Source organism: Poecilia reticulata, chromosome 13 (assembly GCF_904066995.2).
Source record: "Poecilia reticulata chromosome 13, P_reticulata-male-v2, whole genome shotgun sequence".
Classification (NCBI taxonomy): domain Eukaryota; kingdom Metazoa; phylum Chordata; class Actinopteri; order Cyprinodontiformes; family Poeciliidae; genus Poecilia; species Poecilia reticulata.
This window is the reverse complement of record NC_088842.1, coordinates 6,011,161-6,081,049: the sequence shown is the minus strand read 5'-3', so window position 1 is coordinate 6,081,049 and position 69,889 is coordinate 6,011,161. Positions and strand designations below refer to the sequence as shown.

At 40.3% G+C, this 69,889-nt stretch overlaps 1 protein-coding gene and 1 long non-coding RNA gene across 3 annotated transcripts; both read left to right on the top strand.

Moving 5' to 3' along the window:
• The first annotated feature begins 10,895 nt into the window (after positions 1-10,895).
• On the top strand, positions 10,896-11,588 carry LOC145554682 (uncharacterized). Its single transcript, XR_014090669.1, has 2 exons — positions 10,896-11,439; positions 11,518-11,588. It is a non-coding gene; the product is annotated as an uncharacterized LOC145554682 (long non-coding RNA).
• A 20,732-nt stretch (positions 11,589-32,320) lies between these two features.
• hnf1ba (HNF1 homeobox Ba) lies at positions 32,321-62,103 on the top strand. 2 transcript variants are annotated; one of them, XM_081614714.1, is made up of 10 exons: positions 32,321-34,413; positions 36,291-36,490; positions 39,610-39,877; positions 39,950-40,173; positions 52,399-52,541; positions 54,569-54,695; positions 54,981-55,163; positions 56,505-56,620; positions 56,888-56,932; positions 61,391-62,103. In XM_081614714.1, the coding sequence occupies exons 1-10, from the start codon at positions 34,043-34,045 to the stop codon at positions 61,409-61,411; spliced, it is 1,698 nt and encodes a 565-aa protein (XP_081470840.1). In that variant the 5' UTR covers positions 32,321-34,042; the 3' UTR covers positions 61,412-62,103. The 2 variants fall into 2 exon arrangements, with proteins under 2 accessions (XP_081470840.1, XP_081470841.1); XM_081614715.1 differs by lacking the exon at positions 56,888-56,932.
• Positions 62,104-69,889: the final 7,786 nt, after the last annotated feature.

Sequence of the window (69,889 nt, the reverse complement as noted above, 5' to 3'; positions counted from 1 at the left end):
TACGGGAAGTTGCCGAAGCGGTCACCCTCTCCACCCCCCTCCGTACACACACACACGGTTTCACTCAAGTGTGGTATCACTCATATGCCATTAGGCTCATTAACGGGGTCATTCCGAAGATTAAGAAGGTGGAGGAATTTCACTGTGGCTGCAGGCATTGAGTCAAGAGCTTAAAATGGGAACCGTCACTTGTTTTTTGTTGTTGTTTTTGGAACGTCACGATTTTGATGATTTCCTTTACAAAGCAGATATCCAAGATACTTTTTCAAATGGATACATAATACATAGGTTGAAAGGGATTTGGTCGTCATCCCTGCGTGACTAAGGAGCAAGGTCAAAGGTCGGAAATGGTTGCCTTTCATGGGCCGCAACACTTTTATGACCTTGTCTGCTCGGACACAGCAGTGAGCAGAAGTTTGCTTCTGATTAAATACTACTTTGTAACATGAAAAATAAATTGTTAATATGAACTCAGAGGTTCTCCTAAACGTGTCAAGCTTCATTAGAAAAGAAAAAAAAAGAACAGATTTCCACTATTCCTCACACGGAGCGTCTTATCTGAGCCAAACCCTTTATGGACCATCACCTCGTAATCCGCTCCTTTACTGCCTTTGCTTTGCGCTGCTGTCAAGGGTAAGGTAATCTTCTTCTTATCGTGAAAATATGATTTATAAAAGCTGCGTATGTGAGGGGCCTCTTGATGATTCAGAGTGACTTTGATAACTTCCAAGGAAAAAGAAAAGGAATCGGACGTCGTCTCCAAATATGCAGAGAAAGTAACGACAAACTCGTGCATGATAATCCCCAGTAGATTTTTGTCCACGATTCAGACTTTTCAACACACTCTGAGTGTTTTAGTTGGACAGAGGGAGCATGCTTTGTCTCAGTACTCTGTTGTCTTATCTCGGATCATATCCCAGTACTGAAGGCATGTGACATTGGGCAACGGGGTAATAAAGCAAAGCAGCTCTTTATGAGACCGACTGTGAAACTGCACAGGCATCCTGCTCTCCAAAATGAAACCTTAGCTTTAAACCAACAAGGGGCGCTTATCAATATTAAAATAAAATGTAAGGTTTAACAACTAGTGTGCTTTTTTTTCATCTTCATTCAAGATGAAAGGCTAACAAAAATATGTCTGTCTGTCGTCAAAGAGAAATATGCTGTTTTTCTTATTTTTGCATCATTTCGGCATTAGACCATTTTATCTTGCCTTAACTCAGCTGGAGCCATCATAGTTTAGCTAACTTTAGTTTATCAGTTTCATTTACTATTTATTTGACTTGTCGTCTTGTAGATATGTTGAAATAGTTTATTTAGATTTCTCAGTTTAACTCTTGTTCTAGGTCCACCACTTCTGGTTTTTGATGAAAGCTCAGAACAAAAGACTCTTCTAAACGCTTTTTTTCGCATCACTCAAAATCACGGGATAAACGGCCAGATGTTACTACCGGCGAAAAGGATGAAGACGACGACAGGAAGTAGTAGGAGGATGATGGGGTTTTTTTTGTTTTTTTTCAGTAAACGAGAGTTTGGCACTCCAATGCCTGAATAAGATGCCGACGTCTCCTCTGTGCGATAGATAATGAGCGCTAGTGGATTATGAATGCATCTCAGGTAACCGTTAATAATTTTTAATTACTCCTTGCGTGAACAAGCCTATTTACATGATTTTAATTTCATTTCTTATTTAATGGAATCACCGCAATTGTGAAATTGTGTTTTTTCGACATTAGCAGAATATAGACATGGATTTGCGCAGATTTGTAGTTGAAAAAAAGCTCACATGTTTTAGAAAGAAAAAAACCCCCACAAAACCCAAGCTAGGGTCTTTCAAAAAGTAACAGCAGTAATTCTTAGAATTTTTTTTAATGTTTGTCCAAAGCTATTAAAAATTTTTTTGGGGTGTGTTTGTGCAGTTATTAAAACATCACAAACTTTAAATTCTCCATCACATATATGCAGATTGATAGATCAGATGCTTTTCGTTAAAAAAACAAACAAAAGAAACCCTTTTTTTTACTTTCCACTAAAAAAACAGTAAAAAGTAAATTTTAGGGGGACTTTAACCACCAATAATAATAATAAAAAAAAGATTTAAATTCAGATCTCAATGATTATGTAAATTGGCTTTTTAAATGACAACCAGTGGCATAGAAAACGTTGAAGGAACACAGCCAAATTACACAGCCTGACTCATTTACTCCATTTGAATCAACACAGCCGATACTACACTAAAAATACAATAAAAGAAAAAATGTTCAGAGACCCAGGAGGCTTAAGGTTGTTATAAAGTATCCTGAGCCGGTGATAAGGCAGCTTTAATTGAAGGTGAATCGGAGCAAATTCTGGCTAGCAACCAGGAGGCAGAGGTCAGCGAGTCAAGTGATGGGCTTTAGATTGCTCTGACAGAGTTTTAAAGCTGTTATAAAAGAGACTTTTTTATGTGATTGCAGTCGCATTGGCCCTGACTCAAGGTTTGTGGACAATGTAGAAACCAAAGATGGCGGTGGTGGCAGTCTCTGTGTGTGTGTGTGTGTGTGTGTGTGTGCGTGCGTGCGTGCGTGCGTGCGTGTGTGTGTGTGTGCGTGTGCGTGTTGGTGAGAGGAGCAATGAAACAGGGTGGGGGGTCCAGCAAAGTCCCGCAGAGGTTGGGTGATGAAGGTCAGGGAGGTTGAGGTGGTGAGGAAGTCGGACAGGTAGGGGACGCTGATCCAGGTGGTGGGACTGTTCAGTCACCATGTCTCAATCTGCAAACCGTCCCTGCTTGACCGGCCGAGGGCAACCACTAACGGCCCCCAATTACACTTCCTCTGTCCTCCAGAAAGCAGCCAATGTGGCGTGTCCCTTTAAAAACACGTCCTGACCACAACCGCATAGCGACAGCTCCGATGTTTATGGTGGTATATGATCAACTTATAGCAGCACAGCAATAAGTTTTGCAATTTCTTTTTAGTTTTAAGGTTTTAAGAGATGGAGTAAAACTTGGGAGGGGACTTGACATCTAGGGCGGGGGGATAGATGGGGGGAGAAGAAAATAGAGATTATGAGGTGGAAAGGTCAACCCGATGTTTCAGAGAGGGACATTTTTTCCATCAGGATGCCTCCTGTGGTCAGGGTTAATGTGGTGTTCTTGGGACAGAGATGTGCGGATGAATTAATTTTAGGGATGAGCAGAGGAGCGTGGAGACAGCCGGCCAGAGTCCACCACAGGTGGGAAGAGAGGGAGAGGAGGAAAAGGAGGGGAGGAGACTTGGAACATTTTTTTTTTCTTACTGCAGATCGTTTTAGATTTATTCCACAGTCTGGGAAATCCAGAAAAATCCTCGTAACGACCATTGTTTTAAATTTTGGTGACTGAGAACACATCTTATACGTTCAGGTTTCCCAACCACAAAATGTTCAAACATCACTTTAATGTCTCATCTGTAACGCTGCTAACTGTAATTAATGCAAAAAAAAATACGGTCAGTTCTCTACAGCTATTAGTGGTTTTAAACCAAAATTGAAATAAGTTAATTATCAGTGTTTTATTTACAGCTTTCGTTACCCATTCTGAGATGAGACATTGTTGTTGAATGTTTTACACACTTAGAAAGTCTACTACCTTATTATCTGTGTTTCCATTAACCGTAAAATTACCCAAATTGAAATTACAACAATAAATTTGATTAATGGAAACACAGCAATTTCGAAAAAACTCAAGTTTTTTGCTAAAGTTTTTTAAGCGAGGATGAGGCGTTTTTTTCGGCCGAATAGAAATAGATGTATTTTGTAAACCTACAATGGAGACACTTTTTTCACATCATGTGAGTCATGTAATCAACAACTGGGTGTTATTACTGGGAAAAACGACAAAGACAACGACAGGAAGTAACAGGAGGATAAAGAGTTTTTTTTTTTGTTTTTGTTTTTACAGACTATGTGCAGCTCTCACAGCCTCACACATTTTGTAAAAAGTTGTCATTCGAACATGTTGCAGCCATAACTCTAATGTAAAATTGCCAACTACAATTTCCCCAAAATGCTGCATAAGTAGCTGCTCGCAAGTACAAGGCGTTTGTCGCTCCAATGCCTGAATAAGACAATAATGTCTCCTCTGATATATGAATATATCTCATGTAACTGTTTACTTTCGTTGCTGCCATGATTTTAATGACTTGGTGTGAAAATCTGTGATTTTAATTTAATTTAATTAGATCTTAACATATTTCATTCCTGTGCATTCATTATTGTTCAACAGGTGTTGCCATATGGCTTTATTTATCTTCTTTGACTTGAGGTTTTGGTTTATTCATTGGACTACGTTCTTTTAGATTCATATTGTTCTTCCTCCCTTGGTCTGTAATTTCTTTGAGTCTTACTTCAGCTTCTTGAGTTTATTTTTCACCACTGTTCCCAGTGTTCTTAACTTCCTCATATGCATCCAATGACATTTTTTATACTCCTGCCTCAGTATATAAGACCGTGTCCTGGTGCAAAACCTTCATACCCAATGCCCCCACAAGTTCAAGTCTGCTTTTTGGTAAAATTCCTAACCTTAAAAGCAAAAAACACGACAAAGCCAATCACATTTCTCACTTGCATAATACAGCATTCATTTGACCAGTTTGCAGACAAAGAAACATGGCTTCTTTCAGTCACTGTGTTTCTGAGTTCAAATCAGAGGTAAAGATATGAAGACTAAAGGAAACATCTTTCAGGAGCTATTACTTAAAAACAATACACAAGCAATCATTTACAAAACACAACAAACTTAAAAAGATAATAAAGGAAAGTCCAGATAGGGCTGTTTTTCTTTCAGACTGGAGAAAATTAAGAGAGAGCAAAAGTTTCAGCAGAAGCGTTTGCTCTCTCTGATTGGTTGTTTGTAGGAGAAGGCACAGGAGCTCGATTTTTATTTATTTTTTTAAATGTTTTTTTTCCAGATTATTGGTCTCATTTCACACATACTGATTTAAAAAAAAAAATAAAAGTTACAAGCTGCACTTTTAACTTATTTTTGGATAGATGTTTTAATATATTTTACGGAAATGTTATTCCTAAAAAAATTACAGTAAAACATTGTAATTTGTTGCTAACATGGCAGTAAGTAGATGTGTGTAAATGGTTCTAAACCACATCAAACCGTTAAAAAAAAAAAAAAAAGCTCCAGTCGTTTATCTTAACCCAGTTCTTTTCAGAAACTAAGCATGCAATGACTTCTGTACACATTTTGTGTTTCAACCATTGGACCGTAGCAGTTGCATTTCATATCTTTTCTACTGTAACCAGCCGGATTTCTCATGGCGTTAAAAATACCAAAACACAGTCAAATTGTCTGTCTCGGCGAAGAAGGAAACTGTTAAAACTTTGAGTAATCACAGGGTAACAAGACCGAAGTTACGGTCAACTGACTGTGAAGTTTATTCTCTTTACTCATGAAATAATAGATAACTCTGGTTTCACATTAGGTGGCATGGATCCAGACTTTTAATTGTTCAAAAGCTGACTTAAACAAGAACAGTGGATTCAGAAGAGCTCCCGTGAAGCCCTCAGACGTCAAAGTTCATGTTTACAGTAAAAACAGGTTATTCACTCCTGGAAACATTGGAGTTTATCATTAAAATGTGACAGCTGTGGCTGCGGAGGAGCGATGGGGCGACTGTATCACAGGGGTTTTGTAATTTCAGGCCCTTTTGGGACAAAAAATGGCAAAGCGAAAGGCAGCTTTAATAAAGTACAACTACGTCAGTAGTTTCAGCTCTTCGTTTCTGCTCAGCTTTGCATGAGATGCGCCGCTCTCCTGACAAAGATCCCATTTAGCAAAACCACGCCAACATCGATCTGTAAATGAGGTAAAAGGAAATGTGCTGATTCCCTTCGCACTCCAGTTACACATTAACTGTTAACAAAAAAGAAATAAAAAGAGCTTATAGACTTGACAGATAACCTGCTACTGCGTCTGACAGACAAGGCAAATAAATTGCTGACTGAAAAAATAATCTTGACACTAAAGGTCATTGTTGCTACTGTCGCATTTTTTTGTGTGTGTGTCGCTGTTGCATTTATGGCCAGCATAAAAATCTACGGGTGTCCGACTGTTGTCGGAAGAGAGAAAAGATTTCGCTTGTGAAAAGTTTTATTATCTGTAATAAGGAGGTGAAAATGCAGGTAAAACAACTTTATAACGGCACACTATTGACTGATACAGATTTTCACTATGCTTTCAACAAAGTCTGTAAAAGACGTAATACATTATAAAAGTACTTCCCTGAGAATAACCTCTGTGTTGTAGTAATACTTGTTACACTTTATTAAATGTAATAGACATGAGCCTTTTACAATTGTCAATATTGCTAATTACTATTTGTGGATTTTTAAAAATATATCTAATCTCGATTAAAAATATCCAGAGAACATTTGTGGTAGAATCAGGCACTCAAATTAAGTTGAAGGGAATCCACTAAGATTCAGTGACTCTAAAGAGTGACAGAATAGGGAAACACTTGTGAATACACTGTAAAAGGACAGAACGTTTTTCCCCCGCTGTTTCAGACGTTTAGTGGCGTAGCAGAGATGAACGGTAAAACCGCTGGTTTTGTTGAAAGCTTAAACATCTGAATAAGAACATATTTAATACATCTGGAAATCTGTGTGGTTGGATGAACAAATGCATTATAGTCTTTTACGGGTGCACCAAAAAAATGTAAAATCAATCAATGTAAAATATTCTAAAAGCGATAAATATAAAAATATTGAATCCGCTGTCAGTTGGCCTCCATTTTGTAACGCAGCCGGGACTGGATCATACGCATATGAGGATGCGCCGCAATAAAGGGGAAACAAAAAGGTAAGAGGTATTCAAATGACCTCATCTTCATTGAAAGCAACATTTTGACTCATTTTGCTTTTTACTGAATGTCAGGGAAGACCGAGCTTGACATTGAGCTTCCCTGTGCGCAGTGTTTGCAAAAATATAAATGGAGTACTTCGGGAACGCCGAAAATGGGCGGAGCCAAGCTACCGCTGAGCTGAGTCATACGCTGTATATTGGAGCTTAGTTAGGTATGTTGTGTGATTGATCAGAAGTTTGTGGTCGTGTTTTATGCAGAAATGCGTATGAAAATCAATGTGTACATATCGCCCAGCTACTCCACTTCCACTGTTCAGTTTTTGTATCTGTAGGTGACGTGAACATTTTTCCGACGTGGTGAGAAATTGTGTAAATTTATGATTCTTCTCAAAACAACTACAAATACTGTCAAGTGGCTAAAAACTCTTTGATAGAAATCGCATCACCGGTCGTTTATGGAGCATCTCTGTGACACTTCGAGTAGTTTCATCTAAGCGTGGATTAATATATAAAATCTAAAAAGTAGTAACAGCCGGTTGTTGATTTCGTGTCTCATGTGATGCGACAAGTGTTTCTGTACAGCCGAAAAATCACCTCACTCTAACACCAAAACTTTATATCAGTTTTTTTTTTTCATTTCAAAATTCCATTCCATTACGCAACTTTGTTTTTCTAATTCCAATTTGCGGAATTTTAAGGTCAATAGAAATGTGATTGGATGAAAAAAATCATTTGCTAGTGATGTAGTTTTATTTACATACGCTATAAATTGTGAACTCAATTGCTTGCGTTTTGAGGCACTTTGCGTATGAAAGACACATAAAATGGTACTCATTTTTGGCCTTCTTGGTATTTCATACATGTGGAAAAGGAATGTCAGAGGGTAGACCGAATGTGAGATATAAACACTCAACCCCACAAATTGTTTGTTTGCATAGATACATATAAAGACAGTGTGCCAAATGTCCTTCACAGTGATGTAACAAACAATACATAGTGTGAAATTAGATTGGATAGATTTTTTTCACCCCTTTAATAGATACAAATATTATCCAAAAGGGCTTTTTGCATGTGTGCAGGCAAACTTAACCTGCTTTCAAAATATTACAATAATCTGAAACAGAAGAAAAAGTAACATCTGTAAGAGGGCAAACATTTTTTAATGCACTGTATGTGATGCATGAGAGTGGAGCATGCTGTTGTGCAAGTGCAGCCAAAGTAAAAGTTTAACTTGATCCAACTAAGTTTTGGTGAAACTAAAGAATTATTGAGTGACTGTTGGCCGTCTACTCCAAGCTTTCTCCGCTTAAATGTGTGTGTGTGTGTGTGTGTGGGGTTTATGTAATAAATTTAGATAACTCTTTCCTTGATGCTCCTAAACTTGCCAAGAAGCTGCCAAGATGTTTACTTTGATGCAGATGTTGTTCAAATTGCAAACAGCTGGAGATAAAATTGATCTCTGTGGTATATCCTCAGGCTAGCTAACTACCAGTGAAGATCTGGGTACAGTTTGTTTGGGTAACTTTGTTTCTTTGTTCCAACTCCTCATATTTCAGTGGCGAATGCCACACACACGGCTCCTCGTGTGTTCAAAATACCAAACTGACTGCGACTGCAGGTAAGATACTGTCTAATGACAAGTTCTCCACACTGGAATAGACATATGCAGGATTTATTTACTATGATTTTCTACTGTCCAAATTAGTTTCATGTCGACTTGTTCTCTGAAATCTAGCAAAATGAAACTAATTTTTTCATCCCCTGAATAAAAATCTTTCTGTTTACAACAAAGAGATGAGGATTTTTTAAATAGAGCATACAGCTGAAGCCAGATATTTACATACACTAAATAAGAAGACATAAGCTTTACCTAGCTTGACATTCAGAGTAAACGTTTCCTATTTTGTGTTGGATAAAATCATTTTGTGTGCTGAATGTCAAAATAAGGCATTTAGTTTTAATTTCTTCTAATTTAGATTGTTCAGGTAGAAGATAAAACTTTTTCCTACTAAAACTAATTTCCTGGTTGATGTCTTAAGACGTTGCTTCAATATTTCCACATAAGGTTTTTTCCTCATGATGGAATCTGTGAAGTACACCAGTCCCTCTTCCTGCAAAATGCAGACACAACATGATGCTGCCACTGCCGTACTTCGCGGTTGGGCCCGTGAACATTCTTAACCTGGAAGAATGCTGTCAAAAATGTCTTTTTATTTTTCTGGTATTTATTTATTTTGAACAGACAAAAAATAAAAATAAAATTTTGTAGATCCTAGCTGACCCGGCCAAAGGGATAAAAATTGGACCATTTTAATGTCTGACATAAAAAAATAAAAATAAAAAAAAACAGGTTAATGTTACATATCTGGTTTAAACTGTATATTGATTTGATTTTATTTTTTTCTTTGTTCAAATGTGCAATTCTGTGTTACACGAGCCGCAGCAGAGGTATGTTTGTCCTGCCCGGTTTCGGCCAGAATATTCCGCCCTGCATGGCCGCTAACGGCGGCTGAGCGTGGCCCTGCATTAATCAGGGAGCTGTGAACCCGCCGTTTAATTGCAGAGGAAGCCGAGCAGGTAATTACTTTTAAACCACGTGAATAAGAGGACAAAGGAAGAAAACAAACAAAACAAAAAAAAAGAACACAGACACAGGACATCCATGTGTGGAGTTATCGGACCCACCTATGTTTGTGTTTTATTTAGTTTTTTCTGCTGAGTGAGTTTGTGATATGTATAAATGTTGCTTAAATCAAGAAGGAGAAAAGTTAGTGCCTTGCTAAAAATGTTAATTGCCTTTTGAATATTTTGACAAAATGAAGCAGAAACATAAAGGTTAAGAAAAATTACAAACAGTTGTGAAAAAGATTTAAAACTAAATTTGGAAAGTATGGCAGGCATTTGTTTTATGTTCCCTTTTTATGAAGCGTCTAAACACAAACCACTGCAAAAATCTCCTAATTATTGCACTGAAAACACTTGAGTAGTAAAGCCAGTTGTTCTGTGAAGGCCAACATTTTTTTAATGTTATATTTAGGCCCATTTAAATTACTTGTATAGGAATATACACTTGTATATTTTTATAAATGTTATATTACTGATGGTCATATTTGTGCTTGCTAATAGTTTAACACTTTCAATGGAGTAGATTGTCAACAAATAAGCAATTTCCCCTCAGGGATCAATAAAGTGTAAAGTAAATAAAGTGTTAATGAACAAACAGCGCCATGAAGAGAGCAGACAGGCCAGGGAGAACGTTGAGGAAAGGTTTAGTCAGTGAAGTTTATTTATGAAGCGCCTTTCACAGACATGATTCATAGTAAAGATTGCGTAATATGAATGCAAGCATAAAAGCATAATAAAATCTTGACATTAAAGAAAAATCACCATATAGTCTGAAAAATGAACCTGCTAGAACAAACTGTTCCACAGTTTAGTAGCCTCAGACTGAAAGGTCCTGTCTGCCTTAGATTTTAGCCAAATACGTGGAACAACCAGGAAATTCTAAACAAGTGTTTAGTAAAAATTGATCCACATAATTAGGAGCCTGGCCGTTCAGGGGCCCCATAGATGAGAACAAAAGCTTTAAAGGGGCAGTATTATGTATTTTCCAGGCACATAGTGCCATTTTATAGTACAATCAAGTAGCTATGTTACATTCAGTTCTAACAATGCCCTATATATCAGCAATTTGATGCCTTAAAATTGATGTCTGTCTCTTTAAAAAGCTCTTCCACCAGTATTTCATCAGTGCTTCTCATTATGCTGTTTACAATCGCTCTGAAAACGATATGCTCAGTTCCACCAAATGTTTGCTATTTGCTGCTGTCACTAGTGTGGAGGAGCTGAGTGGGTGGAGTCGGACGGAGAGGGTTCTCTGTGAGGCGGAAGCTTGACTACAGTTTGCAACTCCCGGGCGGGGCTTTGAGGAAATAGGAGGAGCTTTGTGAGAGTAAACCCCTGAATTCTTCCCAATAGAGTTTAAGGAATTTCTCAAACAGAATCAAAGCAACCCTCCAATTATGTTTTTGATGAGGGAATAACATTAACACGATGTAAAGCTCTGTCATGTTTCTGGCCCGTCTGCCTGCTATGTTTCTCTCCTCTGTACTCCTCATCAAGCTCATCTGGTTCACCTGCATGCTGCTGCGCTGGAGCACAATCAGGCTCATGTCTTCCACCTGTTCTCCAGCAGTTATATTCAGCTCTCAGGCAGGCAGACGGTGCCAGATTTTTGAAAGCCATCGAGTGAGTAGATATCCAGCGTTCTTCCTGACCTGACCACGATCACGAACACATTTTTGACCCTTGGATTTCCCTGCCTTGCCTTGCCCACGTCGGATTCTTCACTGGCTTCTGTTTTCTGGTCTCGACCCTGTTTCTGCCTTTTGACCTCTGCCTCCTGCCTCGCCCTTGGATTTGTCTGCCTGAGATTGCCTGCTAGTACTGGACCTTTTTTCCGTGACCTGACCACTGCTCTTCGCCCAACCCTCAGATACGTTTGTCTGGTCCTGTCTGTCCTAAACCCTGTGCCTCCCAGTCCTGTGCCACTTGTCTTTTCCACTGTGCTACCTGGATCCCTCATCCCCCACAACCCCAGGAAGGTTAGTGATCTTTTCCCTTACAGACTTTTGGCCTTCCCCTCCTACCTACAACCCTCTAACCTGATTCTCTGTCCTCAGAGGTTCCTGCTCCTGGCTCGTGGTTCCCCGTTCCTATACCCGGTTCTCAATAAAGACCTTATTGATTTTTACTCTGTGTCTGACTGAAATTTCGGGTCCTCAGGTCTGAACGTTACAGAAAAATCTGGCCAAACATGGACCCTTCGTCGGCACAAGATTGGCGCAGCAATGTTGAGAGTGCCATCAGTCGCCTTAATACCGGTATGAATGAAATCATTTCCACGCTTCGTAACATGTCTTCTCCTCCTGACCAGGCACAACCACAGACACCTCCCCAACCAGCCCCTGCAGTTCAGCCCGCTGTGGTCAAGGAGCCTCGTCTGACCCCTCCCGAGCTATTTAAAGGAGACTCTGACCAGTGCCGTGCTTTCCTCACTCAGTGTGAGATACACTTTGAGTTGCAGCCCTCCTCTTTCCCTACTGAACGCTCCAAAGTGGCATTTGTTATCTCACTTCTGTCCGGTAAGGCTAAACAGTGGGGGACAGCAGAATGGCAGAATGAATCAGATTCCTGTTTGACCTATTCTACATTCTCTAAGGAACTGATCAGGGTTTTCGACCCCATCCTCCCTGAGAGGGAGGCAGCTAGGGGGCTACTATCCTTGAAACAGGGGGGTAAGAGTGTAGCCTCTTACATCATTGACTTTCACCTGTTATCTGCAGACAGTAGCTGGAACCAAGAGGCATTAATGGATGTGTTCATGCAAGGTCTTAATGAAAATATTAAGGATGAATTGGCCACTCGAGATTACCCTAAGTCCCTCAAGGACCTTGAGGATCTGGCAACCAGGATAGACCTTCGCCTCGCTGAAAGGAGAAGGGAGAGACATCACAACGAGGTTTCATCGACCCCATTTGGTCACTCAGGTTCTCGGTCCAAAGCCACAAGTTTCTCCTTCCCCTCAGTAGAGTCACCAGATCCTGAGCCGATGCAGTTGGGGAGAACAAGGATCTCCATGGAGGAACGTTATCGCAGGAGGCAGTTGAATTTATGTTTCTATTGTGGAGGCAAGGGTCACATGGCGGCCAAGTGTCCATTAAAAGGGCAGGCTCAGTAGAGGATAGGGGAGTTCTACTGAGCCATAACATGTTGTCCATCTCCTCATTTTCTTTCTCTGCTAACCTTGTGGTCTCCTCCATTCCCCACCAGGTATCAGTCTTCATTGACTCCGGAGCTGATACAGAGTTCATGGATGAATCTTATGCCAGGGGCCTCAACATCAAGCTCCTCCACACTTCATCAGTCCATAATGTTCTAGCTTTGGATGGACATCATATTAGCCGGTCAAACCTCATCACAGAAAAGGTCAGCCTGACGCTTGGTGGTAATCATCAGGAGGAGATCACTTTTGTTATTATTCACTCACCACAGTTGCCCATCATTTTGGGGGCCTCATGGCTTAACAAGCATAACCCTCACATTGACTGGCAGGCCAAGGAAATTTTGGGCTGGTCAAGGTCTTGCTCTGCTACCTGTTTGCTCTCTGCCTGTACCCCTTCCCTTCCAGACAATGTCATTGAAGAAACTTACCCGGACTTATCCAAAGTGCCACCTGATTACCACGATCTGAAGGAGGTGTTCAACAAGTCCCGGGCAACAGCCCTCCCCCCCCATAGGCCCTATGATTGTGCCATTGACCTCCTTCCAGGTACATCACCCCCCAAGGGGCGTTTGTATTCACTGTCTGCTCCCGAGAACCAAGCCATGAGGAGGTACGTACAGGATTCTCTCAAGGCAGGTATCATTCGCCCGTCCTCTTCTCCTGCTGGTGCGGGTTTTTTTTTTGTTGGCAAGAAGGATGGTTCTCTAAGGCCTTGTATAGATTACAGGGGTCTTAATGGCATTACCGTTAAGAATCGGTATCCCCTTCCCCTCATGAATTCTGCCTTTGACCAGATCCAAGGGGCCAAGTTTTTCACTAAATTAGACCTGCGCAACGCATACCATCTTGTTCGCATCAGGGAGGGAGATGAGTGGAAGACCGCGTTCAACACTCCCACTGGTCATTACGAGTACCTGGTCATGCCCTTTGGGCTATCCAATGCACCAGCAGTCTTCCAAGCTCTGGTCAATGACGTCTTGAGGGACATGGTTGGGCACTTTGTATTTGTTTACCTCGATGACATTCTTATCTACTCTCAGGATCTGGATTCCCACAAGTACCATGTTCGGTCGGTTCTTCTTCGCCTTCTCCAGAATCATCTTTTTGTAAAGGCAGAGAAATGTGAGTTTCACACCTCCACCACATCTTTTCTTGGCTATATAATTTCTCCCAACAAGGTGATCATGGATCCCTCTAAGATCTCAGCAGTCTCCGAATGGCCCACTCCCACTGACCGCAAACAGCTACAGAGATTTCTTGGATTTGCAAACTTTTACCGTCGTTTCATCCGTAATTATAGCCAAGTAGCATCTCCTCTTCATGCCATTACCTCATCCAAGGTCCAGTTCGTGTGGAGCAAGCAGGCAGAGGAGGCTTTCTCCAGACTCAAGTCTCGGTTCACCTCTGCTCCGGTTCTCCGGTCTCCTGACCCGGCGAGACAATTTATTGTGGAGGTCGACGCCTCCAGCACTGGGGTTGGAGCTGTCCTAAGTCAGAGAACCGCTGACGGCCGTATTCATCCTTGTGCCTTCTTTTCCAGGTCCCTAGCCAGCGCTGAACGCAATTATGATGTAGGGGACAGGGAACTTTTGGCCGTCAAGCTGGCACTGGAGGAATGGAGACACTGGCTGGAGGGGGCCAAGGAACCATTCTTAGTATGGACCGACCACAAGAACCTGGAGTACCTGAGAGCGGCCAAACGACTCAACCCCAGACAAGCAAGGTGGGCCCTGTTTTTTGGACGGTTTAATTTTACTCTCTCTTACAGACCTGGGACCAAGAACATTAAGCCGGATGCCTTGTCAAGAATTCACGAATCTTCTGAGTTGGGGGCCACGGGTGCAGAGGAGTTTATCCTCCCAGACTCGGTGAGGCTGTCTGTGACCGGGCTGGAGGAGGAGGTTAGGGACGCCACCCGTGATCTTCTGGTTCCAACCTCGTGCCCCTCCGACAGGCTGTTTGTTCCGGAACATCTGGTCCCCAAGGTACTCGGTTTCTGCCATAAGTCCCGCCTATTCTGTCATCCAGGCATCAGCAAGACCTTGCAAACTGTCCGGTCTCAATTCTGGTGGGGCTCCATGACCAAGGACGTCAAGGAGTTCATTACAGCCTGTCATCAATGCTGCCAAGCCAAGTCGTCTCGTCGCCCACCCTCGGGGTTGTTGCGGCCCCTTCCCATCCCATCACGCCCTTGGTCACACATCGCCATGGACTTCGTCACAGGTTTGCCCAGTTCCGACGGTTTCATTGTCCTGTTAACTATCGTTGACAGGTTCTCTAAGATGGTCCATCTGGTTCCCCTCAAGAAACTCCCCTCCGCTAAGGAGATGGGGGAGATTATGGCTCGGGAGGTTTTCCGCCTCCATGGACTCCCCACTGACATTGTCTCGGACAGAGGACCCCAATTCGTCTCTCGGTTCTGGAAGGAGTTCTGCGCCATGCTTGGCATATCTGTCAGTTTATCATCTGGTTTCCATCCCCAAACGGATGGACAGACCGAGAGGGCTAACCAGGAGGTTGAGACCAGGCTTCGTATCCTTTGTGACTCTGACCCTACCAGATGGTCACTCAACTTACCCTGGGTGGAACACGCCTTGAATTCCCTTCCGTCTAGCTCCACCGGTCTCTCGCCCTTTTACATTGTCCATGGGTTCCAGCCACCCATCTTCTCTATTCAAGAGAGGGAGGCCAAGGTCCCCTCCGCTCACGCTGCAGCTATGCGGTGCCAACGGATCTGGAGGAGAGCCAGGAGGACCCTGGTCAAGATGTCCGAGGTGCAGTCCAGATCTGCCAATCGGCACCGTGTCCCGGCACCCACCTACAGTGTTGGCCAGAAGGTCTGGCTGTCATCCAAGGATCTCCCCCTACGGGTGGAGAGTCGGAAGTTGGCACCCCGTTTCATTGGTCCTTTCCCCATCTCCAAGGTTGTGAACCCAGCAGCAGTCCGCCTACAGCTGCCCCGTTCTATGAGGGTTCATCCCACATTCCATGTGTCGCGGGTCAAACCCTACACCTCACCTCGCCTTGAGCCTGCTTCCAGACCCCTCCCGCCCACCCGGTTCCTGGATGGGGACCCCATCTACACCGTGCGGCGCATCCTCCGGTCCAGGAGAAGGGGACGTGGCCTCCATTACCTGGTTGACTGGGAGGGATATGGACCAGAGGAACGGTCCTGGATTCCTGGTCGCTTCGTCATCGACAAGACTCTCCTGAGGGACTTTCACCGCCTCCATCCTGATGAGCCTAAGGGTCCGTCAGGAGCCGGACCTTAGGAGGGGGGTACTGTCATGTTTCTGGCCCGTCTGCCTGCTATGTTTCTCTCCTCTGTACTCCTCATCAAGCTCATCTGGTTCACCTGCATGCTGCTGCGCTGGAGCACAATCAGGCTCATGTCTTCCACCTGTTCTCCAGCAGTTATATTCAGCTCTCAGGCAGGCAGACGGTGCCAGATTTTTGAAAGCCATCGAGTGAGTAGATATCCAGCGTTCTTCCTGACCTGACCACGATCACGAACACATTTTTGACCCTTGGATTTCCCTGCCTTGCCTTGCCCACGTCGGATTCTTCACTGGCTTCTGTTTTCTGGTCTCGACCCTGTTTCTGCCTTTTGACCTCTGCCTCCTGCCTCGCCCTTGGATTTGTCTGCCTGAGATTGCCTGCTAGTACTGGACCTTTTTTCCGTGACCTGACCACTGCTCTTCGCCCAACCCTCAGATACGTTTGTCTGGTCCTGTCTGTCCTAAACCCTGTGCCTCCCAGTCCTGTGCCACTTGTCTTTTCCACTGTGCTACCTGGATCCCTCATCCCCCACAACCCCAGGAAGGTTAGTGATCTTTTCCCTTACAGACTTTTGGCCTTCCCCTCCTACCTACAACCCTCTAACCTGATTCTCTGTCCTCAGAGGTTCCTGCTCCTGGCTCGTGGTTCCCCGTTCCTATACCCGGTTCTCAATAAAGACCTTATTGATTTTTACTCTGTGTCTGACTGAAATTTCGGGTCCTCAGGTCTGAACGTTACAAGCTCAAACAGTCTATTTTACATAATTGCCCCTCTTTAAAACTGATTGTAAAATCCACTGGAAGTCAGCATAGAAATTATGAAACTGAGGCAATATCAACTTATTTACAAGATGTGGTAGGACGTCCCGCTCTTGAATTCTAAATACCTTTCAAATGTGAATCTTGACGATCCGTCTGGAGTCTAGACCAGCAAAAAGAGCGTTACAGCGGTCCAAACGCGATGACAAGAAAGGGGGAATTTTGCAAGACACTGCAAGTGAAGTGTTAGTTTCTGCTTTTAGCTCACTTAGCTTTATTAGTGAAAACAAATTAAAAAACTGCTGATTTAGCTTTGGTGCATAAACTACAGCACACTGCACAGAAAAGGCTCAGCAGAACACTCTCATGCGGACATTAACGAGAGCAGAGCAAACATCTGATAACGTTTGCATTCCTGCCTCATTTCTAATGCTCTGCTGGGTAAAGAGATGTCTTATCACACCATTGTTGGCCACAAACTCTTCCTCGTAGGCGTGTGTTTGACTTCTCGCTAAGCGCGGCGCAAGCTAACGGCTTGGATCCGATTCCTTCTTGTTCGTTTCCTCTGGAGATTTATGGCACCCTGACACGCCTTGGACGGAGCTGGCACAGTTTGTCTGATCAAGGAATGGCAAAAAAGGTCAGAGGTGAGGCTGTGCCACGATGTGTACTGCTGTCTTTATTATTGTTTGTTGTAGTTACACACGGTGAGGATATCGCAATAAAATTCTCGTTTGTAGGCAGAAAAATCAACCTGAGATGAATAGAAGGAATGAGGAAGATGAATGCAGAATGAAGAGAGGGCTGTTGTAAATAGAAAAAAAAACGAATAAATTTCAAATCAGAAATTTTCTTGAAAAATAGATATTTCTGAGTGTCAAAAGCAAGATTTTTTTTTTACTTCTGAAGTTGGAAATTTAAGTTTGAAAATGTAAGAAAAGATGAAATCGCAAAATTTCTAAAATATTTGGTGGAAATTTACTCTTTTCTTCTTTTCTTTTTTTTAACTCTAATATGCCGTCACAGAAAACCATGTTCTGCAGGACATATTTGGAGCTGTTTTCCTGGTTCTTCACTAGGTGACAGCAGTGGGTTCAACCAGATTATAGCTAACCTTCTGCTGTCAACACAAAAGAGCTCCTATGTTTTCATGCCCACAGCTCAGTACTATGCAAAATGAAGCACTGGCATTGAACTGGACCTCACAAGCTGGTCCCAGTCATGCAAATGAGTCAACGAGTCTAACAGTCACTAATGGCTAACTTGCGGACAAATACGGTTTTATATGTGAAAGTTTGATATAGACGGAACGTTTTCATACTTTGCACAAAATATTTGGCTACAGAAGGAAGGATGCTGGAGGCATCTGATGAAAACTGTTGGCTCGTCGTTTGTGAGTCTGTGCGCTTGAGCAGCTCTGCTTTCATCAGCTATGTGGAGGGCAAGTTTCGTCAGTTAGCACGTAATCAAATGCGAAAAAGTTTAAGAGTTGTGAATTAAGCACTGTGTGGATGTAGAGCGTAGAGATGTCAGTGGACTGTTACTGCTTTTCTTGTCTTGATATCAGCTAACTTCGGTCCCTACAATGAACGGTCTTGATGTGTTTTCTCCTGACTCTATGGAGATAGCGATTCAGCCCCCCCCCCACCCCCCTCCATGTACCTGACAAAGTGGCTGTTGCTTTGAGTCTTGAGTCAATATTGACCTGGAACCAGGAGAAGAGAAGCAGCAGCAGCTTGGAGGACGATGGCAGCATCAGCAGCAACACAAGCACATGTTCACTTTACCTGAAAAAACTGGGAACCGCCTGTGAAGACGAGGCGCTAGTTTAGCGTCCTGTCAAGAGTTGGAGGCTTAAATGCAGGAAGTGAAGTGAAGCAAAGTTTTCATTGTCAATAATTTGACCAAACAATATAAATGGAAAAGGAAACGCAAATGAATGACTGATTCTGTTACCATCTGTATGTTGGTCCTGTCTAAGTTTCACCCAAAGTGTATCGGATCAGTACGTAGGTCGCCCACCTGAGCACTGGATCTCCAGAGTTACTGCTTTCCTCTTAACAGTCCCTCTGGGATGTTGTGATGTTTTTTTTTTTGTGATTGTTCCGGCTTAAAATTACTGATTTCGTGACATCTATTTCAAAAAGATGCACATTTTTTTAAGCTCTATTTTTGACTCTTCTTGCTATTTTGGCAATAGAGATTTTTTTTAAAAATGTGTGGAAATCAACAGTGAGCAAAACTTGCGGGGAGAAATTGAAGAAGATCGGGTTTATAACCAGCTTTAACTAACCAGAAAAGTATGTGAAATAAGCAACAACAACAGAGCAGCTTTGTGGTGATTGGTCAGAAGCAAAAGAAATATAGAAAATATTTCACTTCCACATAAATTTACGAATGATGAAGGAATTTGCATTAATAGCTGCAGTTGATTCTGTAAAGTTTATTTGCATAGAATATTTCAACAAGGCAAAGTGCTTTACAACATAAAAACCCAAGACAGCAACCAATTATGGAATGGCAATAAACATTACATTTTGTCAAATGCCATCATCAGCAGTTTTGATTAATGTTCCACTTGTCGCCAAGCAAAGGCTACTCTGAACAAGTGGGTTTTTAGTCTTGATTTAAAGGAACACAGTGTTTCAGCACTTTTACAGGTCTCTGGAAGTTTGTTCCAGATTTGTGGTGCATAGAAGCTGAATGCTGCTTCTCCATGTTTGGTTCTGGTTCGGCGGATGCAGAATAGCCACAAAACCTGAGTGATCTGGAGGGCTGATTGAATGACACCAGATCTTTAATGTATTGTCTTGCTAAGTCCTTAAATGATTTATAGACTAACAACAGTATTTTAAAGTCTATTCTCTGAGCTACCGGGAGTCAGTGAAAGGACTTTAGATCTGAGGTGATGTTCTCTATTTTCCTGGTTTTAGTGAGAACGTCAGCAGCAGCGTTCTGGATCAGCTACAGCTGGAGGATTGATTTTTTTTTTTGTGTGCAAACCTATGAAAACACTGTTGCAATAATCAACATGACTAAAGATAAACAAATGGATGAGTTTCTCTAGATCTCGCTGAGACTTTAGTCCTTTAATCTTGGAAATGTTTTTCAGGTGACAGAAGGCCGACTTTGTAACTGTCTTTATGTGACTCCGAAGGTTCAGGTCAGAGTCCATCACTTCACCCAGATTTCAAGCCTGATCTCTAGTTTCTGGCTGTAATAACTGAACTTCATGCTGATTCTAGAACGTTCTTCTTTTGTTCCAAAGGTAATACCTTCAGTTTTGTTTCTGTTTATCTGGAGAAATGTTTTTAACATACAGTAGACTGAGCTCAAATGTTTGGAGTACCAGTCTCTTGCTGTTTAAGCGGAGCACGCAATGTAATCATTGAAGCCGCCCCGATTATAAAACTCTGAATTATGTTTGTGAAATGAAAAAAAAAACAAAACACCTTCCTGCTTGGAACTTTATCAGGAACTTTTTCACTGCCCACGATACTATAAAATAAAAGTGCCGCACATTAGAGACCTTAAGACATAACCAAACAGCAGTGAGACAGAGACAAGTTTGCTGAGCCATGACAAACAGCGAAACCTCAAAGCTGCTCTGCTCTGACGTGATTTAGCTGAAGAAAAGAAGAGGAAAACGTTCAATCCCTGACTACACACACACACACACACACACCTTGCGCGACCTTTTGAGCAAACACGACTCGGAGACTTTCAAGTCCAACAAGGAAACACGCGCATAAGTACACACCCTGTGTCACGGATTATGTTGACTCTGTTGCTGTGCAGCGCCGCAGCGTGCAACACCTCCCCGTTCCACACTCGGCTATCCCAGCATAGGATCATCCACAGGTCATGTTTATGAACTGGGAGGAGAGGAAGGATGTCAGCATCTTTGTCACTTTCCTCTTCTTCTTTATCTGCGGATGTATCATCTGTGGGTTCACTGAGCGCGGCTTGTCAACTGTTTCTCTCTGATTTGTGGGTGTGGTGAAGAAATCTTGCTGCACTGATTGAGACCAAAGCTGCTGCTTCACCTGACAAAGAGAAACTGAAACTGATGAAATCAGCCTGAACTCTGATGGATTTATACGCTCTAGCTGTCCAGGGGGTTACGAGTTGTTAGCATGATGGATGGCCAGAGAAACGGGGTGTGGTCTACAGAGTTAGGTTTCAAGGATGCGCCATGTTGTGGATTGCTAACTTTACTAGCTATATTAGCGCTATTAGCTTTATTAGCTCTATTAGCGCCATCAGCTTTATTAGCTTTGAGTTTTATCAGTCTTGCACTCTGCACAGACACCTCTTTGATAACAGGTTAGCAGGTAGAAACAGAAAGCTATGGAAATGTTTAAAAATGATTTGACTACAGTGCAGCAGTTGCATTCAATAGATAAGAATATTCTTGAAAAGTTCATTCATCTCAGTTAATTGTGTTCACTAAATCAAACACCAACATTGGCTTAGTAACAGGCGGATGGTTTGAAGCCTTTATATTCTGTTAATTATGATTTTCTGCTTGCAGTTAATGAAAACACAACATCAAGCATTAGAATATTACATCAGACCAATAAAAAAGCATTTTTAGTACAGAAATAAGGGCTTACTGGAAAGTATGCTTAATGCCTGCTTAAAGATAGATTTTTTTTATATATATAATTTAAGATGAAAATGCTTCAAAGAGTCTCAACATTCACTCGTCTCTGTATGTCTGTCTTTTTTTTATTCTTCAGACTGTGTCATGTTTAAATGCATATCATTCATTCACATCAGATTTGAATAAAAAAAAACAAATAATAATAAAACCAAAATGAGTTTCCTCTGCTGGGTTGTCTGGGTCTCCCTTAGAGGTAGCGTAAGACACTCAGCCACCTGGAAGGGACTCAGAGTCTTCATGTCAAGAATAGCCAGTAGAGGTGAATGGGGTGGGGTGGTTCTGGGCTGGCCTGGGAACGCCTTGGGATTCACCAAGAGGATCTGGTCCAAGTGGCTGGGGGAGGAAGAGAAGTCAGGGGAGCTGTGCTCAGGCTGCTGCCTCCATAATAAGTAGCAGATGGTTGGTAGGTAGACAGTTTGATAGGTGTACCAATCAGTAGATACCTCTGTATTGGATAAGTATTGTAGAGGTAGATTCAAGTTGTATGTATACCTCGTTAAATAGGAGACATGTTTTTCACACAATATCTGGGGGAAAAATATAAACTCTTTGACTCATCAAAACAACAGCCCATGAATATCACCATGGCAATTTTCAGGAGGATACAGGAGGACTCTTTGTTCAAGTCAGAATAAAGCCACGTGACACTGATTTAGCCATGCACATGAAACTTCAGCTGAAAGTGATTGTTTCACATTCAACTCCGGGAAAAACCGACGGTGAAATGACTTTTGTGACTTGAGATCTTTAGTCTTGAGTTTTTCAAGCACCATAAAGTGAAAACCTCACATCTTGTGGGTCTGTTATGTTGCAATAGGAATTAATACAGCTTTTATGTGCTATGTTATTAAATTATTTTCTTTTAGACATAGACAGATTTTATTGTCATTCAACTGTACATTTACAAATGTACAAATTGAAAGAAATTTTGTTGCAAGGCTCCAATAATAAATAAATAAATAAATAAGTAATAATAAAAGGATCAATATAAATGTATATAATAAAAGACTGAACTAATGGGAGTTTAGTATCCTTTGGCACGAGGGATGAAGCTGTTGTGGAATCTGGTTGTTCTGCATTTGAAGCTGCTGAACCTTTTCCCAGAGGGCAGCAGAGAGAACAGACCATGCTGAGGGGTCTTTTATAATCGACCAGCTCTGGACAGGCAGCGACTGTGAGCTGTGTCAAGGATGGAAGGAAGCTCAATTTTACTTCTGCTTTTCCATTTTATTAATAGAGTTTTAGCATTTTTCAGTATAAAATCAGAAAATAATTAATCTTTTTTGTCACTGAACATCAGTTAGTTAATTGCAGTTACTTGCTTTGTCTAGGCCTTAGACACAGTTTTCTTTACCTCAGATAATTTTCTTTCATCTTACAGGACAGTGTCAAAGGACAAACACTTTATATTTATTTGTCCTGAACCAAGATGTTATCTGCGTCACAAAAAACAGCTTTGAATGATAGAAAGCAAGTTTCCCTGAATGTAAACCTCTTCTCTCTTTCAGAACGTTGTCTGAGGTGAGGGGAGGAGCGGTCGGCAGGTTCAGGTCGGGGGTAAGGTCCGGATCAGTCTGCGGAACGGTACCGGACCGCTGCTTTCATCCAGCTCACGCACGCACAGTCCGACCCGTTTCCAAACGTTCCGGTTCTTGCTCTAAGTGAACGATGGGTCCCCAGAGGTCAGAGGACACACTGGATGGCACATTCTGGGCCTGCACCGGTTCTGACAGCAGGACACTGATCCTTAACCAGAAGACACGACGTACAACTCAACTCGGCTCAGACGGTGATTGTAAATTGATTATATGTATAAAAAAAGAGTAAAAACTCACCAGGACATGAGTTGATTTAGTCCTTTAGAATCTTGTCTACTAACCTTACTCAAATATAAGCATTTAAGTTTCATAACTTTCCAAGTCGCTGGACAAGGAATGCTTTAAAAATGATTCACCACACCTTCAGAAGTCAAACAAACACACAACTACAGTCATTCCCACACATAACCATCCTTTAGCCGTTTCAACAGACCAGCCTGAACACATATTTGTTAGACTGAGCTGTCATCGTTGCTTTTTGTTATAATAATAATTTACTCTCTTATCTAGTAATCCAAAACCGTGTCTGGGTTTTATTTTACGCTCAAATTGAGAGTCAAAATTAGTGTTACTGAAACACATGTATTTGTTGGTTTACGTAAGATAAGTGGCTTTTAAAAATAATCACAACTTTAATCCAAAATCTGAGTTTTTAAACTCCTGATTATGACAAACTGGTGTTCTGACACACACAAATATGATTCTTTAAGTCTGAAGTAATTTAAGAGAAATTCATTCTGTACATCTAAAATTCAACAATTGTAGAGATTTTATGACTCTCTAATTTCATAGCAGTAGTTTTGATGAGAGATCATTAAATAAAAAAAACAACAATCTGGTTTGGTTATTTTTCACTAAGGTGTTTCTGTAGCACTCGTGTATTTCACAAAGTAGATTGTGAGGTGTTGAGTCTAACTCAGTGTTTTTCAAAAACATAATTTATTCACAATAATTCACATTTCAGTTTGTATAGTTCTGAAATTATTGCATTACTGTGTGCTTTTCTATATGTTACAAATGCATTTACACTGGATGGATAACATTGGTTAACCTCTGCTTTTAAGTCTTGCTACAGATTCAGAATTGCATTTTGATCCGGACTTTGACTAGACCATTCCAAAACTTCAATAAAGCTCTGGTTATTCATTCAGGGGGTCACATTTTCAAGTTCTTTTGCAGCCTCTGACGTGTTTACTTCCTGAATGTCAATTTTCACATAAAATTCATTTTTATTTTTGGTACAGTAGTTTTTCAACTCGACCTCAAAAAGAAGATTCCGTTTTGATTTTGTTCTAAAATAATATACATCTTATTTTGTCCTTTGTTTATGCAGAAAAAGATATGTTTTTTGCTTTTCTATTGTTTCTGTTTATTATGTTAGTTTGTTGATAATGTATTTTGTTGACACCTATGAATTCTGGCCTACGTTTCAAACAAAACATTTTAAAGGAAGAACCACAATAGTTTGATGGTAAATCAAACTTGAATGAAAAGTATCAGTATTGATGATACTGGTGATACCAAAATACTCAGTATTGTATACCTCTAGTCAAAATAAAGAAGCTGAAGGCATCTTTATATGTCTTTTTCCTTCCGCTACACAAAATTCTCTACTTTGTGCTGCTATTTCACCTGTGACGCCTCAGAATGCTTTACATCGCGCAGCTTCTGATGCTATGGGCACTCTTACAGGAAGCGAGGGGCGCATCCGGGACCCGGGCTGGTCCCCTCGTTGCTCAACCTGTGCGAAACCCTTTCAGATGGACTGTGCTCCTCTCCCCGCTTCGCCGCACACCGGCTTCTTTCACAACAGGCGCCTTGTACCGGATTAAAATTTTTTCTGCAGTTTGTTATTATTTGTTGTTAATGGTTGACAGATTTTAAACCAGAGACATGAGAAAGTGCCAGAAAACTTTACAAACGAAACAGTATGAGTTTTCATTTACAGGATCTGTCACGTTATTCCATCTAGCAGCATGGCTTTCACATCTGTTACAACAACGGAGACATTTTGTCACTTTCATAAAATGGTCATTTTTATATATATATAAACTATGCCTGATGATAAATCGCCCTCCTATTTAGATCAGTGGTGTCCAAGGTGTGGCGCGGGGGCCATTTGTAGCCCTTGAAATGATTTTGATGGGCCGCCCGACCTAAAGTCAGAAAAGGGTAAATGTTTTTCTTTTGATAAGGCAACAGTCCGAAACCTTCCTTATGTTTTGGATCTTTACAGATTTATAGATTTTATAAAAATGTTGTTTATTATCAACAGGTAAAACAAACAAACAAAAAATAAATAATGCAAATAAACTAAGTTTTGCATTTTTAGCTTAATGTTTTTTGTGGCCGGCCAGGAGTTTAAATTTGCCAGTTTAAAAAAAAAAAAAAGTTTGGTTTTCAAGGCATCCCCCCCAAAAAAAGCCGACATGTGAGTCATTAAGGTGTCTCTGGAGGGGACAGAGCTGCAGACGGACTGTAATTTATCTGGGTTATTAAACTACAGCGGAGCGAAGGGCAGCCAAGGTGAGCGGCTCATGACGGAAACATCATACAACAGTATGGTAGCCGGTGATAAGCCTGCCTGTAATCTGTGTAATGACACAGCAGCTGCAGGCGAGAGAAGTCACACAAGAACAAAAAGTTCCATTAATAAAACATTACTGTAATAAAACAATTAACATTCCAGCAGAGAGGCCTCGACTGTGTCCGCTGCTGAACCCTTAAAGGAATGTTTTTGGTGCACCTATTCTTTTTCAGCTCTTTTTGGGGCCTGCCTATGCAATGCATGGCAGGAGCCTATGTTCTACATCCAATAAGATATTTCTTTATTATTATTTATTTATTCTTCTTATGTCACCCTTAATGCACCCCTAACTGCTGCATGCACCCCAGCAAAGGTGGTATCAAAACGTGCAGCTTACTCCCGTGAAGTGCGCTATTATATTAGTGGCATTCTGATTTAAAATGACAACATAAATTGCGAAAAACAACAAAATCCCATACAAGTCAACGGAGGCTCTGCTCCTTCTTTCTCTCCCACACACACACACTTGCAGCTGCAGTCGTTAACTAGAAAATTTCTGAAGAAATTTAATCGGGGCCTGCCAAAATGTGCCCGTCAATTGAACCCAGCGTTCTGATGCTAAAAATTAGCATCAATGCTAAGGTAAACTACAATGTACTCAATAGCATGTGGAGAGTCACAAGCATGTTGAGTAACATGGACTTACTCCATTCAACATCTTAAAATTAGTGCATAAGCTAAAATTAGCCAAAATGCTAATTGTTGTTCAAAAAAACATAAGATGTCTTCTGGTCTATTGAGATACTACTTAACTTACAATAAGTACTACTCAACAAGAATTGTGCAATTTTTCTGAAAAGTGAAAGAGTTTCTTTCTTTGTCATTGGTGGTAAATAGATTATAAAACAGAGATTCAACACAAAACCAAAAATCTGATTTATACTACTATTTTGTCAGCAGTTCGTCACCAGAGAAAAGCACTCATCTCAACACCAAATTAATTATTGTTTATAAAATATAAAAATGTACAATTTAAAGCAGTATTTTTGAAATACTGCTTTTCTGTTTAGAAACAAGAAATTTACAGTTGGTAAATTTTGCAAAAGTAAAAGTCAGATGTTTACTTTGTGGCATTTTGCTACCAGAAAACGTGTTCATCTCTTAGCAACTGATTAACAACAATTATTGTTATTGTTCAAAAAACATAAGATTTCTTCTGCTCTTTTGAAGTGCTACTTACCATTAGCAAATATATAGGAAGCAAGGCAGTGCATTAGCATTACCTTAGCATTAGCCTTAGCTAAGTGCTAATTAGCAGTGGCTAATTAGTGCTATCATTAACCCTAGCATTAGTATTAGCCTTAAAAGTGCATTAGAAGTAGCCTTTTCCCCAAAATAAGCTTTTAGCAATTTTTCTTAATTATTAGATGTGTTTAGCACACTCCTCCTTCAAGTGGAGGAGTTTAAGTATCTGGGGATCTTGCTCACGAATGAGGGAAGACTGCGCGTGGGAGATCGACAGGCGGATTGGCGCAGTGTCTGCCGTGAAGCAGTACCGGTCCGTCGTGGTGAAGACAGAGCTGAGTCAAAACACGAAGCTCTCGATTTATGGGTCAATCTATGTTCCCACCCTCAACTATGGTCATGAGCTCTGGGTCATGATCGAAAGAATGAGGTACCGGATACAAGCGGCCGAAATGTGTTTTCTCCGTAGGGTGGCTGGGCTCTCCCTTAGAGATAGGGTGAGAAGCTCGGTCATCCGGGAGGGACTCAGAGTAGAGCCGCTGCTCCTTCACGTTGAGAGGAGCCAGTTGAGGTGGCTCCGGCCTCTGGTCAGGATGGGGCGGTGGTCCCCCTATTCAAAAAGGGGGACTGGAGAGTGTGCTCCAATTACAGAGGGGTCACACTTTTAAGCCTCCCTGGTAGGGTCTATTCAGGGGTCCTGGAGAGGAGGGTCCATTGGATAGTAGAACCTCGGATTCAGGAAGAGCAGTGTGGTTTTCGTCCTGGTCGTGGAACACTGGACCATCTCTACACCCTTAGCAGGGTCCTGGAGGGTGGATGGGAGTTTGCCCAACTGGTCTACATGTGTTTTGTGGACTTGGAGAAGGCGTTCGACCGTGTCCCTCGGGGGTCGATCTACGTTCCCACCCCCATCTATGGTCATGAGCCTTGGGTCATGACTGAAAGAACGAGATCACAAATACAAGCGGGCGAAATGGTTTTCCTCCTCAGGGACCTGGGCCTGGAGAGCCAGGTGGCTGGGCTCTCCCTTAGAGATAGGGTGAGAAGCTCGGTCATCCGGGAGGGACTCAGAGTAGAGCTGCCGCTCCTCCACATCGAGAGGAGCCAGTTAAGGTGGCTCGGACATCTGGTCAGGATGCCTTCTGGACGCCTCCCTGGTGAGGTGTTCTGGGCACGTCCCACTGGGAGGAGGCCCCGGGGAAGACCCAGGACACGCTGGAGGGACTATGTCGCTCAGCTGGCCTGGGAATGCCTAGGGGTTCCCCCGGAGGAGCTGGAACAAGTGGCTGAGGAGAGGGAAGTCTGGGCCTCCCTTCTGAAGCTACTACCCCCGCGACCCGACCCTGGATGAAGCGGAAGAAAATGGATGGATGGATGGATGGATGGAAAAACCACAGCCCCCGAAAAATACCTATGCATCCCATTTAAAGGGTGTATCGTAGAAAGAAACACACTGTTCAGTACAGGTAGGAATGCAAGTTATTAATTAATGAGTTAATCTACAGTTGATTAGATTAAAACTGAAAATTATGGTTGTGGCCAAACAAAAGAAAGTCTATGTGGACATTATTAGGTTGGGTCCGTCCGTCCGTCCGTCCGTCCGTCCGTCCATCCCTCCATCCATTCATCCATCCATCTTCCGCTTCTTCATCCGCTTCGGATTGTCGGGGTAGCAGCCTAAGTAAGGAGGCCCAGATTTCCCTCTCCCCAGCCATTTGGTCCAAGAGTTCCCAGATCAGCTGAGAAACAGTCTCTCCATCGTGTCCTGGGTCTTCCCCTTGGTCGTCTCCTGGTTGGACGTGCCTGAAACACCTCACCAGGGAGGCGTCCAGGAAGCATCCTAACCAGATTTTCCGGTTCAAGAACATGGCCTCGGATTTGGAGGCACTGATCCTCATCCCTGCCACTTCGCACTCAGCTGCAAATCGCTCCAGTGTAGATCACGACCTGATGAAGGCACTAGGACCACATCTTCTGCAAAAGCAGAGATGCGATCTTAAGGCCACCAAATTAAGGCCACACCTTGGCTATGCCTAAAAATTCTGTCAATAAAAGTATTGAATTGAATTAGTGACAAAGAGCAGCCTTGGCGGAGTCCAACTCTCACAGGAGACGAGTCTGAGTTACTGCTGGGAGTGAGGACCAGACTCTGACACCGGTCGTACAGGGAGCTTCTGTAGCTCAGGATCAGATCACCAAGGTCCCCACCTTCAGCTGCCATCCTTTTGATACTGCAACCCACCCCTTTGTCCCTCTCACAGGTGGTGAGCCCATGTAAAGAGGGAATCACGTCTCCAACCCCTAGGCTGGAAGCCCCCCAAGGCCTGGGGCTGGAAGGTGAGGTGAGGTGTTATACTCACCTGAGAAAAACTTTCCTGCCTGCCGGTGCAAAATGCCAGATTTCAGGCTTCCTTTTGGTAGGGCATGTTGGCTTCAGCTGTTTTAACTTTGCTTGTGTCGTGAGGTTGTCTTCTTTAAACGCTGGCTCTAACTTGCCTTCACGCAGAAGCAGAATTCTTTGATTACATATTGACTTTGATTTGGGTAGCTGGAGGCTTTTTTCCTGGATCGGTGGTAGAAGTCTGACTTTTTTTAGCGTTGGTAGGTTGGCTTTGATCTTTAGGTCCTTTCAAAGCAATATCATCTTCAATCTTAGCCTCTTTTCTCTTTATGGATTCCTTCAAATTCTCATGTTCCATCTTCTCACTGATATACAATTCTGTCACCTTAAGCACTTGGTCGGTGACTTCTTTAATGTGATTTTGATCCCTCTAACTATTTTCGGTTAGTACCTTGATCTGACAATTTAAGGATTTATTTTCTTTCTTCAGGTCTCTCCACTCAGATTCTGTGTGGGCAAAACTTTTTTTCACAGCCAGAACCTCTCTCTGTTGTTGTGAGGCTAAGAGCTTGGAGGTCTCAGCCTGCTGCTCTATGAGTCTATTCACCTCGTGTTCTTTTCTCATCAGACGTTCTTTTAATCTTCTGTTTTGCTGTTTTTCCACAGCTGATACGCCTGAAGATAAATTGATCCTTGCTTTAAACTCTTGCTTAGTTTTATCTGTGGCTTCCTCCATTGGAGTTTTTGGAAGTTCCTTCTCAAGAACTTTAATCTCCTTCTCTGCCTCTTTCAACTGCTTTTCCAGAGCTTTTACCTTGCCCTCAAGAAGTTTGTACTTGTCTTTTTCTCTCAAAATCTCATTATTCTTCATGCCGATTTCGTTGATCTTTCGGGACACCTCAAACTCAAGTTTCTTCACTTCACTTTGATGCTTTTCAAAAAATGCAATGTTAAATCCAATACAGAAAAACCAACGTCCGTGCTGCTGAGTTCTGCAAATTTGATTCAGATGCAGGACATTCAAGGCATCTGTTTCTTATGACATCACAACACTTTGACATCATCAGATTCCAACAGTGGAATAATGTAATGTATGCTATGATGCTAAGCAACAGCAAAGCCTTGACAGAAGCACTTTGACAGAATGTATGTGTTTACAAGCACATGTACTTTTTATACAGTATCTTGAGTGACTAGGAGTCAGTGATTACACCAAGAGAAAGAAAGAAACAAAGGGGTTACAGAATGACATGAACGTTATGACAAAACAGGTGATTATAATTAGAAAATAAAGAAAGCCTAATAAACTGAATACCTTGGAATTGTTGTACGTGGTCTTAATCATTAAATGGATAAATGTCAAAAATCAAACAGGACAAACTACTACAGAGCAGAGTAGCTCTGTAGTAGTCTGTCTCAACCATTTTCACAGAGTTGAACAGAAGTGAAATTTCTTTTAGGAAACGTCGAAGGTTGGGGGTATTTTTTAATTTTTTAAAATTTGCATTTGTGTAATAATATTTGGCCATAATGATCAGGTTATTGATGATATATTCCAATTTTGTGTCCAAAAAACTTTTTCTGTAAAAAAGCAGTCCGACCAACTGCTTCCCGTTCAGGATCCGTAAAAGCGATCTGAAAACCGTTCGAAGTGTATGAGAGAGCAATTTCTCGTCTCCTACAGTATCGCAACATTTTTTTTTATTTCGACAACATTTTACGGGAGCAGGCAGTCAGTGCAATGTCATGACCGAGTTTCAAAATTATTTTGGGTGTCAAAAATCCACTCATTTTCTCACTCCAATGGAGCGGCAGTTGGTGTCCGTTACACTCTGCGTTTTGGCGGTTGGAAATTTCGCTTGTTGCTCGCTTTTTACATTTTTACTCTAAACCCCAATAAAAATAACTCCAATGCCAGGATCAATCCGCACATTTTGATACCATTTTTGTGGGTGGGCACGCAGCATTAACGAGCCGCATTAACGGCCATGGAAGAACTAGACACATTAAATTCCTGGAGAAATTTAACAGGTCCTGCCTGACGTCGATTTGGACGCAGCATTTTGATGCTTAACAAGTAACACGTCCGTACAAGCCAGCAAGCTTGCACAGCCAGACTTGCCCTGGGTAAGAACCAGGATGGGCTCAACATGGTCTACCACCGGTATGTAATGACTGAAGCTTATGTTAAGTCCATCAACATATAGTGTTATGGCTGACCTGGTTCACCACTACAGTGCAATGGATGAACCTCATGCAGTTAAGACGACTATTAGCTTCGCGCATGTGGTTCTCACTCACGGTGCAAAATAAAGACAGTGGATAATTGTTTTTTTCTAGAAAATTTTCAACCTTCATATATTTTAATTCACACTCACAAATTCTGAGAAATAATAAAGTTATGCAAGCAAAATATGAATAGTCACAGGAAATATGTATTCTTTCCATAATGCATGCGGGACGTGCACACGTCGGGCAGGCCCCAGTTAAATTTCTTCAGGAATTTAATATGTCTAGTTTTTATTCTCCTGCTGTGCTTCAACAACGTTCTGATACTTTTTAGCTTAAGGGAAACACTCTCTGCATCATTATAGCTAATAAGTATCAGGTGATCCTGCATATTACTAATGATCAACCACATTGATACTACACTAAAAGCCTGTCTGACCAATAACCAACCCAGACTCTGGTTCACAGAGGAGGACTGCAGCTCCTGAGATGATGCCCCAAACCTGCAGCTGGAGGAGTTTACAGCTCAGGTTTGGCTGCAGGAATAAGAGATGCCACAGTTTCCAACATGTCACCTGCTGAAGAAAAACAAAAAACTGTTTGCTTTGACAAAAAGAAGAAAAGAAGGAACTGCTGACACAAATCTGCTCCCAGTTTGAATTCATAAAACATAAACTGCTGGAAGATTATAGAAAATATGATGAGAGAAATAATTGGACTGAATTGTGAGATAATTCAGTTATCTCACAGTTGACTCCCCACCTTCACCCACACGCGCGTGCCCACGCGCGCACGCCCCCCCCTCCCCCCCCACACGCACAAACACATTACAATTAGACTTTTAAACCAACATTATATCAACACAGAACTGCTTTCATTTGCACTTTACCAAACATAATCTCGCTTTCAGCCTCATAGTTGTAGTCTTTTAAGAAAACATTGGCATTAACAACGGCTTTAACCCTCACTTCCCTTATTATTGCACTTAATGCAATAATAATGCACCGTAATAATGAATGGTGTTTTGGCCTGTGGACCAAAAATAAAAGGATTTTGGATAATAGCAATTACAAATAATGGAGATTTGATGTGAATCTGAGAAATGAACAAAGATAAAATCCAACAAGACACAATAATAATAATTAATAATTATAATTACAATAAAGAGGAAGAAGAATTAAACATTTTAAGTTGATTGATGTATGAAACTAAAAATATTCATTTGAACTTTGGCAAAAACAAAATGTAAATCCTAAAAAAAAATGAAAGAATAAAATCAAACAAGAAAAACGTAACCTCCATTTATTTTCTGGCGCAGCTTTGATTTCTGCAAAAGAAAAAAGTACAGATGTCTGGTATCAATATTATAATATTTTTGCAGTATATTAGGATGAATTAAAAAAACAATTAAACACAGAAATTAATGTTTTCATGTTGCACCAATCGCTCTTTGCGAACTGAAATCCACGAAAGTTCATGTTTAATCTATAAGACGCAGGGTAGAAAACAGCATACTTTCTTGATCATTTGCAGTAAAATGCAGGCGTTCTTCGACGCATGTAAAAGTGTTTGCAAGCTTAAAATGCTCCTTTAAATAGTCCAGGTATGAAATTGAAAACTATGTTGACTTGACGTCATTTCACAAAACAAATGTATTTATTGGAGCTTCTTTCTCCATCAATAACCTGTAAATAACATGAGCGGCGCGGAGTGATCTGACCGTGATGCAGCCCCACAAAATCCTGATGTCCACAGCTTATGATTAATTTCCGACTCCGTCGACTTCAGTGGTGTCATTTTTGCACAGTCGTAATATTTCATCTTTATATGTTTATTTTTATTGAATGGACATTTATATTAAAACCCGTCCACTGTCTCTGCTGAGAATAATCTCATGGAGAAATGAAATGGGCACAAATCCACATTTATTTACAGTTATTTTAAATATTTCAATACAAAGTAGAAAAAAATGTGATCGAGCTCCTAATCTTTACTGGCCTCGTTCTGCTCTTATCATTTATGATTAGACGGGGGATTGTTTTGCTGACTGGAAGACACCCTGACATTGCCTATAAATAACCGGGTTGAGCATGCTTTCTGGGTCAGTCCAGGTGGGCAGTCTCCGATTCGCTTAAAAATAAAATAAAAATAAAATCGTGGTTGAAAAAGGAAGCAAAACGTAATAAAAAAAAATAAAACCAAAATTGGGGACATTTTCTTCAAATAAATTAGGTCAATTTAAAACCCTTTCTGATTGTCAAACATATAAAAAAATATATAGGCCCATAAAATAATCTTCTAAAAGTGTGAACGCTGGCCTCTCACCGGCGCTTATGTGGAATAAAACCATGAATATGCGCAGTTCGCCCTTTCTTTAAAACACTTTATGGCGCAGAGGCTACAACAGGGTCCGAAGTCCATGAAAGTTTTGCCGATAAGGGGAGCCAATAAAAGCAGCAGAGCAACAGTGTAAACACGTCTACCTCTGTCCGGAGCGGCGGATTTACATCAGCCGGCCCACTCATTACCATGTTTTATATCCCCCTGAGCTCAGAAAGCATCATGGCAAAGCGGCTCCATCCTCCCCTCCAACAGGGAAGTGAGTGAAGCAGCCTCGCGGAGCAGGTGTCGCGCGGACAGAAACTCCCCCTCCTTCCGACAGCTCCGGACTCCTGGAACTTTATTTATTTATTTAAAAGTTTTTTTTTCCCCCTCTCTCTCTTCACCCGTCGTTTAATTGCCCTCCATCCTTTCTCGCGGTGCTTATGTCGCGTTTTTAATGTTCTCCAAAATGGTCTCGAAGCTGACGTCCCTGCAGCAGGAGCTCCTCAGCGCCCTGCTGGACTCAGGCGTCACCAAAGACGTTCTGATCCAGGCCCTGGACGACATGGACCCCAGTCCGCCGCCGCAGGGCTTCGGGGTGAAAATGGAGAGCTTGCCCGTGTCTCCCGGAAAGTTGAACGGCGCCGACGCGGACTCCAAGCCCGTCTTCCACACTCTCACCAACGGACACGGCAAGGGCAAGCTGTCCGGGGACGAGGGCTCCGAGGACGGGGACGACTACGACACCCCGCCGATCCTGAAGGAGCTCCAGTCGCTCAACACGGAGGAGGCCGCGGAGCAGCGGGCAGAGGTGGACCGCATGTTGGCGTGAGTTTTTATTTATTTATTTTTTATTAAATTTTTAAGCTTAATTTTTCAAATTACGCTATACGGATAAAATGGCGTCGAAACAAAAATCTCACTCTTTTTTTTTTTAAGTTATAGGTTAATTTTGAGGGGTTAAAAACTTAAAATAAACAGAAAAGCAGGCCCCCGTTTTCCTGAAAGAAATTTCTTTCTTTGTTTACAAATTTAAAACAACCCGCCACGCTTTTTTGGTTACTAATTATCTAAATAGATTATTTCTTTACCTTTGGAAAATATCAGCTGAACTAAGATCTATTTATAATTAACTATACTCCACCTCTCAGCGATAAAAAAGCCGGCAACAAACAGGAGAAAGCAAACAAGTACTTTCAAGTATAATAATGAATTATCATTATTATTATTACTTGCAAAATAATTTTTTATTTTATTTATAAAGTACCGTCAAGACACGAATGTAACCTAAAGAGACACACAATAAAATCATTATGAGAAAACAAAAATAATAATTTATAAATAAAACAATTCAATAAATATTTCAGTTTTGATTGAAAGAACGGAATTACACATGAATAAAACCAAACATAAAAATTAGAAAAAGTTTAAAAAATTTTCAAAAGCTTCAAACTGAGAATCAGCACAGCGTTTAAAAAGCTAATCCATTTCAAACAAATAAATCTATCCTCTCACTTTTGTTAAGTTAATATTTGATGATTTGATCCTTGTATATACGTAACGTTTTTACCAATTGGTATCATATTGCCTAATTAGCTGAATTCTACCGTATTATAAAAATGATGACATTGCTGCGTATAGCTGAATTTGGTTTTATATTAATACGAATTGTATCGCTTTGCTTGTAAATCTTTATGTAGCTTAACGCAAATAAATGGCGCGTTCAAGTGCCTTCAGATGACTTTTTTTTTTTTTGGCTTATTGCTACAACACAAATAAAAGTGTTTGAAACTAGCGGGATTCGTGGGACACATATCACAACTAAACCCACGTGTAGTTAAGTTATTAATTTTATTCTATAAATCATCAACTGGAAGACACACAGTGGCGTGTGATTAGAGTGAATGGAGAGATTCTGGTTATTCATTGTCAAAAGTTATAAACTAACATCTCCCCACTTCACCCTCTACACTTTAAACGCCAGACCTCCACATTCTCCAAACAAACAGTCAAGAGCAGATCTACTTTATAATCGCTGATGTCCGTCTGTCTGCCGCGGTTACTGTTTGATTACCGGACGACTATTACTTACAGAGAGAGTCTGGGAAATCTGAGTTTATACCAGGGCAAATCCTCAGGTAAGAAGATACGATTTAATGTTAAATTAGAAACTTTTTAAACAACTTTTTTTTCTTTCTTTTTTTTTTTTTGGTCTAGATTGAACATATGGAAATTGAATGTGAAATCAGGCTAAAATAAAATTGTTGTTTCATGTTATGTCAAGGAATTCTGACAAATATCTGAATTATTTGTGAAGTTATGCCTGATTTTTGACTCAAAATGCAAAAAAAATATATCATAAAGACTGAAAAAATGTGCTTGGGTTCTGTTAGAATATACGTTTAAACCTTACATTGTCATAAGACAAATAGTCCTAGTTTCTCAACCTGTGTGAATCCACTTGAACTAACCTTTGAAAAATATTTACAGCCACTGGAATGTGTGCTTCAGCGATAAACTGACTCATAATGGCTGCAAACTCCTTTCATCTTCTTGCAAAACAAGGAAGCTGTGTTTTTGCAGTAGTCAAAATGGATCCGTTTTTGTATGTTTTTATGTCGATTATTTTATTATTGTTTTTTTTAAACAAAAACTTGTGTTTCCACCTTCAATGTCTGAACCAAAGTTTGCTTTCTGTTTGCCAGCGAGGACCCATGGCGGGCGGCTCGTATGATCAAAGGTTACATGCAGCAGCACAACATTCCCCAGCGGGAGGTGGTGGACATCACGGGGCTCAATCAGTCTCACCTCTCCCAGCACCTCAACAAAGGGACGCCCATGAAGACGCAGAAGCGAGCGGCCCTCTACACCTGGTACGTCAGGAAGCAGCGGGAAATTCTTCGACGTAAGTTAATATTTGAGTTTCTCACCGCTTCCAGTTTTAGATCCGTGGCAATGCGGCCGACAAGCAGCGTGCAGCTTTTAGTTTGGGTGTCCGCAACACGCTCACATTTAGGCCTGCCACCACAACGATAAATCGTCCCAGGAATTATTTCGATAAACGATAATATTGTCATTTTGCGATGGTTTTCAACTGATATAACAATGCGATACTAACACAAGTACACACACTCAAAGATCAGAAAAGCTTTAGTTTTTAACAAACATTTTAACACTGCACCTGGAAAACACTTTAGATGTCTAAAATAAAAAAACAAAACAACAATAATGAAAATGGATTATGAAGTCTCTGTGACTAAATTTGCATTTCATAAAATGTTTCTGGTTAAGCATGACAAGGAAAAACAGGCAAAAGTGGAAGGTACTGTTAAAGAAAAGTTAAAACTAAATATTTTTTGCCAGGTGTCAAATATTTGCAGTGTTTTTCGAAATGGCTGTTTTTCAACTATATTAAAGTGGAGTGTCTCTTTAAAGTCTCTGACTAGGTTATAATTTATCATGCTATTAATTGATTTAATGCTTGTTGTGACAGGCCGACTCACATTAATCCTGCTGGTGTCGAATGAGCTCAAGGTTGCATGAGTTTGTAATAAACACTTGTGCATTCTGGGTAAAAAATTCAACTTCTATTATAATTAACTGGAGGGATCAACAAAATATGGCATGAATGTTCACTGAAGCGATTACAAAATTGTTATTTCCACAAAAAATGTAAATAAGAATAAATAACATGATGCAATTCTAATGGTTTATCACTACCTTGGCGGAAAATGGGAAAATATGTAATACTCTGTGATTTTAATAGATATTATTAGCTGATCAATTAGATGGGCTCCCTGCTCTGACACAGCCAGCAGTCAGTATCTTAGCAGACATCTTAAACTGATGCCTGAATAAGATTGATACATTTTGTTCTTTCTAATGTTCCAAATAATGGCGGCCTCTGATTTTTATGAGAGAAAACATTTATACACAGTCAGTCTGGGTAAGCATGGGTCAGCCAGCAGTGGCAACAACAGGCAGGGGAGGGGCAGTGCTGTGTTAAATGTCAAATATCTGGAGAAAACTTGTTCTCATAGACGTTGAAACTTTTTGAAACCCTGATCTATCTTAATAAAGTTCCTTCAAATCATTGAATTGAATTGAATTGAATTTATTTTGGGACGACACATCATGTCTTCCTTGCTTTTATTGTGACGTTTGGTGATATTAAAATATTTAAAGGAAAGTGCACAGGTGTAAATATAAATTTACACTGATGTCTTTCAAAGTAGCATGTAGAGTATAGCATGCTGATATTATCTGGTTGTTTAGTTTAACGATGTACTGCAGTAGCTAGGCAGGCTAGTTGGATGCTAACTTCAGTGAGGAAGTGGCATTACTGGCCTTGTTGTTTGTATAGCTGCTGTAAATATATCTGAACGGACAAATCTGTATTTCAACTAACCTTAGTGAAAGCAGAGGTGCTAATATGTATATTTTGGTATCAGTCTCAGACCAAATAAATAAAGGGTCATTATCAGATATACTGATTTCCGATACTGATAACTGAACTGATAATTTTTATTTAAGTTTGACATATCAAATTTCTGACATTTAGATGCTTTTTTGGTCTTTCCTTTAATTTGTTTAAACATATGACAGAATTTGAATAAAGTTTATAGGTGTCTACAAAATGCTTTACATATCATCACCTTCCTAAAATAATGGCTCTTTAGTAGTTTTTAAGCCCTAAGTATGAATTTAGTGCATTCAGATACACTAAATGATTAAAGTAGGTGTAATTAACACTGTTGACTGCTTCATGAAGGTTGTACTTAGCATTCATGAGGAATGGGCTCCTGATCATACCATTAAGTTCAAAGTGCTTTTGAGAGAAAATGTCTGGACAACAGATTTTCCTTCTCGCTGCCAGTCAGCTGGCTGAAAGAAGATTCCTACACTTTTTTATTGTTTACAAAAGCTGAACATTGACCTTTTCTTATTTCAGACAGTCAAACTGTGGAAACTTAATGCCCACCACCTATTAATCTTACTAGCATAACGCTGTTTTAATGCTGGGGTTGAAAACTGCCACTGTGTGCGGCGGATATCTTCTATTTGTGCTTATATATCAAAACCATGTAACAGAAAATAAATGTTACATATCATTATGCATTCATTTTGCTATACTCTGCTTCTGATTTAAATTTTTTTTCTGTGTTGATGTTGTAAAACCATGAAACAGTGGCATTTCTTAACTCAAAGCCGTGACACTCTGAGCTTCTCGAACTGGATTATGTTTAGTATATGTTTACCTTCTGCTGTAGACGCTCCTATGCACTTTCTCAGGTGGATGCAGACACATAGCAGGTGCCATTTCTCACCAGATAACCGGACTCAAATGAAGCAATCACACCTCAGCTCGTTCTCAATGGGGCGCACACTGCAAGGGCACACCTCTGTTATTGATTTTATCATTTACTAATTCACAAACATCTGTTTAATAGAGAAAATGGTGACTACAGATATTTTTTCTGCCATTGATTTGGCGCCCCATTTGCAGCAGAAAGTTCTTTTTATGGCAGGTTCTGCATTTCAGTTAAAAATGTACGTAAAATTTGGTTGATATTCTGCTAAGGGGAAAAAAAAGGTTTTTCTGTTATTAAGTTTGTTCATGTGATAAGTCATTAAAAAACATTTGGCGACATGATCCTCCAACTACTGCATGTCATCTTTGTCTTTTTGTCATGACATGATGCGAAAAAGTGTTTCCTTTACAGCTTTACAAAATACACAAATTTTGATACAGCTGAAAAGCCACTTCATCCTAGTGCAAAAACTTTTTAGCAAAAAATTAGATTTTTTTCCCCAAAATCTGCATGTTTCCATAAAGCAAATGTATTTCCGTAATTCCTATTTGCGTACATATACTGTCAATACAGCTACATCTCGATGCCCTCAGGTAGTTGAAAAGTCTGCTTATACCCTGGATTGATCATGGCAACAAGTACAATAAAAACTTACATAAAAACAACAAAATGCTTAAAAAATTAGTTTTGAATGATTTCTCTATTTTTGCAGAGTTCAACCAGGCCACTCAAGCTTCTATCGGCAGCATGTCAGACAAAGGCAGCCAGGATCCGGCCTTTTTCTACCCGGAGTTCAACATGTCCGGCCCGGGCATGGGTCAGTCGAGTGAAGAGGTCGGCACTGAGCCCCTAAGTAAGAAAATGAGGCGTAACCGTTTCAAATGGGGTCCTGCATCTCAGCAAATCCTGTATCAGGCCTATGAGCGGCAGAAGAACCCCAGCAAAGAGGAGAGGGAGGCTCTGGTGGAGGAGTGCAACAGGTAGAAAAACACAACTCTCTGACGAAAGATTCTGCGGTACAGCCTTAACATCTTCTACCTCGTTTCCTGCAGAGCCGAGTGTCTTCAGAGAGGCGTCTCCCCTTCCAAAGCTCAGGGACTCGGCTCTAACCTGGTCACCGAAGTGAGAGTTTATAACTGGTTTGCCAACAGACGTAAGGAGGAAGCCTTCAGGCAAAAGCTGGCTATGGACGCCATCACTGCTCCGTCGCACGGCATCAACCCACTGCTGTCGCACAGCTCGCCGCATCATCCCCAGACCAGCGTGTCTCCTCCAAGTAAGAGACGGCCCCGGAGATCAGAAACATCTGCTGAAACGGTCCATGCAAACGATTTTTATATTTCGTGGCAGAGCAATCACAAATGTTTTTAGATGTATTTTATGTGATGGACCAGCACAACCTTGGTCTGTCATTGTAAAGTGGGGAGAAAAACATGGTTTTCAACCATTTCTGCTAGTAAAAGTAGTCTACATGTGTTCATACCCCTTTATTCTGATGCAGCTAAATGAAATCCAGAGGAATCAATTCTGTGAAGTTCTGAACTTTTCACAGAGCATGTTTTGGCCCCCCCAAAAAGAGGATGGTGTAACAGGGCTCCAAATTGACAGGTAGGAGAAGCAGTCAAGAAGTCTACAGGTAGACACAAAAACTAATAATTGTACACTCTTAAACAGGGGAGAAAAGTTAGGACAATTCCAAGGACCCTTGACAGACCGGGGGCCGGCACAATTTTTTTTGTTTTTTTGATTATAGAAATAGAAAAAATGTGGGGCCCTGTTAATTACAAAATTAAACGTATTCGGTTTTTAAAATTTGTTTTTAGCAGTAAAAATTAAATTACCCCTCTCAGACCAAAAATCACATATCTATATTTGCTCTGCATGCCCTCCTCGATCTACATGAAATGGTTCGTTCCTGCTTGAAGCGCTTGACAGTGACGGTGTTCAGCCAGCAGTAAGTAGAAGACAAGAACGACTGGAGCAGTTACTGTGCTGCCTAAAAAAATAATAAAGTCAGGTTTTCAAGAAGAAAGAGAGAAAAAGACAAGAGTGTCAATTTGTAACACAGTTTTTCTCCAAGAGAGTTGGATAGCCTGTGTGGGATTCTCCTGTTTGTGGCAGGAACGTTGCATTACTTTAGCTAGCAATAACAGCTCAGGGAGGAGGTGGAGGAGATTGATATTTTCACAGATTATCTGTCTCATAACAAACTGTCACAACATGGTGACAACTTTAACAAATATAGAGAAAACATATTTTTTTTATTAAAATTCTATACTGCAGCTTTAATGAAATGCAACTACATATCATTTTTTGAGAAGTCTTGATTGCTTTATTTATATTTTGCATGTTGTCTATTACTGTTGCTCATGGGGAGAAACATTTCAGTAAACTAAAATTAATTTTAAAAAAATATGCAACCTATTTGCATACAGCATGCGGACTGTGTAAAATTCACTAGCAGTAAATATTGTGCCAGTATCCAAAGAAAGCAAGACAGTTGCAAGCCTTTAAAATTTGATACCTTTTATGGGTCAAATAGACAGCAGTGGGGACCCAATTTATTTATTTTTTGTCAGGGGTTCAAGATTCTTGGCGGCGCCCCTGCTCTTAAAATCTGGCCTTTATAGAAAAGTCTAAGAAGTCCAGTCTAATGTTTGCCACAAATCATGTAGGCGACAAGTTGAGACCAAACCTTTGGCCAGAAAAACTTAACGTTTGAAGTAAGCACACCATGCCCCTGGTGTAACATGGTGGTGAGAGCATCATGTTATGTATGGGGAGGCTTTTCTTCAGCAGGAGCACGTAAAGATGGATAGAGTTAAAAATAAGCGAGTCCTTAAAGAAAATCTGTTGGTCTGCAAAAGACATTAAACTAATTTGGAAAAGTTATATTTCCTTCCAGTTCACAAATCTGTCATGACAGATTAAAATTAGGGCTGAAGCGATTCCTCGAGTGATTCAAATACCTTGATTATTAAAATTCCTCGAGGAAAATTTATCTGCCTCAAGGCTTCGTTAAATTATATTTTATTATTTAGCGCACCGTGTTCCGGCCGGGCTATTACTTGCATTGCGTGGAGCTCTCACTTCCGCCTGAGTTGTTGACGGAAGCTAAGCGTTAACAGCATAACGTCCAGTTTTCAAGTTCAACCTAGGAGGATTTTATTAATTGATGATAATGTCCGGGTTTTTGTCATTTTTTGGGGGACCAATAAGCGTACTTAAAATGACGGGAGCGATGCCTGGAGTACAGTAGTCTTTTCTCCTCCCGGAGCTGCTGCCTGGTGGCGGTTCAGAGCGAACAGCGGGGAAAAGCACTGCAGGGATATTTATACAGGTGAGTGGATAGACTGTACACTGCAGGCATTAGATAATTAACGTAGGTGTAGCTACACGGACGAAACCATCCATCCATCCATCCATCCATCCATCCATCCATCCATCCATCCATCCATCCATCCATCCATCCATCCATCCATCCATCCATCCATCCATCCATCCATCCATCCATCCATCCATCCATCCATCCATCCATCCATCCATCCATCCATCCATCCATCCATCCATCCATCTTCTGTATACCCTTGTCCCGAGTGGGGTCGGGATACGGACGAACCAGAAAATTTATTTCATATCATCCCGGTCTCAACAAATGGGTGGCAGAGCTCATTGTGGCTGCACATAGCTGGTAGATGAGTTTCTGTGTGATGAACGAAGATGTCAAATCCCATCGCTAACATAAACACAAAAGCTATAATTGTCTGGGCAAGGTGAGAGTTCATCTATTAAACTGACTGAAGATGAATGCATAAACAAAAAGCTGGAATATAGAAATTTTTATATAAAAGTATTTGTGAGCCTGCCTCTTTAATATTGAATTGAATATAATTTCAGATTTTTGTATAACTTTTCTTCAGGTTAACTTAGAAAGTGAGCTATTGTTGTTACGAGTTAATGTTCTAAACTACAGAAAAGTTATTGTTAGGGAAGCTCAACTGTGAAAAATTGGACTGATGTTGATATGCAATAGTATTACTGATGTTATGTTAGATTTACCAATGTTTTATTTTATCTTTTTTTTTATCCGATTACTCGATTAATCGTAAGAATAATCTATAGATTACTCGATTACTAAAGTATTCTTTTGCTACAGCCCTAATAAGAATGTTAAAATTCACATAAAATACATCAAAGTTTGTGACAAAATGCAAAGCGATGTATTTGTCCACGTGACATTTTAGTTTCAGTTTCCCTTAGAGCAAAACTTGCCAGAAAAAATATGTTTCCAAGGCCGACTTGATGTGATCAGGGAGGCAGAGAAAGAGAGGCCTGGATGATCAATGAGCGTGAGTGAACTGAGTAAATGCCATTGTTATTCTGATCTTTGACAACATACTGAGAACAATCCACATTGTACCTGCAATCTCCACTCCAAAGTCAGCATGGAGAGGCATGACACAAAGGGCAGCAATCCTGTGACAGGCCAGGGTCAGGCCAGGGTCAGGGAGTAGTGGGTTGGGGGCAGTTGGGACGGACAGATCCAGAACACCTCGACGTAGCTCTGCGGTTTCCGTGGCTTCTCCTCTTGCTCCCAAGTTGCTGAACGGGGAGACGCCGTGCGTCGTTGCTCTGACCATTTAACCTGACCAGATGTTTGCATTCAGAGTAATTAGTATTGACCAAGCCCACCTTTACAGTATAAAACCAACCTGATAGGGCCACGCGGAGCTTTATGCTCCCTGCGCCATCACTCACCCGCCATAAAAGTGAGATTTGAGAGCCGCACTCAGAGCCCATTGTTGTCCTCTCGTGTTCCAACACGAGGCCACCTTTGAAGGGAACACAAACTGTTTGCCTTGGCTTGCTCTTTTACCTTTGGATAAAATGGTCCCACTTGTGGACCGTCTGTTTGCGTTTGTCTTTTTTTTTTCTTTTCTTGTTGTGGCTCACTTGAACACCTGACCAGGCAATGACCTGAGGCTGCATCGCGGTGGAAGGGGTCGACAGCGAGGCTGTCCAGCAGAAGGGGAAAGGTTGGTGGTAGACCCACAAAGAGTCTCAGCTGGTTGCTTACAAGGTGTCCCGCTGGCATCCCGCCGACACCGTCAGCTGTTTTTCAGCGTCAGCTCCAAACTGACAATAGCGTCCCGGCAGGCGGTCTCATTGCGTTGCCAGGGCACGGCCTATATAATGCACGCTTAATGGACAATTAAAGTCCTTTGCTGCTACATCTCCCGGGCCCTTGATAAGGGGGCTCTTCTGACTTCAGCCCTCTATACTCTGCCTCAGCAGGGGCCTCCATTGTCTGTGGTGTATTAGAGGACTGCAGTGACTGTAACACAGGGTTCATTTATCTCAGCCGGCCCTTACTGTTGAGGCTGGTCGCAGACTCCGAGCAGCAGGAGCTGTCCGCCGAGGTATTGGCTCCTTTCTGGCCAGACAGGACTGATCACCACTTCTTCTTTGCCTGTAGAGAAAGCCAGCTCACCTCTCCACCCTCCTCACCGCCACCCCCACCACTCTTTCCTCCTATGCTCACCTTCAGTCATACGTGAGAGGTCACTCCTGGGTCATTTCAGACATACTCCTCTCACTCTGGGAGTTTTTATTGATTCTGTTTTGCTTCATTGATCAGTCGGTCACAACTGGATGGACGGTCAAACAGTGTGACGTGCATTTTTAGTGGTGCACTGTTTTTTTTTTTTCTTGCTATAGCAACAGAAACTGATCCTACGGACAGATTAGCTGGCAGCATTTGGCTCCTGTGTGGGATTTACCTTTACTTTTATTCTTCCAAATAACATCTACTTCTACTACTAGAAGTCTACTACTAAGTCCCATCTTCATATGCATTCAGCTGTGAGGCTAAGTTAAGTTATCAACCACTGTTTTGACTTTCATTCTGCAAAAAGCGCAAAGATGTCAATGTCTTTTGATGGCCTTGAAAGGACAACCAACATTTGTTTCTGCATAGCCAGTTTAGCAGAAAGTATGGATCAGTTTACTTCATGCTAAACACTGTTTTTTATTCATGTGCAACTATTTTCTGCAAATACGTTTTGGGTTTTTATGCCTTTTAGATTCACTTGGCTCCATTAGAATCCACTTTTGACTGTTTTTTTGTGTGTGTGTGTGTGTCTGTATAAGAATTTACAGTGAATTTCCAGCAGAAAGGGAAAGGTTGGTGGTGAACCTACAAAGAATCTCAGCTGGTTGCTTACAAGGTGTTTTTTGGATAGGAAATCCACCTGATATTTAGTTCCAAATATGGATCCAATTTATTTTTGCCTTGGAAAAGTTTTGTACCTGTTGGTTCCCCATGAAGGTTTATTGTGTCTGTAAGCTAAAAAGATGCCTTCAAGGCACTTACCAATCGATGAGGAGTTTTTTTTAGGTATGAAAAGAAGCTTTTAGTTTCTAGTTTTGCATCACATTTTTTTATCCAGAGGTGTTTCCGTAGAGCTTCGTCCCTTTGGGTAACTTTCTGTGGAGTAAAGCACAGTTCTAGGGCAAGTATGAATTAATGTTTGGTCCTTTTTTGGGGTATGAGATGGGTTGTCAGCTATGAGATGTTTTGTACAGACATTGCATCAATTTATCCTTGCCTTAGGAAAGTTTCAAAGTTGCTGGAAACTCAAGAGGACTTTTTTGTTAGTGTTGGGTTTGAAACATCCTTAAGGCAAAGACAAATTGCTGCACACTCCATTTTTGGGTACATAAAGGAACTGTCAGGATATTTTGAATCAAGCTGAAATCAATCTGCACTGCCGTTGCTCTCTGTTTTCTGTAAAAAAGCTTGACTAAATATTAATAACAATACTGCTTGTACTACTAATCCTATTACTGCTAATAACAATAATAACGTTAATAATAAAAGTACAGATGTAAGTATGAATATGATTATGAAATGGAAGAAGCTAGGTACAAAATTGGGTTACAAATTAATGAAGATATGAACTGACAAAAACCAACCACAGCAGGGGCTGTCGGCCGTTAAAACAGATGAGCTAATTTCCTTAAATAATGTATTTTTTCTTTGCATTTGACTGCAGAACACGTTTTTGTACGCTTACTGAAATATTAAAGCAGATGTAGTTGGCGCTTTTAATGTTCGCTAGGTTTGGGTTTTTAGGCAAATTCCAGTTTTCTTTGTAATAATTAAAATTTTATTTAATTCAGTTCCATTTTGTTTGGTTCAGTTTGGTTGTTGGTTGTGCTTGGTTTGATTATGTTCTATTCTATTCTATTCTATTCTATTCTATTCTATTCTATTCTATTCTATTCTATTGCAGCAATTAACAACAAAGGTAATCTCAATGCACCAAAGAACACAAACAGGCCTAATTTGTACTCAGCCAACTCCAAGTTGGTGCAAATTAACTTGAAATAAATCTTTTCTTTTCCTGAGAAATCCAAGCATATATTCAGATTAATATCCAGCTACATACAATCCAGCTCACATCTAATTATGGTACAACACAATCAGTTCAGTTGACCATATAATGTGGACAGGTGAGATGCTGTCAGAACAAGGAGGCCCAGCTGATTTCATTGAGTGTGTCACAATTTCTATAGAGAAAAACTATACTGTAGAGCTAAATCTAACAGAAAATAAGGAGATTTTAGTATTGTCCCTATTAATTCATACCAGTTGTTTTTATTATGCTTTCAAAAACGGTTTTAAGAATACGCTGTTGGATATGTTTGCAAATGGAAAAAAGTGAGAATTTTCAGCTTTTACGTATTTAATGAACAAAGAATAAGTGAATGTAATTGTTTTAAACCTGAGGTTTTTTAAAAAAAGACCTTTTACTACTGACAGTAAATTATATTTTATTTTTCACTTAAGATTACCATGAAACTGAAGCTGTGCTGTGGAAGCTGAGTTTTACGTGTCGTTCTGCTCTTTAGAAAAGCAGCAGACTCAGAAGTTCCAGATCGGATACAGTAGTGAGTGGGTGAGTGGGTGAGTGGGTGAGTGGGCTGCCCGGCTTTCTGCTTTCACCTCAGGCTGGCTGAAAACACACATACACACTCAGAAAGATTGCCCGGCTTTGCACTTTTCTCTGTTGGCTCTCCCAGAGAGCCACAAAGAGGAGACCGGATACGTCCTGCAAAGACCCAGGAGGTCCGTCGTATGCAGCGCCTCCACAATGGCCGCAGCCTGGGGTTGGAGAGGCAGGCTTTGATATTACACGGGTCACACAGAGAGCATGGGCCTTTTAAACTGGTCGAAGATCCCAAGCTGCCACTCCCCTTCTGGGATTCTCGACCTCCCCTTGCTATCAATGAGCTAACACAAGTTTTTATTTCTTGTTTGCGCAACTGCACCAAAAACGTAAGATTTTTACAACCCTCAAACCACTTAGGAACCTCCGAACAAGATTAGCTTTTCTTTTTTGTTTTTGTTTTTTTAAATTAATTTTTTTAAGAAAACTAGCAAACTTTTGAATTGTGAAAACTCAATCTGAGGTTCCCTGCCACTCAAATTCCTGCCAAATCCAAAGAAACAAAACCGCCCTAAATAGCATCCTTTACTCCCTCTGACACTTAAAGAGGTCGCCCAGCTCCGAGATAACTGACTTTTTATGAGTCCTCTTCCATTGTGTCGCAATGGGGGTCACGAGTCCAATGGACTGCTTTATTGTTCCGCGGCGGTGTTTACAAGGCACGGCGGGTTGTTGTGGGGTTGATAGTATGTCGCAGGAGACAATATGAAGTCTGTTGGCTGAACAAAATGGAGGACAGGTACTTTAGGCCTTGAAATATGGCGCAGCAGCTTCGCCGTATCTATATTTAAAGTAAGAGCCAGGCACTATCAGAGGCATGGTTGGTTTAAATGTGTTTACTTTTGCTCTGATAGTGAAATGAAATGTTTGATACCCTTGGGATGTTTTTTTTTCCTTTTAAACAGAAACCCTAAAGAGGTGCAGGTTGAGAGAGGATGACTTGATGCAGGACAGATGTTAACTATCTGAACTTGATGGTTTTTATGAATAAAAGCTGCTTAAACTGCATCTAACACCATATCCACAAGCTTTTTCTATCTCAGAAAAAGCTTGATTGCATAAGAGAAATTAAGAAATGCGTTAGGATAAAAAAGTGCAAAGAAGGCATAATGGTGTTGCATGTTAAGTTACCAAACTTAGGAATCAATTCTCAACCCAATGTCTACTCCAGCAAAGTCTCGTACTTGAATTTGAAGCCTTGAACTGAAGATTTATTTGCAGATTTCTCTAAAGGAGTAAAGGAGAAAGGTTGTCTGAGAGTAGTAGCCTTGAGAGCCACCCATGAATCTAAAAGCTCTTTGTCGCAAGCTGATTTGTCTGAATTTACAATAATTAATGGCTTTTAACAATAATAGGAAAAATACAATCCTGAAAATATTTATACAGATGCTCATGTCAGAGCTGAAAGGAAGCTAAAACAAGCCACCTAAATTACATAATTAGACAGCTGTAGTCGTTTTGTACATTACATTACATAGAGACCTGTTCAATGAATTAGAATATTATTGAAAAGTTAATGATTATAATTTTCCACTTGTTAATAAAACACATTTAAAATTAGAATAGTACAGACCGTTAAAAAAAAAATTAACACAGAAATATAGCCTTAGTGAAAAGAATGTTTAGTACCTGCTGTAAGGTTTTCAATTTTCTGACAAATGAGCCTCATGAGAACTCTTATTCAAACGTATTAAATATGACTGAATAAACTGGATTTGAACAATAATATGGCAAACTACACAGTTGTTGTTCACATCCTGTTCCAATTTCCAGCAGCCTTCATTAGGAAATCAATGCCTCCCTCATTGCTCACCTTTGGTGTCAGTGCCTCTCCCTGTTTTCTTTTCTTTTCTTTCTTCTTTTTTTATCTCAAAACCGGCTGTATATCAATACCTGCTGTCATGTCAGACCTACTTCGACTGGGCGCTGCGGCTGTCACACCCGGGTCAGGGACGGAGGGCGCTGTGGGGGAAGATGGGAGATCTGAGTGCAAACAGTCTGTCTCTGGATTGTCACTGAGGGAGGGGACGCTCTCCCTGTCCGTATGAGGCTGAGACCACAGGATAAGAATGTGTTTGACATTGCTTGTAATTGTGTAATGTTTGCTCTGTTGGTATCAGGGGGTGGAGGGCTGGGGCACTGCATCAGCAAACAGGTATTAGATTGTCAGTTGTGTGTGTGTGTGTGTGTGAGTGTGCGTGTGTGTGTTGGGGGATGTAGAGGGGTTGGGTTAGCATTCTTTGAGAGACAGCTAGAAGACCAGACTTTGGCTTTAGTGTTCGTATTACACATTGTTTCTTTGCAGCGTTGTGAATATGTGAATTCAGTTAATGGTGCAAGTTATCCCTATTTTAACTAATTTGTGCAACAAACTTTATTTTTTTCTTCCATCTCGTATTAATAACCCCAGTAGCGATCATATTTAACTTCCATATACATTACCTTGCAAAGGTTTCCATAACCCGTGAACTAGGGCTGGACGATATGGCTGAAAACTTATCACGATATAATAATTTCATATCAGTTAATAATTGTCAATATCAATAATTGATCAGTTATTTGTTTTAAATATCTGAAATACTGCCAAACAGGGAATGTGACCTTTCATGTTTAATCCAGTTTTCTTTCCACGCTGTGGTTTTATTTTTAAGCAGCTGTGACACACGGTGGAAAACTTGCTGCTGCTGCTCAAGTTACTCAACAGGCTGTTTCTAGGTAACCAAAAAGTGAATGAGTTAGTTGATGTCACGGACGCTGATTAGCTAGCCGTGAGAGGTTGAGCGGCTAAAGCATTTCCTCTGCCTACATCACCCAGAATGCTGTGCAATTTTGGATCAGGGTACAGTGACTATTCTACATACTGATTATTGATCACGTGTCTATCGTGATATATATTGTTGTTGATTTATTGTCCAGCCCTACCTTGAACTATTCTACATTTTGAGACATTATAAATGTATTTTATGTGAAACCATCACAAAAACGTGTATAATTAAAACTTGGAAGGAGAATGATGCTTTCAACATGCCATCCATTTGTGTTCAACCTCCATGGACTAAAACCTTGTCGAGCCACCTTTAATGCAAATTAGATTAAATCAGTTATATCAAGGCTTACCTCATGTTCACAGCTCGATTTAGGGCTGCACTTTGACTAGGCCGTTCTAGCACATGAGTATGTTTTGATCTAAATATGCTTGTAGGGTCATTGTCCTGCCAGAAGGTGAACTCTGCCCCAGTCTCACATCTGGCCCACCGTAACCTTTTACGCAGCCCTTTAGACTCTAGAGAGCCGCATAAATAAAACCTTCGAGATAACAGTTGTGTTCTAAGATATTATTTTATCAGTCAAATCAGAGCAGCTTTTTATTGGTCTACTGCCAAATTGCATCACTATGTTCAATATTATTAAATTTTCAGCTTCATATCAAATTATAATGTTATTCCCTCCTCAAAAGCATAGTTCAGGTTCTGTCTCACGGAGCACCCCTCCACCGCTCCTTCCCCACTCTGCTCCTCCAGACTAGCGGCAGCAGCAATTAGCAAACATCTGGTGGAACTGAGCATCGACTGAACTTATCATGCAAACTACCTCTCAAAAAAATTTTGTTAAAGGCTCGATGGATGAAAACTGTTGTGATGAGGTGCTGAAGGCGAAGTGTTGGATCGAGAAGGAGCTTCTTAAAGAGACAGAACCCAATTTCAAGGTGTTAAATTGCGAAGTCAGATTTCTTTTAAGTCATGTTTAATAATTTTATAACAACTGAAGGTAACATAGTTACGTGACTGTGCTATAAAATGGCACAATGTGCCTGGAAAGCACACAATACTGCCTCTTTAAGAAGAACTCATCCAACAGTTCTTCGAACATCGAACTCATCGAATGTCCTGGCTTTTTAAGGACATTCATAAACCAGGTGTGGTTTGAAATATAAATGAGTTGGACACCCTGACTTAGAGAAAAATGCAAAGTGGACTTTGGATGCATCTTTTCCAACAATGGCTTCTTTTAGTCCAGATTTAAGAAAAGTGTGATTAGTAGTTGCTATGTCAACAGCGTCTCCTCATTGACACCCCCTCCGAGTTATTCCTGACCTGTCTGTTGATCTTCACCATGCTGTTTGTTCACTAATGTTTTCTGGCTAAACAAGACAGCTGGATTTACACCAGGATTAAATGACACAAATTGACAGATTTTTATTTGGATGATTCCTGCTAACGTTTGGTTGTTCTGGGAGTGAACAAACTGGAGTGAATACAAATGTACGGCAAACTTTTCAGATCCATCCTTTCTGTGGAAAAAATTTAAAATGATGTTCACATATCTTTCTGCTTCACAATTCTGCCTTAATTTGTGTCGCTCTAAATCCAAAGTAAATCAGATTTGTTTTTACTGTTTGTTGTTGTATGGGAAAATGTGAAATACCTAGAAGGCTTGGGAATACTTAGCAACCTTTACACTGAATGTTAGCATTTCCTAAACCGCCGGTGAACCTTTGCACTGACGTAATGAAGCACATCATCAGCAGCAGCAGCGACTGTGTGCTAATCATGGAGTCTGCTGGAAGTTGTGGTCTTGTCAGTGCGTGCACACAGAGAATGGCCTTGGCTGAGCTGCACAGATAGCAGCAGTGGACAGGTCAGTCAGTGTGTGTGTGTGTGCGTGTGCGTGGGTGTCTGTGTGTGCGTGTGTGTGTTTGTTTCCTTTGTCCTACCCAGTCTGAGTCAAAGAGCAACACAGTGTGGCTGCAGCTGTAACCCTCTTTCTTCCATCACGTGATCCACGCATCATGAGAGTAACCTGCAGTGAGCGTGTAACTGTGTTTCCATCAACCATAAAATTGCATAAATTAAAAATTTGAAAATAAATTTGCTTAACGGAAACACACCAATTAAAGAAAAAAAAACCTCTAAGTTTTTGCACTAGGATGCCGTGGTTTTTCAGTCACATGGAAACACTTTTTTTTTTTACATCAGACGAGTCACGTGATCAACTACTACTGGCAAAAACGACAAAGAGGACGACAGGAAGTAGGAGGATGGTGGTTTGTTTTTGTTGAGGGTTTTTTCCGGACAATGTGCTGCTAGTTCCACCATGAAAAGTTGTGTGTCACTCAAATGACATACAACAAGATCCACAGCTCTTCTGTGACAATACAGCGTTCTTAGCTGCTCTCAGGGTTGTTGTTGCTCCAACACCTGAATGAGATGCCGACGTCTCCTCTGAAAGACGATGAGCTCTAACGCCAAGGCTGAGTTATGAATATATCTCATGTAACTGTTTACATCCATCGCTGGCAAAATTTTTATTGACTTAACACATGAACAAGCTTAATCACATTTGAGTTTAATTAAATTTCTTATTTAATGGAAATATCACAGATGAAAATTTGTGTTTTTTGTTTTTTTTTACACTAGCAGAATATTGACAAAGATTTCCACACATTTGTAATGGATTTTGTGTGTGTGTGTGTTTCTCTCTCCTGCCAGTGCGTTACAGCCAAGGCCCCGGCGAAGTCTCCTCCTCCACCGCCATCAGTCACCACAGCAGCAGCAGCCAGTCGGTGCTGCAGCAGGTGTCCCCGGGAGGATTGGACCACAGCCACAGTCTGCTGTCACCCGACGCCAAGATGGTGAGTGAGCACACCTGGACCCTCCCTCTGCGGCCGCAGATTAGATAAGGCATGGCGTGCGTTCAGCGGAAACCCTGAGTCCTGCTCTCCCATGGACCCTTCGCCAACAATTCTCACATTGTGCAGCTCTGTTTGAGCGGCAGCGTCCTAACAGGCAGCCTTCACCCGAGCAGACAGGCAGGCATGCTGGTCGCTCTGCCAACAAACCTCACAATGAAGCGTTCTGTTCTTATTGATTAAACGCCGAGCAAAGAGAAGCCAAAGGTGGAGGAACGACAGCACCATTTGATTGTGGCCATAATCTGCAGTCGTAGGATTTTTTTTTTGTAATAATATGCTTTAAAAACATCACTAATTTTATTATGCCTTGCTCATGAGGAGGCAAGCTTTTTAATAACCTTTCACAGTTTTCTTGACCTACAAGTTGTTCAGGATTTCTGAAGAGCTTCCAGACTTTTCCTTTGGACTTTAGTAGCTTTTTCACTTATTTAGGTCCAGTCCTTCCATCTGACAGTGTATTGTGCAGTGTGTGCTTGAAAAAGAAACTGACCCAGACAAGGAGAAGAAGGAATTTTTCAGATGAAGACTAATATCTGCAAGCATTGGTTGATGTAATATCCATAGGGTAGATGTAGGTGTGCTGTGATTCAAAATCATAAAGGAGTTCAACTAAGAGTCCCAATTGAGAAAATAAAGAATATTCTATTCTATTCTATTCTATTCTATTCTATTCTATTCTATTCTATTCTATTCTATTCATGATGACTGAGTAAAATGTAATATTGTTTTTGTATTCGGTGGCTATGCTAACTGACCTTAGCATCCACTGAAGGGTCCACTGTGTGGAAGGAGCTGTAGCGTAACAGAGAGAAAAGGAGCAAGCAAGAACAGCATGTACATGATATTGATTGACAGCGCTAAACTCCTCCTCCTGGCTCTGATTGGATGTTTCTGACCAGGAGTGGTATATTTCTGCAGATGTCAGTGGGACCACATTGAGATAAAAATTATTTTGTTTTTTTACAGATGATCTCTCATGTTATACTGTCTGAGCAGTGACAGTTTTAATAAATATGTAGAAAATTTATTGATTATAAAAGTTACTGCAACTTTAAGAAAGATGGAAGATCTGAGGTAAAATCCGAGAGACACAGCATCCTACACTTTATCGTTTTCCGAAACTTCAGTCTTTGGGAATAACTTTGTTCCTAGAATACTATAGCTTAAAGTCGGAAACAGTTTTTGTGCTCTTCAGAAATCAGTCTAAAAGGGAGTAAATTGTGTCTTAGTGATACGCCTGGAATTCAGCTTAAAACCAATAAACTGTCAGTGTAGACATTTTTTCATTTCTTGAGATTTGGAGCCACTTCTTGCCAGAATGATTCATGGATCGACGTCAGGCAGCAAACAAATAATCGCACCCAGAAAAACAAAGCAAAACAACCCCAAAAAAAGATTCCTCTGTCACTTTCAGATATCGAGTGAAAAAGCTGAAAAAGTTCAATCCATCAGACCCAAACAAGTCTATCTCAGACTTTAAATTGTTGGCCTTTGTTTGAGCTGACCTAACTTCCCTGTTAGGAAGGACACTTCCGCGTTTCCGACTCGGTTTCTGTGAAACGAGTGCCAACAATGTGCTGTGAAGATCTGTTAGTTTTTTTTTTTTTTGGTCCCCTTGTGGTTGTGAAATGAGCCATATTCAAATGAATAAAACCCCAGTCCAGAGGAGGATCCAGCAAACCCACTGAGCCGTTTGCTCTCATATCTGTTTCTTAAAATGTTTTCTTTTTTGTTTATGACGTCCTCTCATGTGTCGCGTTTGAGCGGTTTACACGAGAGAAATGTTAGACAAAAGAATCCAAACTGAGTCAACATTCTGAAGCTCAGCAGGCAACATCTGGCTCGCTTTGAACATGGATTTACACAGGAAGATGCTCAGCCTCTCGTCACCGAGTGCCGCGTTCAGCTGTGAGTAAATAACGCAGCAGGAAAAGCTTGATTTCATTTCCCTCGTCTCCCTTCCGCAGATTTCAGGCTCGGGCGGAGGACTTCCTCCAGTCAGCACGCTGACCAATATCCACAGTTCCCACCACAGCCACCAGCAGCCGCAGAACCTCCTAATGCCTCTGACTGGAGTGATGGCGATAGCGCAGAGTAAGTCTCTCAGGAAAAGAGCCGTGCGTCCAGAAACGGACTCCCGGGTCTAACGTGTGAGATGTTTAACTGAAGTCAAGGGGTGCGGGTTTTAATGTTTTTCTTTTTTTTACCTCTTTTTTTTTTTAATTCTCTTTGTCTTTCTGTTTATGCACTGTCACATGCTGTTTTTATCTTAATTATGTGAAGCACTTTGAAATGCCTTGCTGCTGAAATGTGCTATACAAATAAAATTTGATTGATTGATTGATTGATTGATCGATAACGTGAGGTGTTTCTGGTTAGGTTTGAGCACGTCGCAGGCCCAGACGGTGCCAGTGATCAACAGCGTGGCGGGGAGCCTGGCCGCTCTCCAGCCGGTGCAGTTCTCCCAGCAGCTCCACAGCCCCCACCAGCCCAGCCTGATGCAGCAGTCGCCCAGCCACATGAGCCAGCAGCCCTTCATGGCCACTGTCACACACTCTCACAGTCAGTAACTCTGCTCTCCTCATACCTAACTGTTAAATCATCCATGCTAATTCATTGTTGTTGTTGTTTTTTTCTTTTACAGCAGGTGACTACTAGCAGATGATTATTAGCTTGTGTTGAGTTGGTTGAAATTCAAAGCAGAACCCATGAAGGCAAAACTGTATCAATGATGACCTCCACTCTGGGTTTTATAGTTCATAAAGTTATAGCTTCTCCTTTTCACTCCAGGTTGCTACGGCGGTGCGTAAGATGGTAGATAGAAAAAAGAAATTAAAGTAGAGGAGTAAATTTGGTAACACTTTATTTGAAGGGGTGTGCATAAGACTGACATGACACTGTCATAAACATGACATAACACCTGTCATAAACATGAAGGAGTCTTTATGAATGTTTATGACAGTTGTCATGAAGTGTCATTCGGTAATAATGGCACTTTTAATGCAATGTTGCTCTAAAAGTTGCATTAAAAGTCCATTAAAAGTGCCAATTTTGCATTACATTGTCATAATTTACAAAATTATGCAAAGTTGGCACTTTTAATGGACTTTTAATGCAACTTTTAGAGCAACTTTGCATTAAAAGTGTCATTATTTACCGAATGACACTTCATGACAACTGTCATAAACATTCATAAAGACTCCTTCATGTTTATGACAGGTGTTATGTCATGTTTATGACAGTGTCATGTCAGTCTTATGCACACCCCTTCAAATAAAGTGTTACCGTAAAGTTCCACCCAAAAAAACCCTAACTTAAAAATGTCCTGACATTGTTCTTGAACAAACAAGGAAACATGTTCAACTTTACAAACAAGGAGTTTGAAAAGTTGAAAATGTGTTGCAAAACAATTCAGATAATTGACTTTCTGAAATTTTCTGAATTTAGAAAGTCGAACTGAAAACAAACTGAAAAGGGGAAAGCATCTGCTGTACATTCAAGCCCATTTTATTGTGTAAAACTGAGGTGGAAGGAGCCAAATATGGCACCGGAGCCACAGGTTGAAGACCCCTGATGGTTTGACGCTGATACTGAATATGTTAAAAGGATAGTTCAGATTTTTTGGGGCCAAAAATGTACTTTTCTCAACAGCTAATATTTTTTTCATTATGGTCAAGACGCTAAGAGATTTTGATAACATTTTGATTGGTAATAACGTCTGAGCAGAACCCCAAAATAAAAATAAAAATCTTACGAGACCATATATTTAAAAACAAATCCTACAAATTACATAGTTCTGGTATGTCTCTGTCAAAATGTAAATATTTCTGCAAATAGAAGCTGGATTTCACATATTTCATGTATAAAAATTGACATTTTCTTCTTTTTTTTTTCTTTTTGCAGTGTATTCGCACAAACAAGAGCCCCCGCAGTACTCTCACCCATCCCGTTTCCCCTCATCCATGGTCACAGATGCCAACAGCATCAGCACCCTCAGCTCCATGTCCTCCAGCAAGACGGTGAGTCCTCTCCTATGACCCCCCCAAACCTCCCATTACTCCTCTCATACCACAGTTAGATCCCCCTCTGACCTCTCTCTGATTCTCATTCTGATTGCATTAGAATCAGAGCTAAATTTGCTGCATATTCCTTTAAAAAAATCATCCTTAAATACACCCCACAACAGGAAGTAGACACAACCAGAAAGAGAGAGAGACTGTGTGTGTGTGTTGTGCGTGTGTGTGTCATGATTTTCTGTTGACTTGTTTAATTCCTTGTCGTGTTAGGACGCTCCTGTAAACAAGATGGTGCAACTCGGGGGTATCTCCTGGGTAAATACTTTACTTTATCAGTTCAGCTTTAATGAGTGAAATCCAACTCAAAACCAATCACCTCTTAGCCCAGGGTGTGTAGCCGTGCACACTAACCCTTTCCGCTTCCTGTTCGGGGCTGATGCTCAGACAGTCCCAGACCAGACAGACTAGATGAATGCATGGGCGGGACACTCTCATCACCATTCCCTTTTCCTCTCAAACTGCTGTCCAATCAGTCTCTGCCTCTCCTCCACTTTCATCTTCTCCACTGCGTCCATCAGGAAATGAAGAGCTGTTAATCACGGCTCTGCTCTCCTGCGTGCTTACAGTGCGACTGCAGGTGAAATGAAGTGAGTGGAGGAGGGCGGCAGTGAAGTTTTTCTTCTTCTTCTTGTTCCTTTTGGTAATTACGCTGCTTCCTCTTTCCTACTTCTCCCTGCTCTCTTGTGATCGCTCTAGCCTGAAATGTTGTCCACGGTGTGTTAACATGCTCAATTTCCCACGCTGAAGCAGAGCGCTCGCTCCCCACTGACTGATGATGATGATGATGATGATGATGATGATGATGATGATGAGGTTTTTGATGATGATGGCAGCACAGAGAGTTGGTGCTGCTCTTCTTTTTTTGTGAAAGATTCATAAAACGTGATGTCACTTAGAGCGCTTTTGGAAGGACAGTAGACAGAGACAAGGATGTTTAGTTAAAATAAAATTACCCAAAATACAATTTAACTTACTTTTTTACATTGTGAATAAAAAACCCACATACACTGAAAAACAGAAAATGGAGCTCTAAATTTAAAAAAAATGGTGCTGATTTGTGGCAGTTAATTGAATGAATTTTGATTATTATGTCTGTTTAACTTGACAACTTAATAAATGAACTTAGATAAACTTAATTTGATTACTTATGACCGAGTAACACAATGTATTTAAGTTGGGTCACCTGTTCTCTTCTTGAAGTGTGCCTGAAGTGACCTTTAGTGTTATTCTGCTGTTTTATTGAAATCTCCAAAATCACAAATTTCAAATATTTCATTAGACTTTGAAAATTTTAAGTTTAACGCCGCATATTGTTATCAGAAATACCTTCAAACCTCAAACTGTGACACTGTACTTTCAAATGTCACACAAAAAATTTTTTATACTATTTTTAAAATGCCTTTGATACACACTGTAAAAAACAACATTGGGAAAAAAAGACATTACGAACAATTAGTAAGTACAACATATGCAGAAGAGTACAGTACTGTTGTCTTGTATTGTACTGATTTGTTGTCATACATTTATTATAAAACAGTGCAATGTTGCATTACGTTGTACTGTACTTTTTTGTATTGTATGTTAAGTGTACTGCACTGGAAAGCCCTGACATACTGAACTGTATTATATTCTATTATACAGTACTGTGAAGTACTTTACTGTAAAATATAAAGTTTTTTGTGTTGTTTATATTGCAATAAGCAATAAGTTATAATACAATAAAATATTATGCTTTTTCTGTTATATGATATTATAGGTTACAGGATAGTACTATACTATGTTATAATGATACAGAAATGATACAAATAGTATAAAGATGTATCTAAAAGTAAACTAATTAAATAACTAATAAGTACCTCAAACTAGTTAAAACATTTGTCATATATTTAAAATTCTATTACATTTAAATTTGTAAATTAAAAAATGACCCTTTGAGTTTTAGATTTTCATGCTTTATTTAGTAATAAAAAAAATTAAAAAAAAGAAAAAAATATATATATATATATATAAAAACAAAAAAAAAATAAAATATATATATATATATATAAAAACAATATATATATATATATATATATATATATATATATATATATATATATATATATATATATATATTGTTTTTTTTTAATGCAAAACATTTTCAGACAGCAGAAGAAAGACACAAATACAGAAATATGTAAATATTTACAATTTTTTACTTCTATGTAAGAAGATCATTTTGACACTTTTTTTTTTAGCGAACTAGAACCAAAAAGACCATAAAAAAAAGAGCTTCAGAAATCTTTGCTTCCTGCTTATTCAGCATTATTGCGTGTTATTTATTGAACAATCACCAGAAAAGGGATTTTCTTATCAGGAAGTGATTTGGGCCGAATCTCCTCTTCATTAAACGAGCTGGGCTTTATAGCACCCAGTATTTACCCGCAGCCCTCCGCTCAGAGCGTGCGCCGCGTCTAATGACTCAGGTGTTGGCTGTAGGTCAGCTTTTATCAGGTGAGGCTGTTTGCCGGCTGCGGGGTCACGTCGGGGTCAGCCGTCTCCATGGAGAGGCAGGTGAAAAATAAATCCCTCAAACAGTCCTGAAGGGGGAGAGAGAGTGGAAACAGGCTTTTGAGAGCCAAGGGGAAGAGGAATGGGGAATGTATTTGGTCAGGTGTGGCAGGCCGAGGTGGGAGGGCTGTTTAAGGTAAAAGCAGGAAAACTCGACGGCGTGTCAGAATTATGACTTTTTCCAATAATGAAAAACATGACCAAATATGAAAAACTTGCTGATGAATGAGCGCAAGAAAAAACTGTTTGACAGTTTATCAAACAGATTTTTGATGAGTAAAGCTAACTTTTTTGGTTAATGTTTATGTAAACGTCGCCTTCAGCACTTGTCTTTTTCACTTCTTCGTCCTCTACAGGTTTAACATAATAAAAATAATACGGTCAAGTTTTTAGCTAAATAAACTGAAACATGAATCCTCTTGAAATCAATTTTAAAAAGCTTTGTTAGGCTAAAATAGACTGGATGATGCCATGAAACGATGAGCAACACATGTTCCCTGCTTATGCTTAAGATTCAATTAGAAAACTGATGCTAACTGTTGATGAAGGAAAAGTGCAGCATCAAATAAATTACGATTTTCCCTTTTCTTCCATCTTTCTCCCTTTTTATAGTGGCAAGATCAACTTTGGTCCTCATTTAGTTGTAATTCTCACCCTTTTGATTGTTCTTAATGTACTGGCTTTGTACATTATCAAGTTTAATTAAACAGCACTTTTGCTGATCCACAACTTATACAACATGATCTCTTGTCTTTTCTATTTTGAAGAGTTAGATCAAGAATAATGGGCCATATTTATAGGTGGATAAATAAATATGATAGTGTCACATCATATTTATGCTCCAGCTAAGCAGGAAGCATAGGGGGAATAAAATTACAGGGGATTTTATGAAAACATTTGCCCTTAATGCATTTTTTGTGCAAAATAAACATGTGTGTTTGAGTTTATGTTGCTTAAATGAAAGTTGGCTTTATTTTTAAAGGGCTTTTTATACACTTTTATCAGGTGTGCAAAAGGATGCTGTTTGTTCCAGCTTTTAACTCCAAATATATTTGAAACATGATATAAATTCAGTATATTTTACATAAATTAAAAGGGCTACAGAGGACAGAAACAACTGAAGAGAATAATTATCCTTTACTTCCCTCTTATGCAATTAACTGCGATATTGTTATTATTATTATTGATAATAAGACGACACATCTTGTAAAACTTCAAGGAATCAAATAACTGTTATACCAGCTCACATTTATGTTTATGGTATGAAATTCAGGGTCAGGTCCCAATTTAAGAAGCCTAGTAAATAACTGAATTAATCATTCACCATCCTCCTCATCATTATTATTATCATCATCATCATCATCATCATCATTATTATTGTCATCAACTTTATTTATAAAACACTTTTTAAACACCAGCCATAGCTGATACAAAGTGCTGAACATCAGAGATAAATAAGATAAAATAAAGCATAAAAATAAAGGAACAAAGCTGTAATAAATTAAAAACTAAGTTCAAAACACAATAAAACAACACAGTTAAATAAATAAGATCAATGCCAATAAAAGTTAGGTAAAAGCAAGTCTCATTTGGGGCGAAGGCCAAAGAGTAAATTTAAGTTCTCAGACGGATTTTAAAATTGGACAGTGAATAAATAAATATAAAGTGAAATGAAGCTCAAATTGACTTTGCTAAATGCTACAAAAGCAAGACATAGTCCATAATATTGAACTAGTAAATAAATCAATAAATAAATCAATAAAATGTTAAATATAAAATAAAAGTTGAACCACTAATCACAAAAAATAACTGAATAATAATCATCCTCATGTTTCTCACTATGTTTGCTGCCATCTTGTGGACATATGTGGATGCGGCAGAATGAGGTGTGAAGCTGAAACTCATTACTTCTGCCTTTTTTGGTTATTATTTTTCCACTCTATTTACGCTGTACTTTTAAATTGTAGGTTATAATTGAGCTGATTTTATTTGACCGTTTGTTTGTGAAGCTGGAAATAAAGGAGTGAAGTGACCTCATGAAGACCGTAGTCAACTCTGACAACAAAACTGATCGCCTACTATGGAATATACCCAGAATGCATCTGTGTTTTATGTAACGCAGGTTTTTTCTTTGCCTGACTTCTCTCTGCTTTTCTTTCCCAGTGTCCTCTTCCAGCTTGGTGAGAGCGTCCAACTGACTTCCCCGCTGCCCGGCAACCGGAGCGCATTTTTCCACCTTCTCGCCGAGGTTAGCATGACAACTGCTAATGGCCCGCAGGCGCGCGCGCTGGACAACAAGCTGGTCAACAAACATGGAGGGGAGGGGGAAGGGTAGGGGGGACCGAGTCTGCCGCGCATGAATGATCAACAAGGATGTTTATGATTCAAACTCAAATCTTAGAAAACAGTATTCGGTTTAAAGAAAAAAAAAAGTCATCCCAAGTTGTCACGTAAAAGAACAAAAGCGCCAGAATGAACTATTTTGAGGACCTTAATGGAGGGATTGGGGTGACTTCAAGACATTAAAGACAGAGAGGACAAGGGGGACACCTTGTCTGCACGTGTGACAATCACAACGACCACTATTGATCTCGTGCATACATTTCTTACTGTTTTTTTTTAAAGGAGTCTTCCATGTTTTTATCTGTCCACATTCAGTTTACTGTACCGCAAATGACTGCTTGAAGTTGTTCCTTGTGTATACTGTGATTTGAAAAGACTTTGACAATCTCAAAAGGACTATGCAATGCTTTGTATAACTGGATTCTGCACAAAACTCCACACACTTGAGACTGGAAAAGGAATATGCACTATACAGCTGTTGTAAACTGTTGATAAAATAACAAAACAAAACAAAAGTGGATTTGTAATGAATACGCCAAACTGATTTATGTTTTTTTTTTTTTGAGGGAACTGATTCTTTCACTTTGAACGCGGACCGCAGCGCTTCGCTTTCCACGGAAACCTCCGGTTCTTGTTTGCTCCCAGGCTCAGGTGAATTTAAGGAATGGGACTCACCCCTACACTCGGACTTTATCTCCTCCCCCAGTTCCTGCTAGCAATGTAAAACAGGACAAATATTGTTAATAGCTCCTCGTCATGAATCACGGCTCACGGTTAAATAGCCCTCCCCCTCCCGCCGGGGAAGAATGTTGTGACAGCCGCGGCGTAAAGATCGCGCGGGAATGCGGGGAATCTGCGAGGTGCGCGCAAATAACGCCTATGGTGACGGTATTAAGGCGTGTTCAGCATTCATATTCAGACCAAAATTTATCAAGTTTCTTTTTCGGGACAACTCGACCCGTCGCACGTGGACCCACCCAGTCTCCAGCTCATATTATTAGGTCATCATGTAGTCGTTTTATGTGACTGTTATCGGCATACAAGACATGATCTCTCTCTCTCTCTCTCTCTCTCTCTCTCTCTCTCTCTCTCTCTCTCTCTCTCTCTCTCTCTCTCTCTCTCTCATTGTATTATTTTTGTACAAAATTGAAATCAATCGTAAATCATTATTTATACTTACTGAGAAAATATTGGTATTTGAAGTAAAAAGTTTTTTCTAAAAATAATACATGTGTGGTTATTGTTTTGCATGTTTAGTGAGCATATTTTATGTTTATTGGTGTGTGATTAAATGTCTTTGATCATAATCATTTTTATTATATTTGTCAAAAAAAAAAAAACAGCAGTAGAAGATCAGTATTGTCCAAACTTTTTTCTAAACTACTAGCAGACCACAAAATTTATTTATTTAAAAAATCAAATGAGCATTTTTATGACTTTGTTTTATTTTTACTTGTACCATAATAACATTTTTAGAAAATCTATTCATCCTTAAAGAGGCTTTGGACTGCTGTCTCATTAAAAGAAAAGCAGACAATTTCCAGATTTTGGAGGTTATTACTTTTCTATTTCGTTGGCCAAATTTTTATCGTTCAAAATCATTTCAAGGGCCTCAAATGGCCCCTGAACCCCATTTTGAACACCCATGTTTCTCAAACATGCATGAAAGAATGAAGTCAATGCTACAGGTATGTCTATAATCAGGGAGTAACTTTATAACATGATTATAAATTTTAAAAAGTTGATTTTAGATTATACATCTCCTTTAACAAATATGTAATATATATATATATCTTTATAAAGATTACCTATTTTTAGGTAAATTGCGGCTTTAAGCTGCAGTTGTCTTATTGATTTATTGTTCTAATTCAGACATTTTTTGTTGTCAGTTCCTTATGTGTGATTATTATTTTGCATGTTTAGTGATCACTACAGTAACTTACAGAATCAGTTCTCACGTGTAAAAACTACAGAAGCCAAGAAGTGCCAATATTGTCCTCCTGAATCGTTTTAACACTCATTTCTGCTTCACTTTAAGTGAAATATTTTATGCATAGAGTGATCCGTTTTCAGATCCTGCAGTGTTTTGATTTATACGACCCACATTTGGTGGAGCTGCACCCTGCAGCATGGCTCCCCGCTGACAAAAGCCTTGTAATCCTCTGACATTGCTCCATTTGCTTTTCAATGAGGCCTTTGATTTCAAGTCCCGGGAAACCAGTAAAGTTCTGACTCTGGCCTTTTTATTTAGACTCTTTCATTTCAAGGGACACCAAAGTACAAGAGGGTTTGTTTGCATCTGTTAAGTTTCTAAACACTCCACCTGATCCATCATTAAGGCCTGAATACAAACTTAATTCATTAGCAGGCTGTATGTTAGACATGCATACAAGACTATTTTGGCTGCTGTTTTTAAGTGTTTAACAATTAGCAATAATATGTTTTTTGCACTAATTTGGGTTTGGTCTCCAGAGACATTGCTTATTTTCTTTCACTTATTAAATTATCTTAAAGCATAAAGAATCTGAAGAGTTTATTCAATGCCGATAAAGCAAACGGACTATATTCTAAGCTATATATATAAACAACAATTTCATACTGACCATTAATCTAATGCTCATTAGATTAATTTGTATCAGATTTTCTGCTTTGTGGAAGAAGCTTTAATGAGCATAACAAACATGCTGTTTGCGCTCATTGGCTGTGTAAAAATGTGTGTAAAACAGTGGCAACATCTGTTTGTTGATCATGTGACTTGTGTTTCCATTGCAGTTTAGTGAAATTAACTACCGTAATTTCATTGCTGCCAAAAATATCCACTACCTCAAGCTCGCACCAAAAAAATGAGTTTTTTCAAAATTGTCTTGTTTCCATTATGCTAATTTATTCAAATTGCACAATACTATGGTCAATGGAAACATGTCTACAGGCACACTCTAAATCAGATGTTTAAATACATGCAATGTGAGCAAGAATTTCCACGCCATCTGGGACTTTTAAGTCATTATTTAATCTATGTTTACAACATGGAATAATTTAAAAATATTCATCTGATTATCTTAAAGAGGGTGTGGGGTATGATGTAAAATCAACTTTGTTGAGCTTTATGTCATTTTATGAACATGAAAACATGACTCTTGTGTATGTTTGAGAAAACCTTTAATCTATGGGAACCATTCTAGAGTTCCTCAATGCTTGCTCTCACAAAGCCCCACTTACTTCCACAAAGCTCCACCCATTTCTACAAAGTTTCTCCTTAGAGCTGCAGTTTCTACACCTGTCTCCAATAATTTAATCTCCTCCTGAGGATTTAAGGAGCTTTTTGCAGATGACCTCTCTTTGGCGCTTTGCCTCAGCCGTTCGGGGTGGAGTCAAGTCGCAGCCATACCTCTTTCAGTAACTTTCTTCATCATTGTTGAGCGCTGGTTTATGCTTCCTGTTGTCCAGTTCCACTTTACTCTTTGCGGTTTTTTAGTGTTAAAGACGCCTCGTTCGTTCCTGCATCAACCCTTTCTCCTCTACTTGTCAGATCTCCTCCGGACACTCAGCCACTTCACAACCATCTGCCACAGCTGCGTCATCCTCGTTTATCACATAACGCTCTCTGTTCAACTCCATTAAGAGATCCCAGACCATCTACAGAGCTCCTATTTGAAATCCAAACCTGCCAGAATGTGGAGTTGCCCAGCAGGGACATAAACAGATGTTTTATGCACCTTGACAGATTTAACAGGCACAAACAATAGGTAGGCTATTTTACGTGTTGTTGACATTCAATTAACACATAATTGAATGTGTTGTTTAATGACAAGCAACATTTTTGACGGATAATTGAAATGTTTACATCGCATAGCTTATGCGTTGTTGAGATGCCGGTAACACGTACTTTACACTTTTTTATGCGTTAAATGCGCACGACATTTTTACGGATGTTCAACATGAAAACATCATGTACTTTACACGTTGTTTGCGTGTTGTCTGCTCGTCAGTCACGTGAAAATAACGTGAAATACCTGAACATGTATGACCCCGGAGGCTTTCCATGTTGCAGTGCCACCAATTGGCCTTGCATAACATCTACATCACTTTCAGTGGTACTGTGTCGACGCACATTTTTCTTAACCGTTTACAAAAATATGCCATATGCAGGAGAACGGCTTGATCTCCATAGCAACATTTAAAATTCAGCTATTTTAGCAAAACCTACACAATCTTCAAATTAAAGACAGTTTTTCTAGTTCAGTGAAAATTTCCCTATTTTTTAGCGTTTCACAAGGAACAAACTTTTACTAAAGGGAACTGAAAATGTTGCAGCTTATTTCAAAATCAAACAAATTCAATGCAGATATTAATTGTTGCAGACTCCTGTTTGAGAGGAACAAGCATTTGACTGCTAAGCTGGAAGCCAGCTAGCTGATTCAGTTCGTCCGAGACTCCAGAGGTCAACACGAGAACCGAGGAGACACCTGGGAAACGGAGGGATGGGGACAAAGGGACAGAAAGTGGAAACTGCAGGCTGAATGTAGCCGTGTGTTTAGCAGCGTCAGAAGAAAGGATGCTACATCAACTCCAGCTGAGCCCCAAAGGGTTAATGGATAGGACTGCCCAGCGGGAGTCAGGGGTCGAGAGGCCACTCTAATTGGTCACTGTGACCGGAGTTTACGCCAACCTCTCTCTGCAGAGAAACACATACACATTTATGGAGCCGCAGTCCTCCATCAAGAAGGACTCTGTTGTGTTCCTGCAGCAGTCGGGGAATCAGTCAGCCGCCTCCGCTGTACATCCACCGCAGAACCACCTACAGAGACAGCTGGGTGGCTTCTGAGCTTTACTATTCATCAGCTAGAAAAGATGAATAGTAGTGAGGATGATACTCACGGGGTTGTGTAAAAGCATTTGCCTCCTTACAGATTTCCTTGTTTTTGCTCTTTTTAAAAAAATATGTATTATTATCTATCTGACTGATTTTTAACCTGGACAAAGATTCCCTGAGTAAATGCAAAAAGCAATTTTCATAAATGATCTGGTCTGATGTACAACTGGAATTACCCTACGACACTAATCACTGGTAACGTCCTTCATTAATTGCCATCAAGTATTTATGATAACCGGCAATAAGTGTGTGTAGCATTTATAAAGAAAATGTTTTTTACATATTTGTTAAAACCATCACTATGTCTTGACAGTATAATATGAGACAGATAATCTGTGAAAAGATCACTCTCCTCCACCTCCTCCTAGAGATACAAAGCTGTCTGAAGAAACAACCAATCAGAGCCAGGGGGAGGGTCTTAGCGCCCTCAATTATCCTTTGTGAACGCTCTGCTAACTGTTCTTATGGGGGACAAATAACTCACTGTTATAAGGAAGCTGTTAATCTTACGTCATAGGTAGCCATGCTAAATAGCATTAGCAATTGCCAACACAGGCATGATTGGCAGCGCTAAGACTCGCCTCCTGGCTCTGATTGGTTGTTTTTAGTTATCACTGGGAGCACCAATTAAACAGCAGGCAGAGGAGCTTTTTCATAAATTATTTGTTTCATATCGTACTGTGATGACAAATATATAATTTTTTTTGTAGAAGTTATGTACTGCATCTTTCAGTCACTGGGAAATAATATTAGCCCAGCTCTTCTTTGCAGAATATTTTGATTAAAACACATTCTGATTTTTTTTAACCTAGTCCATTTTTAATGACTTTACAGTAATTTAAATTTAAATACATGGATTATGAGTTTCAGCTAATCAGATGTATTCATGACAGTAAATTATTCCAAATCTCCAAAAATAATATCTACAGAAATCTTCTGTTTCTTTTTTGAATTTGTGTTGAGTGTCACTCTATTGGGAAGGAAAATAATAAATCATTAAAGTTGATTTTTGTCTGATATAAATAAAATTTTACCACGGCAACCACATTTTACTGACTTTGAAAGAAATGCAGACTTTAATACGTCATTAAAAATGTTTCATTTTGTTTCAGCTCTTGTTCATCATCTTGCAGGACTGAGTCCGTCGTCGCCCGACTTTTTCAACCGGAGCCAATTTGCATCTGAGGTAAGAGTTGCGGGTTCACAGGAGTCCTGATGGATGGATGATGTCATGCTGGTGCCTCTGCAGGCCTGACACTGGACAGGTTAATGATTTATGGGAAATAGTGGGATACTGGGAAAAAAAAAAGTGAAATAAAACAAACTGTAAAAAAGACGGGTTAATGTTCACCTTCTTTGGGTGGTGGTGGGGTGGAGGGCGGTCCACATTCAGTCCAGACTAACAGTCGAGCCGATGCTGATGGACTGAACTGACTGGCCTCCAGCTAAACCCAGAACTCACAGCAGGGGGGAAGGAAATCTCAGAAAAGAAGAAGAAGAAGAAAAAAGAGACTAAAAGCAGCCGGAGTCAGCTCCCCGTCCTGAGTGACGCCTCCTGATGTGGATGTTCAGCTCTTGTTTTGGATGCATGTATAGGAATGAAGACGTTTTTTGTGGGGTTAGTTCATGAATTTCAGTGTCCATATAAAAATTTGTATTTTTTTTAGACAAACACTTTTTCACTTTTTCCACATTTTGTGTTGTTACAACCTTAAAAAAGGCTCAACAATCTGGTGAAGGAGGCTGGTTCTGTTCTGGGGACGACTCTGGAACCTCTGGAGAGAATAAAAAACAAGAAAAATGATGGACGACCCTGACCATTCTCTTCATGAGACTGCCTTAGAAAAACTAATGAGATGAGCCTCCTCAGAGTCGCTGTGACACAGACTGCTACAGGAGGATCTTTTCTGCCAACAACCATCACCATCTGCAGTAACTCTTTGAAGAATTTTTGAGTTTATATAAGTTACAACATCTAATTTCCCTTTGGGATCAATAAAGTATTGTTGAATTTGAACTGAACTGAAATAAATGAATCTTTTTCCTCAAATTTCAACACACACATATCCCATTATGATGATGTGGAACATTTTCTTTCAGATTTTTGTAAATTTATTAAAAATAGAAAACCAAGAATTAACATTTAAATACGTGTTCACAGTCTTTGCTCAACACTTTGTTGATTTCAGCCTCCAGTCATTTGGATCAGATTCCTCCAGCTCAGCTCGTCTATCTTCATCCAGTTTGACCCGTTCTTCTCCATCTGATTGTGTGGAGACGTCTGTCGGCCATTTTCTTATCTCTCCACAGAGATTCAGTCAGATTAAAGTCTGGACTCTGGCCTGTCCACTCCAGGACCATCACACAGTCATTTTGAAGCCTTTCAGACATTGGCCACGTGTTTTGGATTCCTCTGGAAGCTTCTCTTCTCTCCTCAGCTGGAGTTCTGACAGAGTGACCATCCGGTTCTTGGTCACTTGCCTGACTAAGACCCTTCTCCTCCGATCGCTCCGGCTGCCAACTCTAGGAAGAGTCCTGCTGGGTCCGAACTTCCTCCATCAACCAACGTTGGAAGTGCACTGAGCTCACTGGAACCTCCGAACCAGCAGAAATGTTTCTGGATCCTGTCCCAGACAATCCCATCTCGGAGGTCCACAGACAAATTCCTTTGATTTCATGCTTGGTGTTTGACCTCTGACCTGATGTCAGCTCTGGGACCTTACATAGATGGCTGTGTGTCTTTTCAAGTCCATTCAGCTGAATTTACCACAGGTGGAAACCGCTATGACGCTGTATTTTGAGCGTCATAGCGAAGGAGGTGAAGCCTTTTGTCCACATTGTCATAATGGGGTACACATGTATAATCTTGACCAATGGGACTAATTTAATACAATTCAGAATGCTGCCGTAACATGATAAAATGTGAAAACTTTCCTGATGAACTGTAGAAACAGACACTGCTGAACCTCTGGCTTCCAGGAAAAGATCTTTAGTTACTTTTATGCTCACGAAGTTATTGCTGCTGCTGAGAACATCTAAGATGATCAGATGGGTGTGTGCTCACTGGAGCGCGACAATAATCTCCTTTGTTTTCCAGAAAGAGCTGTAATGCATCAGATGAGTCACCAGCCTTCTGTAGTTTCTGTGTCTTCAGCAGCGAGTCGATAAGCAGCAACCGGAGAGGTGTTAGAGTCTTTACAAAAGAGTTCAAACGCTTTCAACTTCAATGTATTTTAATCTGACAGATTGAGACTGAATAATCCCAATGAAAACCTTTTAAGTCAAGTCAAGTTCATGTGAACTGCTCATTTCAGCAAGCAGGCAGTTCGAAGTGCTTTATGTCACGAAAACATAAAAACATCATAAACGCGTCACATCACACGGTCATAAAAAACCGGTAACAGACATTGCATTTAATCAAATGCATTCGTTAAAAATCAACAATA

Excerpts from the sequence above, each read along its gene's own strand:
- hnf1ba (XM_081614714.1), top strand. The coding sequence starts at position 34,043 with ATGTTCTCCAAAATGGTCTCGAAGCTGACGTCCCTGCAGCAGGAGCTC. Across the intron at positions 39,878-39,949 it reads CTGGTGGAGGAGTGCAACAG|AGCCGAGTGTCTTCAGAGAG; the intron begins GTAGAAAAACAC and ends CGTTTCCTGCAG. Across the intron at positions 40,174-52,398 it reads GACCAGCGTGTCTCCTCCAA|TGCGTTACAGCCAAGGCCCC; the intron begins GTAAGAGACGGC and ends CTCTCCTGCCAG.